Source organism: Xyrauchen texanus, chromosome 44 (assembly GCF_025860055.1).
Source record: "Xyrauchen texanus isolate HMW12.3.18 chromosome 44, RBS_HiC_50CHRs, whole genome shotgun sequence".
Classification (NCBI taxonomy): domain Eukaryota; kingdom Metazoa; phylum Chordata; class Actinopteri; order Cypriniformes; family Catostomidae; genus Xyrauchen; species Xyrauchen texanus.
Window position 1 is genome coordinate 26,444,361 of NC_068319.1, and position 62,170 is coordinate 26,506,530.

At 38.2% G+C, this 62,170-nt stretch overlaps 3 protein-coding genes across 5 annotated transcripts in view; 1 reads left to right on the forward strand and 2 right to left on the reverse strand.

The window, feature by feature from the left end:
• Window positions 1–11,937, forward strand: part of pum3 (pumilio RNA-binding family member 3) — a 19,110-nt gene extending 7,173 nt beyond the window's left edge. For both annotated transcript variants that reach the window (XM_052117557.1, XM_052117556.1), the window contains exons 12-18: window positions 1–46; window positions 2,270–2,350; window positions 2,451–2,593; window positions 4,789–5,011; window positions 7,513–7,600; window positions 10,843–10,933; window positions 11,686–11,937. The exon at window positions 1–46 is cut by the window's left edge and continues 8 nt beyond it. In XM_052117557.1, coding sequence (XP_051973517.1) covers window positions 1–46; window positions 2,270–2,350; window positions 2,451–2,593; window positions 4,789–5,011; window positions 7,513–7,600; window positions 10,843–10,933; window positions 11,686–11,812 — 799 coding nt within the window. In that variant the 3' untranslated portion in view covers window positions 11,813–11,937. The remainder of the gene's footprint in view (window positions 47–2,269; window positions 2,351–2,450; window positions 2,594–4,788; window positions 5,012–7,512; window positions 7,601–10,842; window positions 10,934–11,685) is intronic.
• A 2,693-nt stretch (window positions 11,938–14,630) lies between these two features.
• On the reverse strand, window positions 14,631–17,416 carry kcnv2a (potassium channel, subfamily V, member 2a). Its single transcript, XM_052117893.1, has 2 exons — window positions 16,050–17,416; window positions 14,631–15,388 (listed from the first exon to the last, which is right to left on the reverse strand). The coding sequence occupies exons 1-2, from the start codon at window positions 17,361–17,363 to the stop codon at window positions 15,146–15,148; spliced, it is 1,557 nt and encodes a 518-aa protein (XP_051973853.1). The 5' UTR covers window positions 17,364–17,416; the 3' UTR covers window positions 14,631–15,145.
• Window positions 17,417–20,949: 3,533 nt separating this feature from the next.
• LOC127636653 (very low-density lipoprotein receptor-like) lies at window positions 20,950–60,692 on the reverse strand. 2 transcript variants are annotated; one of them, XM_052117311.1, is made up of 18 exons: window positions 60,378–60,692; window positions 50,556–50,675; window positions 41,489–41,611; window positions 38,437–38,559; window positions 36,005–36,379; window positions 35,596–35,718; window positions 34,680–34,802; window positions 32,361–32,480; window positions 31,907–32,032; window positions 30,287–30,458; window positions 29,870–30,094; window positions 29,104–29,222; window positions 28,135–28,274; window positions 27,817–27,958; window positions 27,426–27,575; window positions 25,723–25,806; window positions 22,387–22,556; window positions 20,950–21,785 (listed from the first exon to the last, which is right to left on the reverse strand). In XM_052117311.1, the coding sequence occupies exons 1-18, from the start codon at window positions 60,442–60,444 to the stop codon at window positions 21,750–21,752; spliced, it is 2,538 nt and encodes an 845-aa protein (XP_051973271.1). In that variant the 5' UTR covers window positions 60,445–60,692; the 3' UTR covers window positions 20,950–21,749. The 2 variants fall into 2 exon arrangements, with proteins under 2 accessions (XP_051973271.1, XP_051973272.1); XM_052117312.1 differs by having other exon boundaries at window positions 25,723–25,803; window positions 60,378–60,691.
• Window positions 60,693–62,170: the final 1,478 nt, after the last annotated feature.

The window sequence follows — 62,170 nt, forward strand, 5'->3', positions numbered from 1 at the left end:
AGTTATACTAAAAACTATGAAAACGTACATTGCAAAGTTCGCAATGGTAAGCAGTCATTCTTATCTTTAAAATATATAAACGGGTAAATCTCACACATCATGTCTGGGTCATTTTACATTCCAAAATCAAAAGAGAAAAAAATTGCATAAAGAAAATTAAGCTTAGTTTAGACCATGAAGATTCTGGCATGTATTTTCAAAGCAATTCAGCACATTTTACTCTCAAATTCTCATTACTATAATGTGTCCTGATGTTTTGCGCTTTTTTTTTTAGTTTTTCAATAAGATTCTATTTATTAACATTAGTAAATTCATGACATGAACTATCACAGCATTTTCTTTTTATCTTGTTTAAAGTTTATTTATAAATGTTCAATTGTTTATTGTTATTAATGATAGTTCTTAATGCACACATACAGCTTTTAATTAAAAACAATTTATATGTTGAAATAAACGTTAACCACGATTGAGTGCTGTAAAAATATTGTTTATTGTTAATTCATGTTTACAAATAACAATTTCAAACAACGGTATCACTTTACAATAAGGTGGTACCGTTGTTTGTAATTGTTATTTTTAAAAAGGGTTCTCATTATATTTGCTTGACTGTTAAACAATGATTTTAAAAGCAGTATAATATATACGAGTAAGAAATGTAAATACATCACAATTTCAAAATATATATCGCTCTTTCAAATTACCGGAATGGGAATTGGGTGGTAATGTGCTTAATTGTCATGGAAATAATGTCAATGCATAGAATCTTAAAGGTACCAAAAATAAACTTTATTTTCTTTAAGCTTAAAATAATTAACTTTTTCTTTGGTGAAATGTGACCTGTTTCTTTACAGCAGTGTTTCTGAACTGGTGGGTTGCAACTCAAAAATAGGTTGCAGATCTGTTTTGATATGGTCGCAGACAGAAGAGAAATGCCAGGTTTTTCCATGCTTTTCAAATTTTTGGTGGTCGCCCAAGCTAAATTTTGTCCTCAAGAACGGCAGTCTGTAATGAGGAGGCCCCGTCCAGGCTTTGGACAGCCCTGCGTTTAAAGCGTGGTTTTTACTTGAGTGTGCCACGAACCATAACAGAACCAGTTGCAAGTGATCCACGATCTATACTGCTGTGTCTCTGCGCAAGCTTCAACCGGGCTTCTGACGACATCACGCCACAGTCCAAAAAGCTGAAGTGACCCATTTGTTTTCTAATTTAAAGTGCTGTTTTAGAAAGTCAGACATCTCAAACAGACAGCCTGACATTTTTAATAGGACGAAAAAACCACACTTTGCATACAAAAGAATAAAGGTTTTTCAAATAACACATAATCACCCTTACTAAAATCTTTCATGATTTTACAATAGCAAAATAGTAACTGATATTTTGACAGATCTTATAGTTTCATATGAAATAATCATTTGCATTACAACTGTGGCAAATTAGTTTAGACCATAATTTATTTGAATAAATATTTTTATTTTTTTAGATAGACTAGCTACATTGGCCATCCATGGTCTTACCTGTTCTTTTATGTTTTTGCACTGTAAATATAAGGGCTTTAAAATCTGGGCGTCCAAGACTTATCTACAAGTTATGGACAAAGTTTCCTCAAGTTCTTTTTAAATAATGTTTGATATTAGGAAATAAACTGGCCCTTTTACTGTGTTGGGTCACATTTTGATGTTCAATGTAAAATATGTGTCCTGAAGCAAAACCAGTTGAGAACCACTGCTATACAGGCTTTTTCTTCCCAATTTGGAATGCCCAATTCCCACTACTTACAAGGTCCTCATGGTGGCGCAGTTAATCAACTCAATCCGAGTGGCATTGTACAAGTCTCAGTTGCCTCCGATTCTGAGATCATCAATCTGTGCATCTTATCGCGTGGCTATTTGTGCATGACACCGCAGAGACTCGCATCATGTGGAGGCTCATGCTACTCTCCGCGATACACGCACAATTTACCACACGCCCCATTGAGAGCAAGAACCCCTAATCACAACCACAAGTAGGTTTTCCTATGTGACTATCCTCCCTAGCAACCAAGCCGATTTGGTTGCTTAGGAGTCCTGGCTGGAGTCACTCAGCACATCCTAGATTCGAACTCAAGACTCCAGGGGTAGTAGTCAATACTCGCTAAGCTACCCATGCCCTTCTTTACAGGCTTTTTAAGATTTACCCAAATAGTATAATAAATAGTTTTACTTTTGTCATATTTTCTGTCAAGAATGGTCTTTTGCTGAAGTAAAATTCAAATTTGTTTTGCTTCTTTCAGGGTGAATATGCTCATCTTGTTCTGTTGGCAGCCTTTGATTGCATTGATGACACCAAGCTGGTTAAACAAATTATTATCTCAGTAAGTGCTCTTGCGCTTCAAACTTCATGATATTTATTCCTTATTAGTTAGCTATTTCTCTGATCTTTACATATTTGTTTTTTTCTGACTTTGCTCTCAGGAAATGCTTAGCCCCTTGTCTGAAATAATCAACAATAAACACGGTAAAAAAGTGCTGCTTTACCTTCTGACCCCGAGAGACCCAACCCACCTCTTACCTGAGATCATTAAGGTGCTTGAGAAAGGTGACGGCAATGCACACAGGTATGTCTCAGGACGTTTTTGCATCTACTTAAAGGAGTAGCTGTCCCAAAATCTAAAACTCACAAAAGGAGAAATTTTGAAGACTCTTCTGGTCACCCTTCCATGCAATTACCAACAACAGGAGCTAAAGCTCTCAAGGTTCTAAAAGTATGCAAACGCACTAGAAAAGGCACTGGAACATTTTTTCATGAAAGTGGTCTAGGCGCCTTGTGTGTTATATTCCAAATATTCAGAATTAATACAATAAATTAAGCCGTTATTCACTGATAATCATCCCCTCTAATGAGCATTTTGGAGTGAAGCTTGAGAACTGAAACAGTTCGATTCACGTTTTTGTGAAGCGGATCAACCAACAGGGTTGTACAGTCATGGAAATCCTGGAAAAGTAAAGGAATTTAGAAATGGTGTTTTCCAGGCCTGGAAATATCATGGTAAAACAAGTTAACACCTTATGTTTTGGAAAAGTCATGGAATTTTCTAACTAAATATTTTCAGAAATACAAGTGTGCTAAGAATTCTTTAAGTTTGGAGCGATTGTGGAGATATGTGTATAAGCACTACTCAGAGCAGTTGGCAAAGTGCGTTGCTGCATAAACTGAGTAGGTGGGAATAGGTGTAGGCCATGCGGTGGTGCGTTTTGCACTTTTATTAACGCTGGAGAAGTTCACTCATGATAGCTCAAGTTCATATAGATAGTGTATTAATTGTATTGTTATACGATTAAAAATGATAGAACCATCCATACCTCTGCGGTGTGTTTCTCTGAGATGGATGTCGTTTCGAGACATTTTGCCTCCAGTTTCCAATCCTCAGAAATATAATGGACTGTCACAGATATGTAGGGGGTCATGTTTATGTTTGACAACATCTTTGGTCAATGCGACAAAGTCAGCCGCATTCAAATCTTTAGTTCTCTCGTATTATTGTACAGATCGGGATAGCAGTGTTGAAGTACTTGTGCCCCGGCAGCTTGTACTGTTTGTCAAAAGTTTGAAGTAGATCTCTAAAACTCAACTGTATGATAGGGGACCATCTCCTTTGCGATATAATTGGAGACAGCTGCTGTGCATTGGGCCCACATTTCACTGTTTCGTTTGTACTTAGTGCTTTTTGCAAAAGCTCCGATGATAGATGGCTGACTTCGATCTTTGCCGACCACAGCTTTTCTTGGTGCTAGCTTAGCAGCATCAGCATGGTGGTGGGCACGCAAATGTATATATAGGGTTGAGACTTCTTCACCGGCACAACTCTCATGCAAAGTTTGCAAATTGCCTGTGTGATATCCACATGCTCGTTTTTTGAGTCTGGTTTAAAACCGAAATATTGCCAAATAGGTGACAAGACATTTTCTTTATCTTTTTTCACAAAATTATGAAAAATTATCTCTCCCCGATCTCACAGGCTGATGATAGGACGATCTGAAAATGAAGAATATCACACAACACTACTGTCAAGCAAGCCTGTGGTTTGTTCTACGGTTGCGCTTTGCTCATACAGCTTGGGTTTCGCTTACTGCCGCTAGGTGTTAATTCAAGCTTAAATTACTCCTATGGTAGAGATATTCCTTATTATGTTACCGGGACATGATTAATTGCATTAATTTGTTTAAATTATAATTTTTTTATAGAATTAATAACACAGAATTAACACATTAAATCGACAGCCCTAATATAAACATTTGAAAATGCTGCAAAACAGTTTTGAAAATGTCATGGAAATTTACTAATCAAAATGTGTATGAACCCTGATCCAACGAATTGAAAAGATCCGACTCAAAAGAAGGATTTGTTCACAAATTGCTACTCTCTTGAATGTGTAAAAGGAGAGCTTGGGTGGATTTCACAATTTTCAATGAATAATGACTAGAATTTTGGTCAGTTCCTTATACAAAGATATCATATTTTCAGAAGACTTGGAATATTCCCAAATCATATGGACCAGTTTTATGGTGCTTTTTTGCCTTATTTTGTAGCTTGAAAGTTCTAGTCCCCATTCATTATAATTGCATGGAAAAGCATCACTAGCACAGTCATCGGAATTCCACCTTTTGTGTTCCATGTAAGAAAGGTAATTAGACAGGTTTGAAACAATGTAAAGGTAAATAAATGACAGAGTTTTGGGTGAACTATTCCTTTAACTGCATTTGGGTTATGCAAATAGAAAAGTTTTTTTGAATGGATTTTTCTCTCTTGCAGTAAGAAGGATGTAGCGATCAGGAGGAGAGAGCTGTTGGAAGCTGTGTCTCCACATCTGCTGCAGTATCTGTGTGAGAACGCTCCCACTATGGTCATGGATAAAGCGTGCAGTGTTGCAGTGAGGGATATACTCGCAGCCGCCATAGGAGATCTCAGACCTGCTATGGAGGCTGTGGCAGCCCTGGCAGCTGAACCTTTTGTGTCAGGCAAAGAACATAGCCAGGTAATTAGTCCACTGCCTTTATGATTAACGCTGTTCAGCATACTTATTTTTGATACCCATGGTGTAAATTACAGGGGGTCTAGGTTAGGTCTCAGACCCCCTGAATACAACAGGAGACCCCCATGAAAGCTAATCTGCACATTCTGGGGGGGGGGGTCTAGTTTGAACTCGGTACTCTGTAGTAATGCATTGGCTATATTCAATTTGACATCAAAATGTTTCATTCTTTTTGGTGTAATTTTCTAAAACCTGATCTGAATCAGAGCTTTTAAGATTGGAGCAGCAGCCCAGCTCTCCCTCTCGGCATATCTCTCACTCGCTCACTCACTCACTCACTCACTCACTCACTCACTCACTCACACAAACACGTGTTTGCTTGCTGGGCGACACATTCAACATCTCATTTGCACTCATTGTATGGTGGAATTTAAAAATCATCAAAACTCGACAAGAGCGGTATCGCACATGTGTGCTACATTCACACGAAATGCAAACACCAGCGAAGTGGTAGACCTGTGGTCAGCTGCATGAAAACAGTTGAAAGTTTTTAGAAACTTGCCACAGGCCAGTCAGACTCTCGTGGATGCGCGTAAGCAGTTCAAACAGTGACCGTTTACATGGGACACCAGACAGCGGCTTATTGTGAGAAAGAGGCGTATTGCAAGAAAGTAGCATTCCTGTTTAAATAGACTGTATACACAGCAAACTCAACTCCTGTTCATGCGGCTCGTTCAGTAAGCAGCGTTCTCCACAGCAGTGTAATTTCCCCACAACACTTGTGTAATTGCAATAGTGGGCTTTCCCTCATACATAAAACTATGGGATTTCCCCAGTGTACTTTAGTGCATATATATGAATGTGGGCTGTCGATATTTTATATTGGTGTGTTTAAATAGGTATAGTTTATAGTGTATGTGCTTTTACCACTGTACTCTCAAAACCTTTGAATTTTTTTCTGCTTTGTTGACTTGTTGTTAGGCTCCATCCTTCGATGTTTGTTATTCGGTCTGTTCACGGACATGCACACTCCTCAAAAACCTGTTACTGCGCCTCTTATGTGTTTACGTGACCACAGAAGCTGCGTTCTCATAGAGAAAGCAATTTAACACACCTAGGCTTCTCCCAATCCATTAAATGGTGTAAGGAAATCTGCATTCTTGTTTACATGACATTTCAGAATGCCACTTACTGCAAAAACCCTGGAACAAAGTTTTCTTAACTGCATGTGAACGTGGTCGGTGTGTCAAGTTTTTATCAAAATGTCTCGAATAAAGGTTGTGTATATTGTGTGAAAAAAAGCAAAGAACGTAGAGATGTAACGCAAAACAGAAAACCGATGTTTTAATGTTATCTTAAGAACAAGATTTTCCTGTCATATTTCCACAAAAAAAAAAAATCTGTTTTTTTTCACCAAACCTACACTCCTTTCAATTCCATTTGCCATGGCATTGTTTTTCCTTCATTCACATACAAATTTCACCTAATGGGAAATACCTGAAAAAATATACATTATAATAATAATATTTATAATATACCGTTAATTATCAAATCAGCTACTTGTAGGTAAGTGTGCACTCCATTATTCTAAAGAAGAATTGCTTGTCTCTATAATCTTTCATTAAAACTTAAACACCTGAAATAACTTTCATGCATGGCTGAGGTCACCAGTGCATGTTATTTTTCAACCCCTCTTTTTTTAAACTTCCTGTATTAAAAGAATACTTTTCATACTCCGGTCATTCCTGATGAATAAAATGTAGTCCCACCCTACATTTGTTCTAATGAAAATGTTCCTTTTTAGTGAAGTTTCTTCTGTACATCAATGTTTTCTATGTTTTTTTTTTAACATGTATCATTTTCTAAATAAAAGAGAAACGTCTTTCTTGGCATTGCATTGGCAGTGTGAAGTATTAAGACGTTGCAGGGGCTAAAGACCCCCATAATACATTATTTTTCTTAAGTGGGGTGAATAGATTTGTTATGAAGAATGTTCAAAATGGGTTCACATTGACTGATCCAATCATAATGGAGATTAATTTGTTTATAGAATACTTAAGATGTTATTAAAGTCAAATTTGATTGACATGAATTACTCAAAGCATCTTACTGTCTCTGAAGTATTTGCTTACCTTGACAAATTTTACCTAATGACTATACTGATTTTCCCTATATTTTCACAAAAATCCACCTGGAGGCCTTTAACCAAGTACGGGGTAAAAACACCCTCACCACACTTTAAAAAAAATAAATGATAGATAGATTTTTTTTTTTTATCAAAACAACCTTTTGTTATTATTTCCATTAACACAAACAATGTTGGTCCATCAAAATTAAATAAAAAAAACAATCTTGACGTACTTAATCATCACAAAAAAGGCAAATTGTATTTAAGGTGTGCCTTTAGCCCGGTTACTTTGCGTACGCTATACTTTTTATTACTCTATACTTTTTGTCTTTTTATTGGGAGATTGCTAATGGTTTGATTGTGTTTCCTGTCATAGCTCCATATGGCAGAACACCCTGCTGGGCATCTGGTCTTGAAATGGCTGATTGAACAAGATGCCAAGATGAAGGAGGCAGAGAGAGAGGGTAAGTACAGAGCCCACAGGTTGGGCTAAAAAGATTTATGGAAATTGAGGCTGATCTAACATATTGTACTGTGCAAAAGTTTTAGGCACTTGTGAAAAATTTTGCAGAGTGAGGATTTCTTAAAAAATTACGTGAATAGTTTTCATTTAACACTTAATGTCATACAAAGTCCAGTAAACATAAAGCTAAATCAATATTTGGTGTGACCACCTTTGCCTTTAAAAAGCACCAATTCTCCTGGGTACACCTGGACACGGTATTTCTTGGTTGTTGGCAGATAGGATGTTCCAAGCTTCTTGGAGAATTCACCACAGTTCTTCTATCTATTTAGAATCTATTGCTTCCGTCTCTTTATGTGATCAGTGAGGGTCTTTGTGGGAGCCATGACATCGGTTGCAGGGCTCCCTGTTCTTCTGTTCTAATCCTTTCTATTTGCAAAAGTAATTTGGGAGTTTGGGAGTCTAACATTTATATTTCCTATTGACACACTAAAGCTGAAGATGTAAATTACCATCTTAAGACAATGCTTTTGTGAAACATCTTATGTGCTTAAGACTTTTGCACAATACTGTGTATATACAGTGCATCCAGAAAGTATTCACAGCGCTTCACTTTTTCCACATTTTGTTATGTTATACAGCCTTATTCCAAAATGGATTCAATTCATTATTTTCCTCAAAATTCTACAAACAATACCCCATGACGACAGCATGAAAATTTTGTTTGAAATCTTTGCAAATTTATTAAAAATTAAAAATTAAATAAATCACATGTACACAGGGATGTAGTGGAGGCTAAACGCACGTAAACGCCGTTTACGCACCTCCCAAAATTCGGAAATAGCGTTTACCCACCTCCAAAGTGGGTTTATCCACCTCTAAATTGCGTTTATCCACCTCTAAATAGATAGTTCCTAAGCCATTTTAAATTAAGCTTATGTCGTTTTAGTTTCATATTGTTCATTATTAGTTTCATAGGTTGTTAAACCTAAGACGAAGTCTTTCATAATGCTCTGCTGCCAGTGTTTCCCATGCGCGTGCATCGATATTGACTACTACCAGCTATATACAGCGTGCTGACCTCAAAAATCCAGCTGTATTCTAACAATAACTTAGCTCTCCTTATTAGCTAGGCTCCTTGCATGCTGGCTAATAAGTAATAACTGACAGTGCTGTGTTGGACAGATTTATGCAGCGGTGTTCCATGACGGAGAGAGAGCGCGAGAGGTACGGGTGAGAGAGAGAGCGCGAGAGGTACGGGTGAGAGAGAGAGCGCGAGAGGTACGGGTGAGAGAGAGAGAGGGACGAGCGAGAGGTAGCCTAGTGCTGCGCGAATGCGCTACGGCTCTCTGCAATCAAATACGAATTTTAAATAGGCTTAGTAAAAGATAAAAAATAAATCGAAAATCAATGTGTGGCGGTCGGCGTTGATATTGTGGCGGGTAAAAATTCTTTGATTCCAGCTTGTTAAATGTGAATATGTTCTAGTGTCTTCTCTCCTCTGTGACAGTAAACTGAATATCTTTGAGTTGTGGACAAAACGAGACATTTGAGGACGTCATCCTCCTGGGCTTTTGGGGAACACTGATCCACATTGTTCTGACATATTATAGACCAAACAACTAATTGATTAATCGAGAAAATATTCAACAGATTAATCGACTATGAAAATAATCCCAAATCCCTAATCATTATGTACAAGTGCATTGCATTGGAAGCCCTGGATATAAGCCTCCCTCTCTATCTCTCTTAAATATTTTTGTTCTCTCTGTTTTGTCATTTAGTAAACTTTATAGATTTCAAACATATTATTCCTTCTTGGGTCTATTTAACAAGAACTTAGATTAATGTATGAAAATGTATGAACAACCAGTGATACCCTTGGTAGTACCATCAAATGATAGCCTATAGCGATGTCATCAGGATACACATACACCGGTAGGCAGTGGCCCACCTTACCGGGTGACCACGTCATGGTCCACCAGAATTTATAGTTTACCCACCTTTTTTTACCACTACACCTCTGCATGTACATAAGTATTCACAGCCTTTGCCATGACACTCAAAATTGAGCTCAGGTGCATCCTGTTTCCACTGATCATCCTTGATGTTTCTACTTGATTGGCGTCCACCTGTGGTAAATTCAGTTGATTGGACATAATTTGGAAAGGCACACACCTGTCTATATAAGGTCCCACAGTTAACAGTGCATGTCAGAGCACAAACCAAGCCATGAAGTCCAAAAAATGGTCTGTAGACCGCCGAGACAGGATTGTATCAAGGCACAGATCTGGGGAAGGGTACAGAAACATTTCTGCAGCATTGAAGGTCCCAATGAGCACAGTGGCCTCCATCATCTGTAAATTGAAGAAGTTTTGGAACCACCGGGACTCTATCAAGTGTCATGTCTGGAGGAAACCAGGCACCGCTCATCACCTGGCCAATACCATCCCTACAGTTAAGCATGGTGGTGGCAGCATCATGCTGTGGGGATGTTTTTCAGCGGCAGGAACTGGGAGACTAGTCAGGATCGAGGGAAAGATGAATGCAGCAATGTACAGAGACATCCTTGATGAAAACCTGCTCCAGAGCACTCTGGACCTCAGACTGGGGTGAAGGTTCATCTTCCAACAGGACAACGACCCTAAGCACACAGCCAAGATGACAAAGGAGTGGCTACAGGACATCTCTGTGAAATGTCCTTGATTGGCCCAGCCAGAGCCCGGACTTGAACCTGATTGAACATCTCTGGAGAGATCTGAAAATGGCTGTGCACCAACACTCCCCATCCAACCTGATGGCGCTTGAGAGGTCCTGCAAAGCAGAATGGGAGAAACTGCCAAAAATTAGTTGTGCTTATAGCATCATACGCAAGACTTGAGGCTGTAATTGGTGCCAAAGGTGCTTCAACAAAGTATTGAGCTGTGAATACTTATGTACATGTGATTTTTAATACATTTGCAAAGATTTCAAACAAAATTCTTTCACGTTGTCATTATGGGGTATTGTTTGTAGAATTGAGGAAAATAATGAATTTTAATCAATTTTGGAATAAGGCTGTAACATAACAAAATGTGCTGTGAATATTTTCAGGATGCACTCTGTGTGTGTGTGTGTGTGTGTGTGTGTGTGTGTGTGTGTGTGTGTACATGCATATATATATATATTACACATCTATTATTATTTTTTTTTGTGTGTGTTTTTTTTTTTAACTGTCTTTGTATGCCTCATTTTGGTCCACAGAGTGTTTTTCCAGGATTCTTTTGGACAAGGTTGGAATAGAGAATCTCAAGACATGGGCTTCAGTCAACCGTGGTGCCATTGTTCTCTGTTGGTAAGTTTATCATCACCACAGACATTTTATTGGTCAGATAACAAGCAGATCTATAAATAACAAAATAGACTCACTTTCATCTTTTCTCATTCGCTTTAAAGTTTGTTTCCTTTTTTTGTTGGACATTAGCATACCACAACAGCCATTGTTCTGTTAGCGTTGGTTGCTTAATTATGCTAAAGATGCACTTAAATAAAATGGACATGTTTGACCCAAGTTCACAAAGCCTGTAAACACACCCTCCATCACAACAAATTTGCTGCTTTTCCATCATACAGTCTTTTAAACCTTGTTTTTTTAGCTAGAGGAATTCCCTTGAGTCAGCTTTGAGTTAAGCACATCTTCCACGGTCGTGCCTCATTATTCCGTCCTGTTGTCTGTATGATAATAAAGTGCTAAACTGTGGCTCTCAGCTGCCGTTGAAGGTGGCGAGCCCTTGAGTTAGACACCCCGTGATGGATTATGGGTTCTTTCCACTCCCTGTTTACTCCTCAGTCTTTGTGCCTGACCTCTTATAATCTCTCTAAGACTTTAAGCAGTGTGAGATTTGTTTCTCTATATTATATGCTCAGCCTGGGCTGTTTGTTTAAATTTCCACATCATTGCCCTTTTTCCAGCAATCTGACTTCAAATATTGAAACCCCATGCAGCATACATTGAACATTGAATCTATTCATTAATCTTTGCATTGCTGGTTTTTGAATTTGTTTTAAGTTTCGGCTACTTATTGGGTTTTGATTGGGTTTCCACAGCCTTATCCAGAGTGCAGAGAAGACTGTTGCTGAAGAAGTGAAAGTTGCATTGAAATCCATCCTTCCTGAACTACAGAAGATCCAGAACTCTAAAGGAGTCGAGGTGCTGCTTGAGAGACTGGCCTGAGGTGGTCACACAAATCACAAGATTTGGTTTCATAAGTCTTTGTTATTCGTAGTTTTCTCCTTCATCTGGATTTTTACTCTTGAATTTGTATGCTGATGTATGTAAAAATAAAATACACAAGAATAAATGGACCTGTGATTTGTTGATTGTAAAATTTTACAAATCCAAAGTGAATTTCACGGAACCTAACAATAATTTGTTTTGGTCCTATTTCACCCCAAAATCAGAAGAATGATTGTGCCATTTTCTTGACCATTGAGAATCGTGTACTGTAATGTGAAAAATTTATCATACGTGTACATCTCATTAGAATTTATGTTAATGCATGTCAAAATGCAAAAACATCTTTGTGGTCATAAAATAGGTTTAATTTTCTTTATGCAAATAGTATTTTTGATTTAGGTGTGAAATTGGTCCTGGGCATTTCTTTGTTATATGCACCCTTGAAATGTATCAAAGTTGAGGTTGATTCTATATTAATATATTTTGAACATGCGTTCAACTACTTTTAAACAAAAAAAACAATAGAAAGTGTTATTTTGTAAATACCATAGTCATTGTTATAGGGATAGTTCACCCAAAAATTTTAATTCCCTCATTTCCTTTCATACCACCCCAGATGTGTTTGACTTTCTATCTTCTGCTGAACACAAATGAAGATTTTTAGAAAAATACATCAGCTCTGTAGCTCCATACAATGAAAGTAAATGGCGACCAGAACTTTAAAGGTTAAAAAAAAGCGCACATAAAGACAGCATAAAAGCAATCCATAAGACTCAGATATTTGAATCTAAAAATCCATACTTCCCTACTAAACAGTGCATTCAGAATGTATTCAGACTTCTTATTTTTTACATTTTGTTATATTTCAGCTTATACTAAAATGCCTTAGTTTATTATCTTTTCACATAAATCTACACTCCAAACCCCATAATAACAAGGCAAGAAAAAACTTAAATATCACATTGACACAAGTATTCAGACCCTTAACTCCGTACTTAGTTGAAGCACCTTTCGCAGCGATTACAGCTTAAGTCTTTTTGGGTATGATACGACAAGCTTTGCACACCTGGATTTGGGGATTTTCTGCCATTCTTCTCTGCAGGTCGTCTCAAGCTCTGTCAGGTTGTATGGGGACCATTGGTGGACAAACAATTTTAGGTCTCTCCAGAGATGTTCAAGTCTGGGCTCTGGCTGGGCCAATCAAAGACATTCACAGAGTTGTCCCTAAGCCACTCTTGTTGTCTTGGCTGTGTGCTTATGGTCATTGTCTTGTTGGAAGGTGAACCTTAAGTGCTCTGGACCTGGTTTTCTTTAAGGATATCTGTATTTTGCTGCATTCAGCTTTCCTTCAACCCTGGCCAGTCCTTCACCGTTGCTACCACCACCATTCTTGACTGTTGGGATGGTATTGTACAGGTGGTGAGCGGTGCCTGGTTTCCTCCAGACGTGACTTTTGGAATTGAGGCCAAACAGTTACATGTTCGTTTCATCAGACCAGAGAATCTTGTTTCTCACAGACTGAGAGTCCTTTAGGTGCTTATTTGCAAACTCCAAGCAGACTTTCATGTGTCTTGCACTGAGGAGAGGCTTCCATCTGGCCACTCTGCCATGAAGCCCAGATCGGAAGTGTTGCAATGATGGTTTTCCTTCTGCAAGTTTCTCACACATGATCTCTGGAGCTCACCCAGAGTGACCATCAGGTAGGTGGATGGCTTTTCTCAACTGCAAGTGCTAAATATGACAGAATAATTGTTCCTTGTGCTTGAATGGTGCTTGTTTAACGTTCGTAACGATCGCAGATCGTTTTTTAGTTGTTGTTCTTATGTCATATACTCTGGTTTAAGAGACAATACCCATGTCTCTGGGTGAAGCATGCCCGAAATTTAGTCATACTCCTCACATGTATGTACTGTTTTGCGGGCAGATAAGTGCGTCCATCAAATACTGTAATACTGTGACAGCATGTAGTTATGCCTTCAGAAGCAATATTATAGGTGTGGGTGAGAAACAAATCAATATTTGAGTACTTTTTTTACTATAAATTCTCCACCCTGTCCAGTAGGTGGTGATATGCAACATGAACTGGGATTGATGGTAAAAAAAGGTTAACTAACCTTTAACATGGTTTGTATAACTAATGTGAGTGACTTGGGAAGAATTCTTGCGTGCTTGAAAATGTATTTTTTTGCCCTGCTCTGCTTCCATCTGGAACTCTGGTCTTTGAATGATCCCAAGGATTAATCTTTGAAGGATTATCAATGCTTGCATGAGCATACTTTTCACATTTAATTACATTCTAGTTGTCTGAATTCTTATAGATGTTGCGGTGGCCAGCTTGTCTTAAGTCAACAGGTTTTTTAATTGAAAGTCCCAAACACGCCAATGTTTTTAAAAACAGTTGTAGTGAAGATGTCAATTCTTAATTCCTTTCAAGGTTCATAAGGTTGTCCTACAAACGTATTGCCAATACAGCACATTTAACTTTACAGTACACCTCTTTGCAATATGTCGGCTCAGGACGCTTCAAGAGGAAAGTAGTTGCATATAAATCGGCTTTTCCCGATTGAAACTTACACAAATGCCTGTACAAGAATAGAAACGGTAGTGAAGCTGAGCTGTGCTTGGCCAGATGTTTAACCTTGAACTTTATTTGATTATTTGAAGCTTTTGTTTGTCTGCCCTGGATTATTTCTGTTAATCTGAACATTGGTGTTTGTCCCCATGAAGGTTATTTTGATATGGCATGATTTCTTATGGTGAGGGGAAAACAATATTACAGTGTATTGCAAAAATGTCATGATTCTGTATTCCCACACCAAGAATCAGTATTTTATTTTTCACAGTACTTTCACAGGAAAAGGAGACTGATCACTATTCAGTGCAAGTCTTAGAAGTCAATATGTAACTAACACTTGGGGCATTGTGACATTGGGTCAACCAAAAAACAGATGTTACATCTCAGTTTCCTTGCTGATTTCCATTATTTCCATGCTATAAAACAGTGAACATCAAAGAATGTCTTTGGAGCATCAAGTCATATGTTAACACTCAAATTATTGTACCCAGAAGAGTATGTATTAAGCCGGGCATTTCTAAAAACCCAAAAGAGGTTCACTACAAAGGCAGGTTTTTAGAGTTACATATCTGTTAGTGCTGTCTTAAATGCATTGATTCATCTTAAAACCACAAGCTTATGTCTGTTTCAAAAATATTCTCAGTATGAAAATATTACATTTGAACACATACCTACACATTGCAGTACATTACTGTATGGGAGTACAGTGCATCAGTCCATGGAAGGATACTAATAGTAGATTACCGCATGGTACCCTAAAAGCATTCTGCAAATGTCTTGGCAGCCCTTTTAACAAACCTCACTTTTCCACGATTCTTGATATTGGAGGTGTATTCATAGGCTTTTAGCTTTGCATAGTAGTCTGAGAATTTATTGAACAGAATGGAGATTGGCATGCCATTAAGAATAATTCCAAATGAGATGCAGGCGAATGCGAAAATCCTGCCTAGAGGAGTCTCTGGAAACATGTCGCCATAGCCCACAGTGGAGATGCTTACCTGTGGAATAAACGTACAGTATGAGCAATACTCAAGTATTGCCTTTGAGTGAATGTACAAACGTTTTGAGGTACAAATCAGATATAAATTCATATCACCCCCTCCAATTGTTGAAAACAAATAAAATTGAATGTAAAATGAGCAGTAGGGGATTATGCAAAAAATAAAAAAGAGAGAGAGAGAGAGAGAGAGCAAGTAACACATTGACAACAGATGCTGTCATTCCATTTGGACTTAACACAGTTGAGAGGAGGCATTTAATAGCATTAAAGCAGAGAGAAGGATAGGTGTTTGTGGGACACCACTTCCGTTTGGCTCAGTAACAGTATTACCATGGTTATACCATTAGGCTCTTCGAAATGCCTTGGAGTACTATGTCCTTTCCATGGTATATGAATAAGGCAGTCATTTAATGACATGGTATTTCCATGTAATACCATTACTGTATCATGGTACCAACTTCAATACCTTTGTATGTGGATGACTTTATCATTTAGGATCCAAGTAATTTGTGTTAAAATGACATCAAAGATTGTACATAGCTTCAGTGTTCTACAAAATTGTTCATAAAAGTTAGGGTGGACCTTCTTTATACTTTAATGTATATGCTGAGATTTTACATTATACCACACAGGGACTTAAAAATATAATATGTACTTACAGCTGCCCACCACCATGCGTGTGGAATGCTGGTGAAGTTTGTTTGATGCACATCATGCTCTACGGTATACACCATGGCAGAGAAGGTGAAAATTCCCATTGCAATGAAGAGGAAAAGGCAGCCCACTTGCTGGTAACATTGGCGAAGTGTAAAACCAAAGGCTCGGAGTCCAGTTGAGTGACGCGCTAGCTTCAGGATCCGAAAAATCCTCATGAGACGCATGATGCGTAGAACCTGCCCCAATTTACCCACCCTCCCTACAGTCTCAATATCACTACCAAGTTTCCCATAGTCTTCATTCTCAAAACACTCTAGGGTCATCTGAAGGAATAATGGAAGGATTGCAATCAAGTCCACTCCATTAAGTATGCTCCTTACAAACTGTTTGAGGTCAGGTGTGGACACAAGCCGGAGCAGATACTCCATAGTAAAAAACGCAATGCAGAAAGTCTCTACATACTCACAGTAGGTCTTTCCACTCAACTGGCCATTTGTAGTCGTATACTGCATTTCCTCTACTGTATTGAGAGTCATAGCCACAAGCGATACCAGCACAAAGCAACTGGATGCTAATGCCATGAGTTTGGCTGTGATGGATGAGAAAGGCTTCTCCATCATGTTCCAAATGAGGAATCTTGTGTGACCAAAAGCCATGTCTTGGAAAAGATCTTCATGTTCCTCAGTTTCCACTTCTGCCTCCAGTTCTCTTTGCACCTTCAGCTGCTCGTTGAGTTCATCTTGCCGTTCCTCAAATGAAATACGGCAGCACCGATGGGTGTTCTTGATCCGAACACCCCAGTAGTTGATCTCTTCCAAGAAATTTCGTGGACACAGTTCATCTTTTATCCAGAGAACACCAGTCCTGTAGAAGTTGAAGATGTTGTGGAAGATGTCTGGGTCCCTGTCAAAGAAAAACTCATTATTCTGGACTGTATAATCATCACAGAGGTCAAGTTTCCTACTGTGGTCCGTGTACGTAGCAAGACGGCCGATTCTGGTCTTAGGATATTTTGCCGCTACCCTGTAAGAGATCTGGTAGACCTTGCCACCCACATTGATGTTGAGCATGTGATTCTTAGTTGGATTCAGCTTACTAGGGGTATAGAAGAGCTTATCCCCATCATCGTCTTCATACTCTGCATAGATGTCATAAATGTCCCGACTGAGTTCCTGCATTGAATTCCATTGCTTTACCCAGTTGTGTTGGCCAAATGGAAGCTCTGAGTCTTCTGGATCCTTTGGAGCAGAAACCGTGACCCCAAGTTTGTAGTTGGGAAAAAGGCTTTGCCGCCTCCTGCCCTTAAGCTTGATCATGGTGCCAGTGTCCTTTCGGCCGGGCAGATGCAGGTTACTGAGGGTGTGGAGGCATTACATGCCTCTAATACCTTTAAGTCAGACCCCTTAGCAACTGCGGGAAGCAGCACTGACTAATTTTGCTGACAGAGTGGATCTAAGCGCTTAAAGGTTTTAAATACTATTATCCTCTTCCAGATTTTCTCTCCCCTCCCTGATGTCTTTCATTTGCCTTCCATTTACAAATATATTCCAAAAGAATCAGTGGATATTATACCATTTGGCAAGTAAAAAAAATAATTACAAAATCAACAACAGTTTTCTCTACACTGAACTGAGCTCTGCAATATGACTGAGAACCATTTTACAAAGTGATGGACTTGGACCACATTCTAACCATTTCTTGTTGGAAATCACTGGGAATTGGACTGAAACATGATCCAATGGCCAACCTTGCTGCTAAAGTTGCTTAAAGAAGTAAGTTGCATCCATTTACAGAGACACAAATTTTTTAAACCAGCTGGTGGTTTTTGTTTTAAATGTAACATTTTATTGGTAAGATTACAGCAATTGCTATTCAAGAGGACAAAAGTCAAGCATAAAGATTTGTTAGGTCTGGATTTATTGCTACATTCAAGTCATGTCTACATGCTTCTATTTATGAGTTAAGCACAAACGAACAGCACACTAAAGTCATAATACTAGTGTGCAACTCAGAGTTTTCTGTAAGCCCTGACTTCCCAAGTTGGGAAATTAGTCCTGCTGTCCACATATGTGGACATACATTTTTGGTCTTGATCATAAATTGCAATTGTGAATATTGACGTTACAATTTAGTTTGTATGCATTTTGTGTACTGTTTTATAGTGGTAAAGCTTGCCAGAATATACACTGCCCTGCCAAAAACAAGTCACCGTTTGGATTTAAATAGGCAGACACTTAAGAGCCTATGAGTTTATCATTATTGCAGTGATTAATAAGTTTCAGTTGGCAACAATTCTTTTAACCATAACTGATGCAGTGTGTAGCATCAAGCAAAGAAAACAACTATGGAGATTGCTGAAATCAGTGGAATTGGGTTAAGAACTGTCCAATGCATTATTAAAACCTGGAAGTATAGTGGTAAACCATCAGCTTCGTGGAAGAAATGTGGTCGCAGCATTGATCACTAAAACGCTTGGTCACATCGTAAAAAATCGACGGTAGAATTCACAGCTATGTTTAATAGTTTAAGAGCATTTCCACAAGCAGAATGCAACATGAACTTGATTGGAATTAAACAGCTGTGTGGCCACAAGAAAGCCACTTGTTAGAGAGGCTAATTAGAAAAATGACTTAAATTTGCCAGTTTGGACTGTGGAGCAATGGAAAAAGGTCATGTGGTCTGATGAGTCCATATTCTAAAGTGATGGGCAAGTCAGGGTAAGAAGTGAAGTGCATGAAGCGATGCACCTGTCATGCATTGTGCCCACTGTACAAGCCTCTGGGGGCAGTGTTATGATCTGGGGTTGTTCAGTTGGATAGGTCTAGGCAACTTTAGCTGACTTCCTAAATGTACTGAATGACCAGGTTACCCGTCAATGGATGTTTTTCCCCTGATGGCACTGGCTTATTACAGGATGACGATGCTAAGATTTATTAGGCTTAAATTGTAAAATAGAGGTTCAAGGAGCATGAGGAATCATTTTCACACATGAACTGCACACCACAGAGTCTTGACCTTAACCCCATTTTAAGTCTTTGGGATGTGCTGGAGAAGACTTTACGGAGTTGCTCGACTCTAGTCATCAATACAAGATCTCAGCTAAAAATGAATACAACTCTGCACAGAAATAATTGTTTTGATGTTGCGCCGTAATCAAAGCTAATAGCTGTATTAGTGTGTGCAACTTTTTTTTGGCCAGGCAGTGTATTTATACCATTAAGACTCTGAATGAATATGAGTTTAACTTTAATGTAGTGATGATGAAATACTTTCCTTTGTTTCATAGACAAATACTCACTGGAACCGCCAGATACTGCTGTAAGCAATGAAAGACAAACAGAACTTGGAAAGCAGAAGCTGCCTTACAATAGGAGTAACAGAACTATTCCTTTCTATTCCAAGTCTTCCACTCAGAACTACTGCTCATTTAGCTGGTTTATAAGACAGGCTTGTGACACCAAACCCCACAATTCAATCATCCCGAGAGGACTTAACTAGAGTGGTGGTGGTGGTGTAGTGGTCTTAAGCACATAACTGGTAATCTGGTAATCAGAAGAACACTGGTTCAGTCCCCACAGCCACCACCATTGTGTCCTTGAGCAAGGTACTTAACTCCAGGTTGCTCTGGGGGGATTGTCCCTGTAAGTCGCTTTGGATAAAAACGTCTGCCAAATGCATAAATGTAAATGACCTGGTGGAGAAGCAGGGTTGGGGAGTAACGGAATACATGTAACAAATATAAACACAATACAAAATATAAGTAACTGTATTCATCTAGATTTACAATTTAAATCATTGTCATTTAGAATAGTTACATTCAAAAAGTATTTTGATTACTTGAGATTAGCATTATATTGTCATTTGTTTCATTTAATATTTAGTCCTTTTAGATGGAAAACATTATAAATATAAATGATGTGATCCAAAGTGCATTTGAACAGTGGTGAAACACTTTCTTATGATGGGTTACATGCATACGAGCAGACAGAGAAGTACGTTTGAAGTAAGTTTGGAGCAGAAGAAATAGAAATAAACCTTGTGTAAATTGTCAGCTTTAAGCTAAGCTAAAATGCTATTTCTAGCCATTTTACATGCACTTGTTATCAGGCACAATCAGAAAATTCACGTTGGATAATTACTTTCTTCTAGTAAGATCTTTGATATCCGGGCAAATATCAAAGATCTTTTTGTATTGTTTTGCTGTAAAAATATCAAAATACTAAAACCAGATCAATTTGATTGATCTTGTCTTAGAAACAACACTGCATAAGATATTTAATTTTTTCAGAGAATGTATCTTTAACATGGGTATTTTGTCTTACTGTACTGACTTACAGGAAGTTGTTTTTATAGTCAAAACAAGAGAAAAAAAAATCTACCAGTGCAGAAGTAATCCAAAGTATTTAGAATACGTTACTGACCTTGAGTATTCAAACAGAATACATTACAAATTACATCATGTATTCTGTAATCTGTAGTGGAATACATTTCAGAAGTGACTCTCCCAACCCTTCGGATAAGTGCACTTGCTCGATTGCGCTCTTGGCACTAATCCTGCCTTGGAAGTCCTCCTGGGAAATTCATATTAAAAATGAATATCTGTCTTTTTTTTCTAGTAATAGATCAAATGACACCACCAACTTGGAAAGTCAGACTCCAAAAATCAAAGTATTAATTTTCCCACTGGTTCTGATGACAGTGTTGTGGGGTTCACGCACGCTTCAATCGTAAAACTGTCATTCCTTGATGACTTGTGTCTGTGCACTGCAGGTAAAGCCGAACTCAAGTCTGCTTTGGCTCCGTTCTTTTTCTCAGTGTACAAAAAAAAGGTACATGTGGTGTTTTTCTTGATGCATTGAAACATTCAACTGCATGTTTATTTGAATTAAGAAATAAAGAAACTTAATTTAAACTTTAATTTAATTTCATGTTTGCAAATTTTTCCTTTTCACAATACAGAGCATTTTGTTCCCCTGTATGCCACTATAAAAGGTCACAGGAACAGCACACAAACATACAAAATACTTTTAACAAACCTTTTTTTTTTTTTTTTAAATACATTTTCTTCTACCCTGGTGCAGTGCCCAACCATAGCAAAATTGTCTCAGTCAAATGTATACAATCTTATTTACAGAGAACCATTTCATCAAAGTGCTTGAGGAGTCCTGATTATGTTTTTAAGAGGATATATATACAGTGTTTTACAAATGATGTAACAGCACTTTTCCCTAAAGAGCTTCCTTCTATCCCAGAAAAACACAATACACCTTCATAAAGAACATGTTTCTGGAAAATAACAATCATGAGGGGGGAAACGTACATCTTAAAAGACATTACTGCCTAAACAAATGTATTTAAATATTTCAGACATCCACACACAAGTGACCTTCAAATATGGATTTTGGGTTTCCAGTTTTGCCATCAACATCCTGGTAGGAAGGAAATAAGGCTGCAGAATCATTTTGGGACCGTTATGGTGTACACAGAGGTAAAATATTCCCTCAGAATTCTTTGATGCTTTGAGCATGCTCAGTGAGAGCACGGATGATATCCTCTTTCTCAAAACAAAAAAAGAAAACCCCAGCAACCCCAACAACTTGGAAATTCACTTCAGAAGGCATCTGGTTGTGAGAAACGGCAGCAGTTGCCATTGTGTTGCCAAGTGTCTGGTAAATAAACTGGAGTGCTGAAGAGGGCTCTGGTTATGACAAGTCATCTTCTGTGTTTACCACTGAAATCTGCAAGAAAATGAAAAAAAAGATGTCGGAAAAATTAAGGGATAGTACTTTCCAGAGGCTGTTAAATGTCTGTCAATTTTTAAAGGCTTTTAGGAAAAGTGACCATCATGCAAAATTAAAATGATTTCTGGCATAAAATATAAAACACAAATCCGCATACACTACAGTTCAAAAGTTTCTCACTACGGAATTGATTTATATCAAAGAATTGAATCCAAGGTTGCATTAAATGTATTGAGAACTGCAGTAAATACATCTATGTTTATATATTTTGCTCAGGGTTTAAACATGTTTTCTGTAGCATGTCCCATAGATGTGATTGGCTAGCTGTAGTTCACTTCTAACAGACCTTATAATCAAACAGTTCACACAACGGCTCAACCCCTCAAACATTTTTTTCATTTTAAATATGTCTTCATGATTCTGAATGGAAGTGTATTTTAAAGAGCCAAATAATCCTTGGATTAAGTCATATACACTCTCTCCCATCCTGCATTGATTTAGAGGTGACAGCAAAAAATAACTAAATCAACATTGCCAATATTTTGTTTTAATGAGGTAGATGACCTAAAACCACGGATGCGGATTCTGCATTACTCACAGCAGGGTACGTGTGGCCAACAGAGGCAGTGTGCCTACTGATGTTGATATTGAGGTCTTCCTCAGTGGTCTTCAGGTACACTGGATTATCAAAGTTCATGCTCTTCTTGTTTTTGGTCTGCCAGTTCCGCCACATCAAATAACCACCCGCAGCTGCCATTGCCAACAACACTGTAGGTAAAGAAAGGGATTATTTCATGCCAAATTTAGCAGACAATGCTTTTTTGGTGTTGTTTTTTTGTTTTTACTTGGGGCACTTTCATGTCCCAGGTCTTGATTTATTTGGTACTTTAAAATGGCCTTTTATGTAGAGATTTGACTGTTTTGGCCATGTCTCAGACATTCAATATTAAATTATGAACATTCATAATAATTACAAAAATTACATGTTAAAAACCAAGATAATCTAAATCGCGTAAATAAATGTCAAAATATTTTGTTGATCATACATTTTTCAAAAGTTACAACCGTACCGCAGTTGTGGCGCCATTTCCCTCCAAAAGCATTTGCCGCCTGCAATTTTTCACTAAAACTTAAAAGCTTACAAATTTACACAATTAAAAAAAAAGACTCACAATTATTCAGGCAGCCCCCACCCCACCAAAGTAAAAAATAAAAACTTATATTTATTAAATAAACCATTTGTTGTTGTGTTCTAATTTCGTAAGCATGTCATTCTGGATCGGTTCACTCCACCTCCCATCAAAAAAGTCTTATTTTATTCCTCTAGATGGCAGCAAGAAAAAAAAACAAAAAAAAAAAAAAAAAACTTGTCCTCTATCACCTTCTCACAAAATGCCAATCTAACATATATTAACACTCACTGATGTGCTTGTCCATAGACATTCAGTCTAATGTTCAGTTCATGCACCACCCCCATTGTTTCATCGAGTATCTCAGCCTCAGAGTGGACTAGCAGTTCAATCTAGGTGTCATTAGAAAGCGGAGATCCTTCCCTCTGCAATTATGAATTTTATCATCTATAGTTGATAGCATATTTCCTATGATTTGTTTAGCATGCTTTTCCTGCTAGACAGTAGTGCTGCACGATTAATCAAATCGCAATCGCGATGTCAGCCTTTGCGATTATATGATGGCAAAATGCTGCGATTTTATTAAATAAATAAGTGCATGTGTGGATGTGACAGCCCATTTTCTACACAGCTAATAAAAAGATGACCAGTCTATAATGATGACACATGAGGAGCGCTGCAGCTCGAGTGTCTGATAGAAATACAGGTCACAGCTTGGTGATATATCTTGATTTCATCCTTAATTAAGCTTCAAATAATACGGGAGCATGCCATGTAAATAAGCACAAACTCCAAAACTGTCATTCTCTGTGCGGTCAGTGACCCAATCTGAGCGGGAGTCAAGTCCGGGAGAGATTTAAAGTTCCGCCGGATGATGCGCACTCAAACGCTGAGATGCTCGTCTCTCACCCCCGCTGTCTGCAGCTTGCAACGTCATCATGTATCGCATCATCATCTTGTGTGAAAAATAACACTACAATTACAACTAATTTTATTTATTTATTTATTTATATATATATATATATATATTTATTAGACAAGATTGACAAATGTTTATCAATAATACTCTTATGGCTAATATGTTTACAGTGTTCAGTGGCTAAAATGCCCAGACTTTGTCAAACAAATCAACTAAAAACAATATATATAGAAATAGGATAAGGTTGACTAAATATGATAAAAACTAAAAAGGACATTTGACACAGGATTAAGATCAAATAAAAAAAAAACAGATGGCAAAATTAACACTATTATTCAGTTGTCAGGTCATTAGGAGTGTATTAATGCAAAGCCAATGTTTACAACGTCACTTTTTTTCATCAGTATGGTACCGTCTCCGCCTCATTTTAAGCCAGGAAAAACCCTGGTTATATGGTGATATTTTGGCTTTAAGATAACCGACACTGAGCAGAGAGAGGTACTGTGCAAAATTAAAGTTGCTACATCACGTGGCAACACGACAAATTTATATCAGCACCTGAAACAGCACAAAGTAGAAAAGTGAGATTTCAGAAAATGATCCACACACTGGACAAGAGATACCAGCGATAAGTAGAACTTTTTAGAAAGAGGATTTGGAAATACCAGTTGGTCATTAAAAAACAAAAACAAAACAAGAACAATAATTTGAAATTTCCTTTTCAAAAGATTATACAAAGTATGTTACATCCTGCTTAAATGTCCCTGTTTGTTTGGACATGTTCTCATTTATTGTTCCATTTTATTTAGATGTTAATATTGAGAAAACTACAAGTTTTGCAGTAATGCAAAGATGTTATTTAATTTTGTAAAAATATAATTTTAATTTGAAAACACTGCATTTATAGTGGTGGTTGTTGCTAGTTTGTATGTTTGAGTTGAGAAATACACATTTCAGCATTATCAGTAATCCATTTGTGCATTTTCCTTAATAACCAATCAAGTTGACTCATGATGCCATTTGTTTATTATAATCGCAATCGCATATTAGTACTGATATTAACCTCAATAGTCGCAATATGACAAAATCGTTCAGCCCTACTAGACAGCATATTTTGATATAACATTGGATTATTCACACAAGCAAGCTCGCATACAAATGGCAATTATTTTTAGAAAAGTAAAAATTCTTAAAAAGGTAAAAACAGTTAAAGTTTAGCTATTTAGGGCTTACAGCAGCGCATAAATTAGACATTTGTATTTGATGCCTTACAGATATCATATTTTACTTTGTGTTTCTTTTGAAAATCTTTCAAACAAAATGGGCAACAAAATGGTTGCATTCCTGAGAATGAGAGCTTATATTTGATATATGATTTGTCCATTTAAGTTCTATTTGAAATACTTTTATATTCATATGAATATTTCTACCAGATGACCTCTAATTGCTGCTGATTTGTGAAGCATATTTCTTCAGGCCTTTTGTTATTTTGTGTAACAAATGCAGAAGTGATGGTTTTCAATGAAAAGTTCATATTGTAAGCTTTCAAACAATACAGCATGTGCCTGACATGTATTTGCAGTTTTGAACATTTTAAGCGTAAAACATTCTCACGACATAGCGCCACCTTTTAGACCCACGGAAAAAAAAAAAAAGGCAAATCTTCTGCGATGCACATACTGTTGTAATATATAATAAATATATAATTAAATATCCTGAACAATTTCAGACCATTTAATTAGATATGGTTTCATAGTTTCTGGTTAAACCCAGGCACTAACGTGTACCCATATATTATAAAAGGCAAGCACTGTCCTTAGCCATATCACATCAATTTATTAGTACATCATTCTTTAAATATCAATGAGAGAAATGATCTACTTACACACAGGTAGAATTGCCCAGGCTGCTGCAGATCCTTTGGTTGATGAATTCACTTCATGTATGGATGTACTGATGTTTCCTTCTACTGGTTTATAAAAAAAAGAACAAAACAAAACAAATGCAACAATTTTAAAACATTAAGTATAATTTCAAAGAACAAGACTCAACCAACCAAAATAATATTTCTACAACCCTATCTCAGAGCTCTGAGATACTTGCGAACAAAAGGTTGCTATAATTGGTGACAGCAGCGGAAAATGAAGTTTGAACAATCATATTAATAGCAGACAAAAGCAAAAGGATGAATGGAAACAAAAATCACACACTTGGTTCTGACATACAGCCATAAGCACTATTGTCTAGGATTCCAGTTAGTTTAGAATAACGCTCTCATTGCAGAAGCTATTTTACTCCTAGATTAAGTTGATGTTAGCTATTAAGGAGGAGCTGGTTTCTACTGGCCTTACCAGCATGAACTGGTTCAAAGGAATCCTTAGGTTCTCAAGGCACTTTAAAACAAAACAATACTTTGTATAATAGAGATTCATATATTCCATTTTCCCCATAACTAGATAAATTATCAAAATGCAAACAAACTCCAGACGGCACATGCCAGCTACTTTTATACAAATATCGAAAAATCTCTAGAATTTCTAGAGGTTTAAACTGTCGAAATCAATGTATTTTCTACAAGTTCATCATGACTTGACATGCCACTTCATAAAATCATTACTGCCACAATTAGTGCCTATGTTAAGAGGGTCTAGCAGGCAGACTTTTAGACCTAAACTTCCCCACATTTGACAGAGGTTGTCTTAAGTTAGTTATCACACACCCAAAAGCCTAACTTTAACATTTAAACATGCCATTTAAACAGACTTCAATTCTGAAGCAAAGCAGTAAACAAATAAAATGCATGGATGTCCATGTACATGTAGTTAACATCCTACAGACTGCTTAAGCTTGAGGGTGACTGGGGTGAGGGGTCACCCTCCCTCCATCTTGAGGGATAGTAGTAAACGCCTCTGTCATAAAACAAAAGGACTGTCCTATTTCCAGAAAACAGCCAATTCCTAAAGCTATGGACTGCTGTATGACACATGTTATTCACTGGAAATCCTTTGTGTACCATTGCTTAACATTCAAATTGCTGTAGTCAGAACGGTAGCAAAAAAAAATAGCAGAACAACAAGTCGTCTATGTTAGGATTATGAGATGACAATGATTACAGTTGAACATGACAATGTTATAATGGCCACTTTGATGGCCACCAAGACTTTTGCCAGTTTCAAGAGAGGGTGAAAATAAAACGCATTAAACTGATTTTATTCCCTTTAATCCAATTTTAGTTGGTGGTCTTAAACGTCTTTTTCATCAGAAATTTCCAAACCACCAAGTGAGTCAGGCAGTTTTGAGGCGTTTACAGAATGGGACTGAATTTATGATTGTTTCATGGATATACATTACTATAATTCTTAGTGTTCAATGTACTAGAAGGTATTTAAACAATAGTAATCAGTGCATGATTAAGTTCAGGCAGTAAATCTCCCTCCTCTCTGAAATCTCAAGGGGAGATGGAAGGGGAAACCAATAAACACTTGGTTACTGGTAACTGAATGGAAATTAAATGTTCATTTTGAAAGAAAAAAGAAAGCTTGTGTCAGCAACACATCAGTTGTTTGTTACGCAGTGCGAGTTACTTGCCTGGTCGGCATCGTAAGCCATCTGTGGTGAGTGTTTGTCCTTGCGGACACACACAGGTGTATTTGGGGGAGTGTTTGTTGATTTGTGGAGCTGGCAGACACATGAAAGAGCAGCCTCCATTTTCTGACTTCTCGTTACACCAATTCATCCCTGTATGTAGAAAACAACAATGCCTTTGATCATTGCAAACATCTACACCAAACATTTTGACATCAATGCAGAGCTGAAATACTTCAAGGTTTCTGGTCCTTTCAAACAAGGGAGTAACTTGGGTCAATGAATAAGTTGCTAACGATACTAATTTAAAGACTGAAACCATCAAGAAAAGTTGATGATCGCTGTCTCAGTGATGTGTAGTTTGTTCTTGTTCTGTATACATGCAGGTACACACCAGAGAGCTGAATGAGCTCATGGTACACGATGATGTCCTGGGGTTCATTGAGGTTGCTGGCCAGCATAGTTACATCAGATCCTGTGAACTTGTTTGCACCATAGATGGCCTCATTCTCACCATCTGTCCAGAACACTCGATCCTACGAGGTAAAAATAGTGTGAATGACAGAAAACAAGCCATTGTGAAACTTTCAAAAAACAAGAATATCTTGGGAGGAATCTTGGAAAAATAAATAAAGGTTTATTAAATAAATGATAGTGATCCATTTAAGTAAATTAGTATGCACTGTAATTGATCCATTTTTGGTTTGTATACCTCAAAAACAGTCAGGGCAAAAGGGTGGGCCAAGTAATCTGGAGACTGCAACACTTTCCTTCGGTTGTCTCCATTCAGATCTACACTACAGAGCATGTGCAGCTTGGAGTCCACCCAGTAGAGTCTCCCTTTGATCAGATCTACAAGTCAAGATTAGGGTAAAAGTGGGTAAAATAGGGTTTATTTTCTTGAACTTAAAGGAGAAGATTCAAGCATGGTCAGAAAATAACCGTGTAGGGGTTCCTCAGATGCCACACCTTAGGAACCCTTTGGAGATACTCTGGGCAACCCTTTTCAGAGCCTCAAATATCATATTGCCCACTCAAGAAACAATGCATTTAACATTTCAAGTGCCTCAAAGCTTGGAGAAACAATTGACCAGAGTTTGTGAGCCTCTATGGCAATAGACCATATACAGTTTTACGACAGATACATTGCTCAGGGTGTGTCATGTGTTGGAGAACGATTCTGCATGATTATTCTCCCTGAAGAATTCTGATGTAAACAATGGGGATTTCATCATTATTTCTCTGACTTTTTCGGAATAAAAGTACAATCGGGCTTTATGAACTGGACGCTTGCCATGGAAAGTTCTCACGAGTGACAGACTGGATTTATCTGTGAATTGATATTTCACAATGAAGGTGTGACTCGCCACATTGCTTTTGCATGTTTTCATTTGTACATCCGTTACAAATTATAGAACTGTCGCCAAAACATTTAAATCATAAATTGAAATATCGAAGTTGAACAGTAAGACCTTTCAAATGATAATTAATTGCATTTTTGGATGGTACAGTATACAGTAAATGTCCAACTGGTAGAACATTGCACTTCAATAATAGAGAACTGCCCTTTTTAAACCTTGAGATTCTCCAGAGGGCTCCGCTAATGTGAAAATCAAATAGTGTATTGTACATTTGAATTTTTACAGTGATGAAGTGTTTTGGTTGTTAAAGCTTTACACACCAAGAGTGATTCCATTGGGCCACTGAATGTCCGTCTCAACCAGGACCTGTCTGTGAGCCCCATTCATGCCAGACTTCTCAATCTTAGCTGGCTCACCCCAGTCTGACCAATATAGGAACCTATCATCGAAAGGACGAGGATACCATAAGGTAAAACCATCACCTCAAACCAGAATATCGAACATTCAGAATATTTCAAATGATTTAAGCTGAAGTATGTAATTTCTGCAACACTAGCACCAACGAACACAACTGCAAATAAAAAAACTGTTTTAAAATCAGATTTTTGAATATGCCCCCACGTGATTTGTTTAAAGATTTAGATAGTCCCGTCCCCAACTCTCACCACTGGTTGAGTAACGTTGTTGGGGCGGGTCCAAGCGAGTCACTCATGACAAACACAGGAGTTTTCTAGTGCCACAGAGACAGTATTTAGAGTTTGAGAAAATTAACCAATGAATGGCTTACTTTGTTGTCTCTGCATATTAAGCTGGGATAGAAGAAAGCATTAACACTGAAAAAGTTACATACTTCAGCTTTAAACGGAGCAAATCAAAAAAAAAAAAAGTTGTAGTGCCCTATTCAGTCCCCATATTAATTCCTAACCCTGTTGGGTAGTTGTTTGTAATGCCTGAACAGAAACGTATGTAACCAATTCTCGTTGTAGTGGATCATGTAAATACAATCAGTATAATACAGTATTGTTATATCCATTTAAAATACAGCAAAAAAACAGCACAGAATTAAAAAAAAAAAATCAAAATTACCCTGAGAGAGGATCTACAGCAATGGAGGCCGGTTCCTTCAAGCCATTTTCAAACAGCACCTTCCTCTTAGTCCCACTGAAGTTGGCCACCGCTATAATTTTACTGCCCAGGTCTGACCAGTAGATGTTTTTGTAAATCCAGTCCACTGCAATCCCGACAGGCATCTGAACATTGTCAATCACCTTGGTATGACTTGCCACACCTTCCTGCTTATCAATTAATGTACTGTGAAGAAAGGCAAGAGTCACCAGGCAAATATGGGTTTGTAGGTCATCCAATCAGTTAGGCGGTTGGGAGGGAAAAGGACATTGCTGACATTTCTGCATAAATGCATTTGCAATCTTTCCCACACAACTTTGCTCCAGTTTTAAATGAGTCAATGCATTCAGACAGAGGCAGTTGAGAGTTGGTGGTTACCTGAAAATGGCCTTCTGTCCCAGGTCAGCCCAGAATATCCTCTGTTGAGTGAAGTCAGCATCCAGAGCCACAGTATTCCTAAGCTGCGCCACAATCTGAGTATATTCACGACGCTCCAGCCCTAGTTTACGGATGTCTCTCCGATTGGTGAAGATAAGACAGGGCTCTTTACCTGGGAACACAATAAGAGGGAACCATAAGGCCATCAAGAACAGTGTCAACTGATTACAGATCTCTAAGGGGGCGTTCATGCAGGATGCATGCTTGTTTTTACAACCAAGCCAAACAGTATGCAACGGAATGTAACAAATGTGTCTCGAGATGAGTCTTTAAAATGTTTAACAGCTTTTTACATGGCATCTTTAAATCACAGCGAGACATACCAATGGTCAAATACATCTGTTTAGCTTGCGTTTCTAAAATTCACAATTCAGATGAATGCAAGAACGCTTCCTGTGTGAACGGTCCCAGTTCATTGAAACGCTACCTTCTACAGCAAACCCAATTGCTAGCAAGCAAAAAGCCTTGTACCACAATACTCATGACCACTTGATTCTGATTGGTTAGTGATTAAGGGTGCTTTCACAGTAGCACTTTGTGCGCCCCAGAGTTCTAATAAATTCGGTTCGTTTGGATGATGCGAAAACTGTTTTCTGAACTCGTGCACCCGCGAATTGCACTAGATGCCACTTGAAAAAGTTGGTCTGCGGTACAGTTTATATGAACCCCAGTACGGTTTGCTGCTGATATGAAGGCAAACGTACCAAATTGCATTAAGTGAACCACTATTATACACTATTGTATAATTTGCGTCTTTGCAGGCTCCCCATCACAATTATGGGATAATGCATTTCTCACACCTGCTCGTTTCCAAATAAATCACCTCCAGAGAGCAGCTCACATTCTTTACATCTCTTGCAACACATCTGCGGGCTCACGGCACACAAACGCTAACATTCATCACATCATTGCACATCTAATGAATCTGTGGCAGACAAACACAAGAGTGCATGTACATTATTGGTGGTAAATCAAAACAGATGAATCATTCGGTAGCACAGTAAAGCTGAAGTCTTGGAGTTACCTAGTTACAGTGGTGAACAGCTGCTGCTTGTTCTCATGTTTATGATGCAATCGGACCACCGCTTTGGACCCAAACAATATGATGTGAACAGAGTCCAGAGGCGACAATCTGGAACTACTTACACCAAGTAGTTCCAGATTTGTAGACCTCATTATGGTCAAGTCACTTCACCACAGAGGATGGTTATTTCAGCCAGTTATTTCAGTAAGACACTTTTGAACAAGTAACAGCAGCTTAGACTGTTTATAAGCATGATACTTAATAAATGGCATTAGGAAATAATTTTGTACGTGAATGATATAAGCAGAATCGTTGACTTATTGAAAATAACTTGCATTGCCATCCTGGTCACGTATTAAATGAACATTTCAACAGTATGTAGTCAAAAATTCCTAACTTTTTGGGATGGGGAACCCCAAGTTTACTCATAAATGTGTTATCTAATTAGTCAAGTTTCAGAACTCTTGACTTGGAATTCAGGTGACCCTGAATGAAGTTACAATTAACTATAAACCTTGAGCATCGAGTTTACTTACCAACAGCCTTGCACACTCCAGTGGTAGGGTCCATCTGATAGCCACTATGACATTCACACTTGTAGCCTCCTTTAAGATTGATACAGATTTGACTACAGATGCCAGGGTTGAGGCATTCATTGACATCTGTGAGGAGAAAATATAGGCCACATAAACCACAGATCACACTGCATTGCACAGTAGTAACATGGTTAACCTTACCCCTAATCCTAAACCTCAACCCTACCCATACCTCAACCTCAGTACCAGCAAATGTGAATCTTGTAAAATTTTGCAGAACACATAGTTACACAATAAGTACATTGTATTGTATGTATTTTAATGTTAGTACATAGTATTTAAAGATATCTTGTATAAAGTGGGACCACAATGTTTGGTACATGTGAAAGACTAATACTACATAAGGACCACAACTACCACAATGATGTGGGTTTACATCCTTCGCAAGTCATACCTCCGCAGGTCTTGCGATCGATGAGCTGGAGTCCTGGTGTGCAGGCACACTCATAGCTGATCGTAAGGTCGTTGCAAATGTGCGAGCAGCCTCCGTTGTTGAGCAGACATTCGTTTAGATCTATAAAACAAATGGTGAACATCTGCGTTACACAACTGGAATACCAATGCAGTGCACTCACAGGATATATATGACATGCTGTGATTTACAACAATCAATACTCCAGAGCTTCTCCATATGATAAACAGCCAAAAGGAATGAACGCAACTTTGTCCTTGGACTTAGTTTAAAAACATGGCACACATGTCACTCAATATTGATTCTATGCTGGGCAAATATGTAGTAACACTGTAGCACTTTATTGCATGAGACTTCATAGATGACTAGATTAATAGGCATAAAAGTTGAAAATAAAATAGTGCACAATGGTTTGCCCATTTACATGTTTCAACCTCTCCAATTTGCCAGAGTAGGCTGCAATCTGGACCAGACCTTATACCAGCAGTCAGAGGTCTGGCTTTGCAAGATTGTGTGAAACCTTACATAGAATGTGCCACATAAGATATGAGAATGTTATAAGAAACTTATACAATAGCTGAAGTTCTGATTGTTCCACTTTTAAGAGCTAAACTCTGCAACAGATGCATCAAGAGTGAGAAGCATCCCTCTCACACATCCCATGGTCTGTTCACACCCCAATCATCTTGAAATGTTTAACGAACATTTAGGTCAAACAGACAGCTTGAAAATGTATGCAAACTGTCAGACCACTCAACTCTTTACAGACCATTGCCGTGTAAACTGCACATGATGTTCGAGACTGCATTTAACCAATCCAGCTTAACCATCAGCACACTACTCCTTAAATGGCTCTAAACACCATACTCCCATAAGCCTCTACTATCCATTTCAGCACCAGGATCTGTTCAAGTCTGTGCATGCACTCTATATTGGTACAAAAAAATAAAAATAATTTAGCTCTCATAAGGAGACATTTAGTCCAAGTGCACCTGCTCATTGGCATGCATGCAGGAAATAGAAATGTGTGTATTTGACCAAAATTCCATTATCGTCAGCAAACAGAAATGCGTATTACGGTGAGACTGGTGTCAAAATAAAAGTTCCTCAAAAAAATATGAATGAACCTGGCGTCGTTCAAGTTTTATGTTCTTTCCAAAAACAAAGCACTTGAAAGTTATGCGCTCATCATTACCACTTCAGAAGTGGGAAGTACGATAATTCAAATAGCCCATGAAAGCAGCATTAATCCTTCGACTCAACCATGTGTGTGAGTTTGAGGCGGAAATATCTGTCCGACCACCTTCTGCCATGGTGGGAGTGTTCACAATAACCCTGTTCATCTTCAAGAACAAAACCACAATTCCCCAAAACATGTACAAGATTTTTTTAAAGTTGGGTCAAGCAGTGATGGATCGATTTTAAAGCAAGGTCTATTTATCGAATAATATTTTGCCATTTTGTGATAATTGGGATCAGCAATAACTGTGCACATTGAGCAGATTAACAAATTGTTTTTGTACTAAAATTTTAAAAACAAACATTTAAATTGAGCAAATACTGTGAAAATAATGTATACATCTCATTTACCAACATCATATCATTGAATACACACAAAATATATAAACATTCCTTCATTATAAACAAATGAAGGAATTATATCTGCATCATTTATTAAAAAGCCCATATCAATTGACCACTAGCTTCCAGTAAATTCTGAAGATAGTCAAAACCAAACAAAGCGTTCCAAATTAGGGGAAGAACACCCACCAGTATACAAAAAGGTTCTTATGAAACATACACTATGTATGTGCTTGGTTATTGAACAACCATTAGGCATCAATTTCCCTTTACTGCAATACCAGCTTCAACACTTCTAGGAAGGCTTTCCACTATACTGTATGTAATAACGTGGCTGCAGAGATTTCAGACACAAGATCATCAGTGGTTCAGGCAATGATGTTTGGAGATAGACCCTGGCTCACAGTTGGCGTTCCAATTCACCCCAAACATGCTGAACGGGGATCAGGTCTGGGCTTGGTGCAGGCAAGTCAAGTCCATCCATACCTGATGCAGTAAACCATTTCTCTATGTACCTCGCTTTGTGTTGGAAGCACACAATGCCCTAGAATGCCATTATATGTTCTAGCATGATCGTTCGTCTCCACTAGAATTAATGGAGTAGCCAAATACATATATATAGTCCATATATGTAGATACAATATCATCTATTGTAATGTTTGACATCTAGTGAACAAAAACATTGCCAGAAACCTCACAACGGAAGAACATTCTACTCACTGCACTCTTTGATGGGTTCATCGCTCCAATCAGTACAGTCACGGACCTTATTACACACTTTACTCATTTCAATGCACTCGCCACTGCGACACTTGAACATGTCAGGACCGCTACACTGAGTCACTGTGGAAAGAGAAAATGACAACATCAGTTTCTTTCCATGAATAATATCATATAACAAAGGTTTTTTTGGTCTAGAATACATTTAAAATGACACTAGAGCAATGGATCTCAATCAGTGGGTTGTTACCCAAAAGTAAGTTGCAGGTCCGTTTTGATAGGGTAACAGACAGAGGGGGTTTTGGCTTCAAAATTCACATCTGATGTATGACTATGTAATGTGTATATTGTTGGACTAACCAGGTCTCTTCAAGAAAGGTTAACCACAGAACTTATTTTACTCTAATCGAAAACTGCCATTCTAAAATCCCACTGGAAATTCCTGAGGGAACCTCTGACAAATTAGCCTTCCGAGTTGGCCTACAAATTGATGTCATGATTGAATTGCCCATAGTTCCTATGTGTTTCATGATGACATTAATAACTTTCATGTTTGATTGTAAGAACAATATTTTAACAAATTGTACAATGAACAATTTGATAGTGTTTGGTCGCCACTTAAATGGCAAAAAAATTCCAATCCAGAAAACCAGTTGGGAACACTGCTGTAGAGAGAGCATTTTTGCTATAATTTTTTCCCAGCTGGATAAAAACAAATTTCCTTTGAGTATTTCACCCATGTTTCTGCAATAACTTACAGCATGAAATGTACAGTGGGCCTGTATTTGGGTTGATTCTTTACTACAACTCTGTACTTTTCTCAAATGTGGTCAACTGTGAACCAGACTTCCAAAAACTGTTTAAAAAGCTCCAGGTAGAACATTACAAGAATTGGGTTTCCAGTTCATGGACTCACTGTTTTTGCAGTTGACTTCATCCGTGCCGTCTACACAATCTCGGAAGCCATTGCACTGCCGGCTGCCATGGATACAGCTACCGTCATCACACTTAAACTGGTCAGGTCTGCATGTACGAACAGCTGGATGTGGCATGAACAAACACAGACCTGTTAGTGACACTAGAGACCAAAACATCCCTCAAACCCCTCACCAGGGGCTCAAAAGGAGCTCTTAATATAATATTTATTTGACACTATATATATATATAGTGTCAAATTTCAGCACTTTCAAAGTCTGCGATTAATCATGATTAACTACTAAAAATGTTAACTATTAATCTTGATTAAAATTAATCGAATGACAGCTATAATTAAAATATATATATTTGACACATTTGGTCAATATCAAAAAACAGGAATTACTCACAGCAGTTTTTCTCGTCGCTGCCATCCTTGCAGTCCGAGTCCCCATCACAGCGCCACTTCCTGTGGATGCATTCTCCAGAGCCACACTGCGTCTCCCCAGATGAGCACTTCGCCGGCGGTGGCGTAGGGTTGTGGCCGCAACGCTCCGGCGACTCGTCTGATTGGTCCTGGCAGTCCACATCATCATCACATAACCAGCTTCTAGGAATGCATGTAATGTTGCCACACGGGACTTCGCTTGGACCGCAAGAGGAAGGGGCGCAGTCCTGCTCATCACTGCCGTCGCCGCAGTCATCCTCTCCATTGCAGACGAATTTACGTGAGACACAGCGACCACTGGCACAGGTGAACTCAAGAGGGGCGCATGTAATGTTACCTAATAAAATACCATGGAAGAATGTATAATGAGACCGGAGAAAGGGCAAAACAACTTTTCAGGATGGTATTGTGGATGTAGGCAAGTAACAGATTTCATGGAGAATTTACTTTCAAAAACCAGTGTAAGTTTGTTACTTCAAGTTTCTTGTCATCCTGTTCCAAAAAGAACCAAAGAACACTTGCTGCACAAAGCTTGCCTTTTATAGCCCAGGAGACTTCGAAATTATAGCTATGTTACGTCCAAGTTGCGAATTTAATACACATGAAAAACCATTATAATTGCAAAAACATATGTGCAAATAAAGCCGCGTTTTCATCTTACATGTTTAAAAAGAACAAAATCATAATTTCCGGAGAAGTTTCTTTTTTATTAATGACAAACTTGCGGTTTAGAGCACGCAGACAAAACACTCAAGAGTTCGACTCATATCTTAAAGCGACAGCACATTGCACAGTTATGGGAGCACTGTGTGTGCACATTACTCCTTCCTTATGTTATAGATCCACACAGCAAAGACATATTTTCAAATGTGTCAATAAACCTGGACCCGTTCACAAAAAATCTTAAGGCTAAAAGTAGCTCCTAATGTGGAAATTTAGGAGCAACTCTTAAATTAGGGGCGTGTCAATCCAAATTTTCGGACTCATAAAATTAGGATTGAGTAAGAGTAATTCGTAAAGCATTCTAACGTTAAAATTAGCTCTTAATACCATAACAGTTTAGAACTTCTAATTCCTAAAAACTGACAATGCGAAACATGCTGCTTTCGTCAATTAACATTAAAAACAATATATCACAATATTATGACATTGACCATTTAATAAATGTATCGCCTGAATCACAACATCTTGTGTCTATGTATTTCAATAATACAATATTATGTATATTATAATGTTGACAATAACCTTTTATAAAAAAAGATATCCCCTGAATTGTGAGGATGTTTTCATTATTGTAAACATTATTGTCAGTTACCTCTCCCACATACTGAAACCAAAATAACCCAATTACACCAGAGATAAAGGATGACAACTGTGTGCGCCCTGGCCACATCAAAATAGCGGTTATAGTAAAGCGCGGATGAGTTGGGAATGTATGCAGTCCTTCAGCAGAGTAATTTATCCAGACCGCATATCATCCGACAATTCATAGCGGTTCACACTTTTCTACTTAATTGGTTCTTTAATAATAGTTCTACTGACAAATGGTACATGTGGTGGATCTCTAAGCAACATCAACAAAAGCAGCGGCATTTATCAGCATGTACGTTATGTACTCTAGCATTCATTGGATTGGTGATGGAACACTTGTACAAAGTAATTAGTAACTGTATCATCGTTAAACAAATTTTGGTAAATTTCTACTTACAGTATCAACTCTGACTCAAGGATTCTCCTAAAATTCCTTAGGAGAAATACAATTGTAAAAATACAGTAAGAGTACAGACCTATAAAAGTAATGGGTAACTTGGTCTAATTGGTTTTATAAATCTAAAAATGTATAAATTGCAGACTTTGGTATATTAGCAAATCTGAGCACAGTTTGAGAAATTGAGCTATTATCAGAAACTTCAGAGCAGAATCAAGAGACTATGGTCTTTTCAGAGGAAAACCTTTAAAACCATATAAAAAAAAAAAAAAAAAAAATCACACTTAATGACTTTTTTCCCCAAACAATTTTCATAAATACTCTCCATGTCTTTCACTGGTCTGACAAACTCACACACTCCATTGGTCGAGTCAACTCTAGCGGGTCGGGATGCTCAAACAAACCACTGGATGTTTTGAAAAAGCCACAGAGGCACATTTTTTACACTTTCCATGGGAATCAACTTGTGACTGGCTTAATAGTTTTTCTGCATATTAAGACTGAATATGAGAATGTTTCATATGAAAACAATTACCCACTTTCCCTTTAAAAGATCTCAGTTCTTCTGTTAGTTGCACTTTTAACTCCAGATGACTCATTTATAATTATTGCCTTACATCCAAGCAGCAGCAGGCGATAAACAAAAAATATTTGGAAGAGGTCATGTGTCATGTCTGGTGCCTCACCACAATTCATTTCGTCCTCGCCATTGTCGCAGTCATTCTCACCATCACACTTCCAGAAGAACGGAATGCACTGTGTTGAGCCAACGCCACAACCAAACTCATTAACACGACAGGTTCTTGTATCTAAGGGAAAACACAGTGAGGATCATGTTACTCAACTTCAACTTCTCAGCACAATTTATTGAAAATAAAAGCATGTATAGCCTATACAGTCTTAACAATCTGCATAAAGTCTGGACCACTGTGCAGCTTACTCTGGCTTAAAACTGCCACTTAGACAGGAACAGGCCACCTGACTGACATGTAACACACACACAGTTCATTTAGGCTGCATTTACAGTCAACCAATTTCAATTTTCACTAGCCTAATATCGAACAGATCAGATCTTGTTGCATCGTGTAAATGGCGAAAACACTTATGAGAACAGATTTTTTGGCAACCGATTTGAGTCACTTTCAATATTTGGTTCTTAAATCATTGTCATGAACAGCAAAATGGATCGACTGTCTGTATGTGTAAAATAAACTACAGCAAACATGTGAATGACTTGTGTTTGTGGCAGAAATATTTTACAGAAAAAAATCTGATATACACCGTTCAGTCTTTTGTTGCACTCACAATTTTGGCAAAATTTCTCACTGAAAAGAGTTTTGCAAGTGTAAGGGGGAAGGCGAGTCTACCTGCTTTTTGTAACCAATCAAATTAGGTTTTCCTCATTTCCTCAATATAAACTGTGCATGCAAATCATTTAGGCACTATTTTACCTTCATAGAAATGTCAAGCACGCATTTTAAATGGAGACAAACATTAGAAAAATAAATAGCATACATCAATATTTGGGCTGCTCGATTTGGACGAAAAGTCATTGCGATTTTGAAAAATATTGTGATTATGATGGTAATGTTTTCCACATGTTCAACTGCAAAAAGGCTACTGGTGTTTTCACACTTGAGCCCCCTTAAAAAGAACCAAACTGAACTTTTTTTTTAGTTCAACCACAAATAAATATATAAACAGTGAAACAAAGTCTTCTTCATATTCAAATGTTACCGTCCACCTGTTTGTCCATTTTGTGATTGGGTTTCAGCCCACTAATCATTATCATTAGTTTTTGAAACACAGTCAACTTGAATATTAGGGATGCTCCAATTAGGATTTTAACATCCGATACCGATCTCCAATTTTCTTTTCATCTAATCACTCGATGCTGATCATTTCACTTTTTATCAGCAGCTCTGTCAAAACTGGTTATATGTAAGCTTTCTGCTTAATGTCACAGTTAACTAAATTTCCCTGTTGGTAAAACCATAGTTGTTGCCTAGTTTTTGTGGTCAAAAATAATGATGGTTGATTGAATAATTCATTATACACAAAATATTAACATTTACATTTATGCATTTGGCAGATGCTTTTATCCAAAGCGACTTACAGAGCCGTTATTACAGGGACAATCCCCCCGGAGCAACCTGGAGTTAAGTGCCTTGCTCAAGGACACAATGGTGGCGGCTGTGGGGTTCGAACCAGCAACCTTCTGATTACCAGTTATGTGGTTTAGACCACTACACCACTTTATTTTAGGCCTTAAACTAGTTTGGCTTCTACACATTTAATCTTTACTGTATATAAGAGATTCCTAAAGAATGAGGCTTAATGTCAAACTGAATGTGATCTGATAACTCATTGGTGTAATTCATTATAAAGTGAATGCAATGGCTCCAAAGTTATTTAGTTTTTTAGTCTGGAGCCCTGATAACTTTTGTATGTGAACGAACTGTGGGCAGTCTGTAGGAGTTGTCTGAGGCCAAGACTTAAGAATTGCATAGCGTTTGGCAATAATGTTAGAGATGTTGGATTTAAGTCTTAATTATAACAAACATTTATTAGCTTATCATCATATAACATTCATTATTGGATTTCACAGAATATGCATTCACACGCAATATTTAGCGAAACAGTGAGTAATCATTTAAGGAATGCCAGCTAATCCATTTTGAGTACTTGCTTGGCTGTGACAAACATTGTTCAGCAGCATGTAACATTACATCGAAACGACCTTTAGACTCATTTGAACAATCAAGCTAAAGCCTTTATCCTTTTGGCAATGCTCCAAGACCTGCAATGCTTTGGTGAAGTTATATATCAAAAGGAAGAATGGTACTGTAGGTGCATTACGTAATCTATGAAACCTTTGATATTTTGCAATGTAATCTTTAATCAAAGTTTTTCAGGCCCAAACTTAGTTTTTCATATTAGCTGTTAATGCCTAGACAAAAATACTGAACATAAACGTAATCATGGATCGTGAAAGATCACACACTTATATTGCCAGTCATGTGGAAATGCTCATGAACACTCACACAATGTTGGTCTGTTTCCATTTGCTGCCTACTAACTTTCCAACAGCTGCTCAAACAAGACTTGATATAGAGACTTGCCATGCATAAGTGCACGTACACCAACACTTCTGCACTGGACTGTTCCGAACCCTTTTAAAAGGTCAGGCTGCTTTTGAATGCCCTGATGGTATATCATATCGGGAAAAATAAATGCCTCAACATCTGGTGCCTATACCATGAAGCCGTTTTATGTGGCTAGCCATGTAAGTTTACCTAAACCCTGGGATTTATGTACCAAAAAGTTGGGGCAGCTTTATTTACTCTGCATGGCTAACCTGCTCCATAGGAGATTTTGTTCTGGGTAACAGATCGCTAACAGATGCTGAACCAGTCAGCTGTGTGTAGAGTGACATCTCAGATGCAATGAAGTCACTCACCCATCTCTCTTAAAGCACACTATAAAGAACAAAATCTTAAGTCATGGACTAGAGACGAACATTATTTCATGTGAAGTTGAATATAATAAGTACACAAAATACAGCTTCAAAAAACAAACAAATAGCCTACTTATAACTGCAAACAATATTCAGAATGCTCGCTTTTTAATTATTCCATAGTAGCCTGAATAATAGTGTTAGCTTTTGGCTACCTAGCCTCATTACATGACAGCAGGGCTATGCATCATCTAAAAGATACAAGTTGAATTGTCACTTACGGCACATTTCAATGCTTTCGTCCGAGCCGTCCTCACAGTCTGGTTCACCATCACATTGCCATCTCTTGGGGACACACTGACCACTGCGACACACAAAGTCCACCTCTGCACAGGTCTTCTTCACTGAAACGGAAACAAAACATTTGAGGCCTAATTCAAATCGATCTTAAGACCCCAGGAAATCAAAATATGTCCCACCCTGACTTCCTGCTTTAATAGAAAATGTTAATCCAGGAAAAAAACATTTGCTTGACCACATGCTCAAGAGGGAGCAAGGACAAAAACAGGAATGTGTTTTCAAGAGTGCTTGAAATGCTTTCCAATGTCCCCTAGATATCAAAGCAATGATTTAGAAATGGATAGGGAGCTTGAATCTTTGCTTGGTACATGCTTTGATCACTCAATGCCAATGTGAAGCCATTTTAGGCAGTTTCCTAAAGACATCATTTTCCAAAGTATGCTGTAATGGCAAGCGTATTCGAAATGACGTTTACGGTGGAGGAAATCATCGTTTTAGTGTCAATGACATACAGTGAGGAAAATAAGTATTTGAACACCCTGCTATTTTGCAAGTTCTCCCACTTAGAAATCATGGAGGGGTCTGAAATTGTCATCGTAGGTGCATGTCCACTGTGAGAGACATAATCTAAAAAAAAAAATCCAGAAATCACAATGTATGATTTTTTAACTATTTATTTGTATGATACAGCTGCAAATAAGTATTTGAACACCTGAGAAAATCAAATGTTAATATTTGGTACAGTAGCCTTTGTTTGCAATTACAGAGGTCAAACGTTTCCTGTAGTTTTTCACCAGGTTTGCACACACTGCAGGAGGGATTTTGGCCCACTCCTCCACACAGATCTTCTCTAGATCAGTCAGGTTTCTGGGCTGTCGCTGAGAAACACGGAGTTTGAGCTCCCTCCAAAGATTCTCTATTGGGTTTAGGTCTGGAGACTGGCTAGGCCACGCCAGAACCTTGATATGCTTCTTACAGAGCCACTCCTTGGTTATCCTGGCTGTGTGCTTCGGGTCATTGTCATGTTGGAAGACCCAGCCTCGACCCATCTTCAATGCTCTAACTGAGGGAAGGAGGTTGTTCCCCAAAATCTTGCAATACATGGCCCCGGTCATCCTCTCCTTAATACAGTGCAGTCGCCCTGTCCCATGTGCAGAAAAACACCCCCAAAGCATGATGCTACCACCCCATGCTTCACAGTAGGGATGGTGTTCTTGGGATGGTACTCATCATTCTTCTTCCTCCAAACACTTTTATTGGAATTATGACCAAAAAGTTCTATTTTGGTCTCATCTGACCACATGACTTTCTTCCATGACTCCTCTGGATCATCCAAATGGTCATTGGCAAACTTAAGACGGGCCTTGACATGTGCTGCTTTAAGCAAGGGAACCTTCCGTGCCATGCATGATTTCAAACCATGACATTTAGTGTATTACCAACAGTAACCTTGGAAACGGTGGTCCCAGATCATTTCAGGTCATTGACCAGCTCCTCCCGTGTAGTTCTGGGCTGATTTCTCACCTTTCTTAGGATCATTGAGACCCCACGAGGTGAGATCTTGCATGGAGCCCCAGTCCGAGGGAGATTGACAGTCATGTTTAGCTTCTTCCATTTTCTAATGATTGCTCCAACAGTGGACCTTTTTTCACCAAGCTGCTTGGCAATTTCCCCGTAGCCCTTTCCAGCCTTGTGGAGGTGTACAATTTTGTCTCTAGTGTCTTTGGACAGCTCTTTGGTCTTGGCCATGTTAGTAGTTGGATTCTTACTGATTGTATGGGGTGGACAGGTGTCTTTATGCAGCTAACGACCTCAAACAGGTGCATCTAATTTAGGATAATAAATGGAGTGGAGGTGGACATTTTAAAGGCAGACTAACAGGTCTTTGAGGGTCAGAATTCTAGCTGATAGACAGGTGTTCAAATACTTATTTGCAGCTGTATCATACAAATAAATAGTTAAAATCATACATTGTGATTTCTGGATTTTTTTTTTTTTTAGATTATGTCTCTCACAGTGGACATGCACCTACGATGACAATTTCAGACCCCTCCATGATTTCCAAGTGGGAGAACTTGCAAAATAGCAGGGTGTACAAATACTTATTTTCCTCACTGTAAATGTGGTGAAACGAAAGGGGAACTCAGTAAAAAAAATAATTTAAGCTTGAAAGCCCCTGGTTACTAGAGGTGACCGATAGTGGATTTTGCCGATACCAAGGTGGTGGAAAAGGCTGTTAACTAATGAATCGGCCAATAGTTTCTAAAATTCGATTTATAGAATGTTAAAAACATTTATCCTTTCATTACTATGACAGGAACAGAAATGGAAGCAACAAGAGTCCAAAATTAATAAAAATTCCAGATGCTGTTTATTGTGAAACAAAAATATCAATAAATATATATAAACATTTTATATAAATTGAGGATTTGAAGCATAATGCAGGACTATATATTTTTCTGCCGTAATGTCTTCAATTTCACGCAATCAGTTGAACACTCATTTCAGCGGGACTTATTTTGAAAGATCTTTAAAGTAGAGCCTGTCTGACATGGGATTTTGAGATTACCGATATGGTGGCCGATATATAAAATTGAGCTGGAATGAACAGACCTTTTCTATGTAGATTGTACATGATGACTATGCAAAGGTACTCTGAAGGCTGCTCTCAAAAATATTTTTATCAAAGAATATTTGACATTATTATTATTATTATTATTATTAATTGTTTATTATCATCATCATCATCATCATCATCTAGAAATGAACACTGAGAAAATAAAAAAAAAATACAATAAATGGCTAAATAAACATCAGTAGCACTGTTTAGTATCAGTCAAATGCTGACTATTTATATCAAGAGATATACAGTGGCAACTGTGTTACACTATTCTGCAATGTAATTTCAGGGGGAAACTGACATTTAAATATTCAATTTTGTAAATGCCATGACTGGAATTGTTCAGTTGAAGGGGGTACCAAACTGCGAATCCTGAACAAAACAGTTTGGTGAATACATGTTTACACATTAGCTTCCACTCAGCTGACAAGGTATGAAAGTAGCTATGTGGTTAGCTAGTTAGCTATAAGCTCATTGTCATGGAGCGTAAAAGATGGATGTTTATTTACTTTCCAGCATTGCGTCTCACCAACTAGGCAACAACATAGCGTGAAATCAACACTGACACAATCCACCACCGCACCATTCATACCGTTAAATTTGCTACATTACTGACTGCACTGACAAACTATAGCTGGCTAACATGACAAACAGATGTGATCAACACGAGTGACATGTCATGGACAGGGTTAACGTTATACTAGTTATACTGAAAAGGGAAAATTATGGGGTCATGGTTTATTTTCTTTCATGTATGCATTTCACAAACTAGTTAGCAACTTACCATGAGGACACCGCTTAACTCCGCATTGTCAACAGAACAACCTTCAGCTCAGCTCTGCAAACAATGGAGTCGGAATGTGCCCTGCTGGACAAACTACTTAGACACCAATTCTAAATCATCCCAAGCATTGTTTTCTGTATTATAAGTTTAAAAAAAAAAGAAAAGAAAATTCATATCTGTGCATATCAGAAAACAAACGACCGACAAATCTGTCAGGCATTACTTTGAAGTTCTTCCTGTTTGTGAAGGGTTTGTTATACAGTGAGGGAAAAAGTGTTTGATCCCCTGCTGATATTGTACGTTTGCCCACTGACAAACAAATTATTAATCTATAATTTTAATGGTAGGTTAAATTGAACAGTGAGAGACAGAATAACATCCTGAAAAACGCATGTCAAAAATTGTATAAATTTAATTGAATTTTAAATAAGTATTCTACCCCTCTGCAAAACATGACTTAGTACTTGGTGGCAAAACCCTTGTTGGCAATCAAAGAGGTCAGACGTTTCTTGTAGTTGGCCACCAGGTTTGCACACATCTCAAGAGGGATTTTGTCCCACTCCTCTTTATAGATCTTCTCCAAGTCATTAAGGTTTCGAGGCTGACGTTTGGCAACTCAAACCTTCAGCTCCCTCCACAGATTTTCAATGGGATTAAGGTCTGGAGACTGGCTAGGCCACTCCGGGACCTTAATGTGCTTTTTCTTGAGCCACTCCTTTGTTGCCTTGGCCGTGTGTTTTGGGTCATTGTCATGCTGGAATACCCTTCCACGGCCCATTTTCAATGGCCTGGCTGAGGGAAGGAGGTTCTCACGCAAGATTTGACAGTACATGGCCCCGTCCATCGTCCCATTGATGAGGTGAAGTTGTCCTTGTCCCCTTAGCAGAAAAACACCCTCAAGGTGAGTTGAGACTCGAATTTGGTCTCATCTGACCACAACACTTTCACCCAGTTCTCCTCCGAATTATTCAAATGTTCATTGGCAAACTTCAGACAGGCCTGTACATGTGCTTTCTTGAGCAGGGGGACCTTGCGGGCGCTGCATGATTTCAGTCCTTCACGGCATAGTGTTACCAATTGTTTTCTTGGTGACTGTGGTCCCCAGCTGCCTTGAAATCATTGACAAGATCCTCCCGTGTAGTTTCTGGGCTGATTCCTCACCGTTCTCATGATCATTGCAACGCCACGTGAGTTTCTTCCATTTCTGAATAATCGCACCAGCTGTTGTCACCTTCTCACCAAGCTGCTTGGCGATGGTCTTGTAGCCCATTCCAGCCTTGTGTAGATCTACAATCTTGTCCCTGACATCCTTGGACAGCTCTTTGGTCTTGGCCATGGTGGAGAGTTTGCAATCTGATTGATTGCTTCTGTGAACAGGTGTCTTTTATACAGGTAACAAGCTGAGATTAGGAACACTCCCTTTAAGAGTGTGCTCCTAATCTCAGCTCATTACCTGTATAAAAGACACCTGGGAGCCAGATTTCTCTGATTGAGAGGGGGTAGAATACTTATTTCCCTCAAAATGCAATTCAATTTATAACATTTTTGACATGCGTTTTTCAGATTTGTTTTTTGTTATTCTGTCTCACTGTTCAAATTAATCTAGCATTAAAATTATAGACTGATAATTTCTTTGTCAGTGGGCAAACAAACAAAATCAGCAGGGGATCAAATACTTCTTTCCCTCACTGTTATCAAGCTTCCCGCAACTCACGAGCTGAAATCTCTGAGCTGCAATGGAGATTTGAGAGCTCACAGCAGTTTACACACTCAACACACTGATCTGTGGCTCTGCAGATGGATACTATTGGACACACTGCTTGAAAATCAAGCATTAGTAGTGTGTGTTGCGTTTGTGTGTGCTTGTGCATGACTGTGTGTGCGAAGATGACACGACAGAGAGGTGCCTCTTATTCATACTGTGGCTTGCAGCTCTGGTGACTATATTATTTCATTAAAATGACATCCTTCTGCTGTTTAAGGATCACACTTGGCGATAGTGTCTTTGTTTTTTAAATTGGTCTTGATTTCTTCTCAAAACTCACATTACATTACACTTTGCTAACGGCAGCATAATTTAATATGGTACCAAAATTAACAAGATGATATTGTACCATTTAAAATGTTTTGGTATCGCAATATTTCCTTTGTACCAGTATACCGTGCAACCCTACCACAGGTATATGCTTTGATTGTATGGAAAAGCACATCTCAGAGATTCTTCAATTGGTCTTATTTACATTTCCCAGAAGAAAGAAAATCGTACAGGTTTGGAATGACATGAGTGTGAGTAATTGAAGAACTTTCATTTTGGAGTGAACTATTACTTTAAGTTTAACTGACACCACTTTGCTTTCGCAAATTGCATCTTTTTCCAGTGGACTGGGCCAGAGATCCATAAAAGCTTGAACGCTGTAGATACTAGAACATCAGTCATTGTCCTAGAGGCCATCTAATTTTGCCCATATTTTGACAATGATCTTAAAAAGGAAAAGCAATAACCTCTACAGAGTCCTCATGTGACATGTCAACAACATTAAGTTTTAAAAAAGAAAAACAGCAGCACTGGCCTCCAAGCCTCTAAATTTACAGGTAGCTTAATTCAGCACTGGATATCGCTGGATACTGATTTAAAAGAAAACACTTCAATAGTAGAGTGGGGCTTTAAGATGGAGCCCCCCCCCTACTAAGACACATTCACAGTCTCTTCATGTCCACTCACAGCACAAGTGCATACTCAGGAGCAGGCCTCCTGTGGACAGAATGGCAATCAGAGACAGTATCGCAAACGGACGTTTATTCTGCATTCTCAACATTGGACTGTTTACAGGCACTGCTGGGATACAGTAAAAGATGTGAAAAAAGGCCTAAAGAGTACACAGAAGGGCTGCTCAGTAAACCAAAATAAGTTTAACATGCATTTCTCTTAAATCGCGTTTAACACATTTACCATTAATAAAGCATAAACCAGCAAAAACACTGGTTGGATTAGGTTGGAAACTTTACAGTGTGTCCACCTGGAGTCATTACACTAAAGCTCACAACACACACAGCAGTGATTCAGTTTCAGAGAAAGTTTTGGGGAAAGGACCTCTTAATGCTATTTGTAGTACAAAACAAGCCCAGATGGGACTTGTGATAGAAATGAAGTACTTTGCAGCCTCTGCAATTCACAATTACCTGAGAAGCATTATAGTCTTAACTATAATGAAAACCAAGAAAGAGATGTTTTTGACTGTAAGCGCTTTTCACATGGGGTTCAAAGCGGCACTTCACGCTTGTGTTGACACCCTGACGTGAATAATGAACGCGGCTTAATGATTGCTGTAACGAAGCAGATATCCACAGTATGCCAGCTGATTCATATTTTGGAGGAGTGAGTTTAAGAGATTTATTGTGCATTTCAATGAATACTCAATACACATGTGGGGACTAGTTCTTTCACATAATCAAACTCCCACTTAGGGCATTTTCAGACATGTAGCTTGTTTGGTTGGTTCCAAAACAGGGGCTAAAATTACATTATCCTCTTGGTTTGTTCTCACAAGGAATCATTTCAAAATGGACCAAAATTGTGTCAATAGAAGTCACATGTGAGCAAACGGTCACCTTAGTGGTCAGAATGTTTGTACGCTTTTCCGGGATTTAGTGCATCCATTGATATACTGGTAAAAATTATATACCTGTAAAAATGTTGTCAACCGTAACACATTTGAGTATGGTTTGTCACGCTTATGCAAAACGTCCCCATATGGTACAGAATGCGCATTCCAGTCAGAGGTTGTGTGGCAAATACACTTTATCTGACACACAAATTATATGCAATGTCAAATTTGTGTCATGGATATTTTTAAAATCAGTCATTAGTTTCTAATTAATTTCTGCATTGAAAAGTGCCTGACTGTTCTCACGGTCTCGGAGCTGACACGCACGCACACACATGCCGTGTTCATACAGTATATGTCTAAAACCAAACCAAAGGAGAAAACTCACCAGGTTCTGAAACAAATGTTTCAAAACAAGCCAAGTGTGAAAACGCCCTTAGTGAAACATTTAATGGTCCTTGATCTGGTGATATTTTAGTGCATTTCTATCTTTAAACCCTTGTTACAAATTGCTTTGTTTTCCTTCCTAACAAAGGGTGATGACATATGACAATAGAATCAACAAGATGTAGACATGAGTGTAAATAAGAGATTTATTGTGCAATTTGGACAGCTTTAGTGATAAAATGACACGGGAGCTTTCTAGTGTTGTCATGAGTCTTACTCTGTATAATATATATCAGCAACAAAGCAATTCAGGTGCAGTTCTTGGCTCATAAAGAACATAGCATGCAGATGCTCCATATAAAATAAGAATTTTAAAGTAAATTCTATGCATCAAAATTAATAATCATGTTTACATTATCAAGGGAAATAATCAACTATTGTGAAGTCATAAATGCGCTGCCCTAGAATACAGTACTTAATTTGGATCCAAAATAAGATTCCCATTCATCATATCTATGCTGACCCCCATCTGTAATTTCTCTCACATCAATGACCCAGTTATCACCCAGATGGGGCCATTTTCAAACATCAAAACCTCTCAATATGCCATAAGATGGAGGAATGTTCCAAGCAAGCAACTGTGGCTCGTATAGACAAAAGTTTGTGGCCATGATGACAGATTTCCAAAGAGTTGCATCAGATATCAAGAACAGGACTAGTTTAACTGAGGAAATGGGAGCACACACATGCTGGCATTACACTAGCTCGTGGGTGTGGCTATTCTGGCACGCAAAGATACGGCACACCCACATGTCATAACAATGATAGATCTTGAGCTGTAGAGCTGATGTAATTCTCAGATGGCTCAGTAAACATGTGCAAAGATTTAAAGGGACAGTTTGCAAACATAAAAATCCTAGACATGTACTCATCCTCATGTCATTTAAACCCTGTGGAACACTAAAGGTGAATATCCTGGCCTCTCCTACAATAAAAGTAGTTAATACGACGCATGTGCTATATTTCAAGTCTTCTGAGGCCATATGATAGCTTAAATTTCATGTTCATCCCACATAGCTATCTACTGAAAATCTTGCCCTCTGCTGCAGCCCTCAAATCAAATGTACGCTATTATGTTTTACGTTAAAGATGCTCGTTCACGAAACACCCGTAAACTAATAGCTTTTGGCGTCAATGGTATAAAAAAATGTTTTGGTAGTCCATACAAGTTTTTACTTTATTAGAGATTCAATTTACACTTATCTAATGTTTGCAAGGGTTATGTTCATGCCCATTTACGTTTTGACGTCAAAATTAAATGATTTCTGATGTCATGTATACTCTATATATGTTTTATTGCATTGTCAGATTTTTTGCTGATATTTGGTAGTTATCAGCAGATTGGTGTGCATGCAAATGTAAATGTGTCTGTTCCTTACTCAAAGCCATCATATGGCTTCAGAAGGCTTTGAATATGGCACAAGTCAAAGTACATTTATGGTTCTTTTCCGTCATATTGGAGCTTGACAGCCCAGTCTCAATTCACTTTCTCATGTCGGGGGAGTCGTTTTCATTTTGGGGTCACTGTTCCTTTAAATGATCGCATTGAGCACATACACACCAATGTACCAAAACGTCCTGAAAACACTCACCGCAGGACGTTTCGTCACTCCCGTCTGAGCAGTCCTGGTCACCATCACACTGCCACACAGACGGAATACACCGACCGTTCCCACACTGGAACTGAGACAGCTCACATTCTGTCTGGGAACCTGTCCAAATAGAGTAACAATCAGTCTTGTAATATTTCAGTGTCACAAAATATTTATTTTTGGCCCATTAAATGTGAAGCACATTTTATATGTATATATATATATATATATATATATATATATATATTATTGAATAAGCCAACACTTGACAACCTAACCTTTTTGAAAGGTCTCTTGTAACAACCAAACTGCTTATCAGAGCACCCATAATGAAAAGATCTGACAAAATGCCTGTCAATCGATGACCAGCAAGATAGAACTATATATATATAAAAAAAAAAAAAAAAAAAAATACTAATGCTATAGAGGTTACAAAAACTCACTAGTTGCAGATCATAATGCTTCCATACTGACAGAAACATGGTTTGCTAAAACTACTGGTCTCAAAGGCAGGCATATTGAATTTTGAATCAGAAATTTGCAGTTGCTTCAAATATAAGCTGTATCTCAAATGTTGACGAGAGACTTGTTATAAAACCAGTGTCGGGTGAAATCTGATTAAGACATTTTTACTGTAATCAAATACTTTATCCAAAAAAAATTACATTTTAAATTTCCAGTAATCCGATCAAGCTACAGTCACCGACTTAATTTCTATTTAGTAATTCAGTTATACATTTCTAAAATAGTATTATGTTCTGTAGAATTTTAAACATGAATTGTTCAAATTTACATCTTTGCATTTGCAAGCTGAAGGTCATACGGCCACTAATAAGTAGATTAATCATTTAAAAAAAATAGACGAGATTAACAAAAGCTTTGTACTCCCCAGATATGTTAGTTAAACGCATGTTAGTGAATTCCAAACATTCCTAAATTGGGTGTGTGTGCTCGTTCATTCACAATTATCATAATCCATATAAGGCACCAGACTCACTAGTAAATGCGGCTTACATCTATGTGGAACAGTAATTAAATTGTTTTTATGAATGAAGAGCATTCCCATCGTGAAATTTTAATTTATCAAATACAAATGGCATCTCAACAGAACGAAACTTACTGTCTATTGTCAGAGGCTCTTTTATTAAATCAAACCGATTGGTTTGACACGAGTATAAAAAAAGTTTAGTTCACGCCGGGATCATTTGTCAAAATTCTCGGGTAAATCATGATAGTAACAGTGAAATACTTGCAACTGGAAAAATCTTCAAAGACATGAACAGAATGTCAGAAGATCTTTGACTGAAACACTAATATATTTCAGATTTGCAAGCTTTACGATAGTGTGCCTGCCCGCGATGCGTTTATTGATATAACTAGGGGTGCACTGATCGAAATCGGCCAAAAGGACAGTTTTGCCTTCATACACCTAAAGCATAAGCTTTCATTCTGAAACCACTTTGAAGTTTGTTCAGCAGGATACTAATATATATGATGGTGTTTTTGTTATTTTGTATATTGACAAACAGTTTTTTAGTTGTGAAGTTTAAAAGAATTCTAAAATATTGATGTCGAGTTTACAGTTAGAATTTTAATTCAGATTCATGAACAGACTCATTTGGACTCGGCCTCGAGTCCGAACCGGCCCTTTTTGGGCTCAGACTGGACTACGGTGGACTGTATCCCAACACTATTTAGCTATGTGTGATTAGTAGGGGTGTAAACGTTTACTGACACGATTTGGTTAGTTTCACGATTCTTTAAACTAAGGCTGAATCAAGAAAAGTTAAGATTTACTACTAGTAGTAATCTGCCCAGAACATGGCAATGGTGACACCAAATGGAAATATTAGCTAATAATTCTGCTTACTGAAAATATGGAATTTTGTCAGACACATCTGCTGCTTACACATGGTCAATGATTACAGTAAAGATGCTAAAATTATTTAAAACACATTTAAAAAACATCCCAACTCCACAATGCGCATAGTCACATTTTTAAACCAGGATTAATGGTGCCACACCCCTAAGTGATTAGAATTAAATGTTTCTTTTTTTTGTTACTTTTGATCACCAACTGACTGTAAAGGACAAAAAGTGTTTTAAAAAGGAGATATCATTAATTGATAAATCGGTTGCATGGATCTCATCTTTGGACACATTACACTGAACTTTTACTCTCTACATGCAGTAGAAGGATCTTGCTGCTATATATTCCACCAATACACTACACAATCACTGGTGAGTGAAATGTAAACATTTATCAGCTAGTTGCAAAATATATATATTTCAATAGCATCGCACAAAATTTGAGTAAAACATCGATCTTGGGATTTAAGAATCAATAGACCATTCAAATGAAGACTGCGATGCATCAAATACATTTTTACCCATCCCTATAATGATAAAAGAATATTCCTACAATTCAAGGACCATCTGTTTACAGGAGGGGGCAGTAAGAGAAACACTAACTGTTTAGGCAAGACACAGCTGCACAGAGACCAAACCACACTCCGGCTTGCTTGACACTAGTGACAGCCAAGATGAAAATATGTTTTTGGGTTGAAACCCAGCTGGACAGAACGCAGTTCTGAATGCAGTGATCTTGAGATGCATTTTTTTTACATTTCAAACCAAGTTCAACTTGACACTGCGGTCTAAAAACACCGCATTTATGGTGTGACGCAACCAAAGTGAGAGGCTTCAAAAGCATCCATCTGACGCGTACATTGCCACATCCATAGAAACACCCTTATAATAAATCCATCTTGGACAGATTGACAAATTGCAAAATGGACTGCTGTGCACTATAGGCCAATGCTAGGCAGATGTTTATTATGGAAATAAATATACAGATTTTAAGAGTTTCCCCCTAATAGCTGCCCAAACATTAGCTGATGAGAAGAGTCTTGGCCGACCAAGTTTTGATTGGTCGGTTGGTTGTAGAAAACAAAACTCCACAGGAAGCCAACGAACACCGGTATTACAATTGGTTGGATGCTAGATGGTACTATGGGGTAATTTTCGCTAAGCAGGGCTAGGGTTAAGCATTCACAAAGCAAGATGCCTTGATTTCAAACTTTGAACATTATATTTTATTTATTTTAACAAATTCAAATGAAAAAAAAAATTCAAATACGTGTAATTAAAATGTGTTCAACTTTTTTTAAAGATGGCTTTACAACAGATGTAAAGGACCTAGAACCTACTTCATCAGTCCATTCTCTACCAGTTGGGCATTTCGTTGTGAAAATGTGAATGTTTGTTTTGTTCCCTCATTCACGAAATACAATATTTATATATAGCAATATCCAATTACGTCGGCAATCCCGGGGCTGAGGGATTGGTGAATATTCTTGCTTTAGTGATTTTGCACTGCAAATATCAACTAAAACTTGTCTAAAACATTTGACACAGGACCAAGACTAAATAAAAATAAATGACAATAACACTATTATTCAGTTGTCAGGTCATTAGTAGTGTATTAACACAAAGCCAACGTTTACGTGTTCTTAACATCGCTTTTTTTGATCAGTATGGTACCGCCTCCGCCTCATTTTGAGACAGGAAAAACCCTGTAAATGTAAAAATAAAAATGATAATAATGACTGAAATATAAATCACGGTTTGAGGTGAGCGTGTTGTATTATTTTGTTTTAAATCACAGATGTATAGGCTGCAGAGTTGCATTCAAAATGAACTGATCTGTGGTAATTTAACAAACTGAACTGAAAGCACCTCCTGAACAGAGATGTCTGAGGTCATTTGCTGCACTCAGACAACACTGTCCTTGCAAAACAAAATTCAGAAGTCAAAAGAAAGAGTGAAACCCTCTGAACAAACAGCGTGTCATAAATCACATAGACGGCTTTTCTGTCATCTGTTCTTAATAATATTTAGACTTCTAAAACTATTTTTTTTCCTTATCAAATGTTTTACTCGTATGCCACAATAATGTAATACATTTGAACTATCTGAATTATTATTTCATATATAATAATTAAATACCACTATTTACAATTAAACATAATAAATGTATATTTAATTATTGTTATTTGAGGGCCTTTCACTGCAATATTTATATATGCTTAATCGTATATCATCATTTATTAGATTAAAATTTGTAATCAATTGACAGTCCAAGTAACAGTATTTTCATTTGTATAAGAACATCTAACATTTGCATTTAACTTTCTAGGCGAACAACGTGCCCTGCATTTCTTGTGAATCAGAGACAGTACAGCCAGTCTTTGAAACAACACGGTCACTTCATGGTCACACTCTTCACCATTATGACATGTGACATTACCCACAATCAGTCGCTCAGTGGCCGGCCTGCTGTTCAGTCGAATCAGAAAACACAAGATCAGTCCTCAGCTGAGAGAGCAGCATTATCAAAGCCAATTAAAGCTATACCACTCAGCCAACCTACTTAACAAAGAAATCTTACAGAGAGTGGGGTAGATTTCTTTAAACTCACTATGCCTTACAGTTTTAGATTACAATTATGAGGCTGTATGATTGTATTTTAAATCCCTTTCCTTGGACAGCTGTATTGTTAGACAGCTGCTCTTCTTGACCGTGACTGCATTTGAGATTTTTCAAACAGTTGTGTAACTCCATGTGTAGGATTTCGGAGTTGTTCCTAATATACTGCTCAGGATATACACTCACCGACCACTATATTAGGAAGACCTGTACACCTACTCATCCATGCGATTATGTAACCAGCCAATCATGTGGCAACAGTGCAATGCATAAAATCATGCAGATACAGGTCAGAAGTTTCAGTTAATGTTCACATCAACCATCTGAATGGGGAAAAAAAAAAAATCAGATCTCCGTGAAATTTTGCACAATTTTTATTTATATATGTGAAACAGCACACATATGCAATGAACATTTTATCCAGTAGCTACATTTGTCGCATTCTTATCACATTGCTTTTTCAATTCAGTGAGTGACATCCAGTTATCATGGGAAAAAAACTATTATTTAGCACTTTTGAAAATTTGGTCTTCGAATCTGGCCATAAAATCAAATGACGATTTGACCAAAAAAAAAAAAAAAAAACAAACTTGCAGCAGATATTCCTTCCAGCTCATTCATCACTCTTGATATTGGAAGGCCAAGTCGAGTGCATCGCATTGTAGTATACAGTATTGAGTGCAGTGTGCTCTGTAGTATTCACGCATTTTCACATTGTGTTGTACATGCATTGCACAAATATTGCACATCTTGCCAAATGTAATGGATCATCCAGATATTCCATGCATTCAGAAAGTGTGCATACTATATACTGCAAAAATACTATTGTGCTATTCAGAACATGGCCAATCATACACAGACGCATCCCTAAAATGCAATCCAAACCTATAAATTGATCTAACATGAAAGGATAGATTAACCATGGAACTTGACAACCATTAAACAAAGATTGTTATAAAAAAAAAAAAAAGGGACTAGACAGAAAATGTCAATATTCATCAAGAATAGTTATCCTAAAAAAAAAAATGTTATGCTCTTGTTGCACACCACTCAAGAGCGCGGCAGTCTGGTTTCGAAGTAAAATTCCCATACATTTTTCCATTAACATTTAAACGACAGACCTACCTTGAGCTCAGAGGTGGTTCATCGATGGTAGATGCTTCCATTGAAGCGTTAATGCAACTTCATTGTTTAAAAATAGTGCTTGATAGTGGAATTCAATGGTAAACAACTACGGTACATTACCCATGGTCCAACAGAAAAAGCTTCACCAGAGAACCACAGCCAACGAGAACCGTGAAACGTGCATTGGAGCAACCGCCCACTCCAATGACGCACCGTGAATGACGTAATAGAGTCGGTGTCTCTTCACCCTTAAACTACTTATCTACATGTACATATCTGAATATTTTGCAATAAATGTAATATATATAAATAAATACTTTTTTTGCCTCAAAACAACGTTTGTGATGTAGAGATTTACCTCTGAGATGATTGGTTTTGTTCATGGCTTACAACTCTTCTATGAAGGATTTTATGAAAGGTCTATGGGTAAAATACTTCCAGAACCCAAAGCAGCTGAATATGTGGCTGAGCACTGTTGTGCTCTATTGCAATGACAGTCATGTTCATACACTTTGCACTAAAGGCACTAGTAAATTTTTGCCAGTTCCCTGTTGTTCTTAGAGTGGTGCAATGCTATATGACACTGCATTAGATAAGAATCATAATTTGTAACAGTGGAGTACAGTTTACAGTGCATCCGGAAAGTATTCACAGCGCTTCACTATTTCCACATTTTGTTATGTTACAGCCTTATTCCGAAATTGATTAAATTAATTATTTTCCTCAATTCTACAAACAATACCCCATAATGACAACGTGAAAGAAGTTTGTTTGAAATCTTTGGAAATTTATTAAAAAAAAAAAAAAAAAAAAAAATCACATGAACATAAGTATTCACAGCCTTTGCTCAATACTTTGTTGAAGCACCTTTGGCACCAATGGTCAGCCTCAAGTCTTTTTGTGTATGATGCTTCAAGCTTGGCACACCTATTTTTGGGCCGTTTCTCCCATTCTTCTTTGCAGGACCTCTCAAGCTCCATCAGGTTGGATAGGGAGCGTCCGAGACTGGGGAGCATTTTCAGATCTTTCCAGAGATGTTCAATCAGGTTCAAGTCTGGGCTCTGGCTGGGCCACTCAAGGATATTCACAGAGTTGTCCCGTAGCCACTTCTTTGTTATCTTGGCTGTGTGCTTAGGGTTGTTGTCCTGTCGGAAGATTAACCTTCACCCCAGTCTGAGGTCCAGAGTGCTCTGGAGCAGGTTTTCATCAAGGATGTCTCTGTACATTGCTGCATTCACCTTTCCCTCGATCCTGACTAGTCTCCCAGTTACTGCCGCTGAAAAACATCCCCACAGCATGATGCTGCCACCACCATGCTTCACTGTAGGGATGGAATTGGCCAGGTGATTAGCGGTGCCTGGTTTCCTCCAGACATGACACTTGCCATTCAGGCCAAGTTTTCAATCTTCGTTTCATCAGACTAGAGAATTTTGTTTCTCATGGTCCGAGAGTCCTTCAGGTGACTTTTGGCAAACTCCAGACGGGCGGTCATGTGCCTTTTACTGAAGAGTGGCTTCCGTCTGGCCACTCTACCATACAGGCCTGAATGTTGGAATGCTGCAGAGATGGTTGTTCTTCTGGAAGGTTCTCCTCCACAGAGAAACACTGGAGATCTGTCAGGATGACCATCAGGCTCTTGTTCACCTTCCTGACTAAGGTCCTTCTCCCTCGATCCCTTAGTTTGGCCGGGCGGCCAGCTCTAGGAAGAGTCCAGGTGGTTCTAAACTGCTTCCAATTACTGATGCACTGTGCTCAATGAGACCTTCAATGCTGCAGAAATGTTTCTGTACCCTTCCCCAGATCTGTGCCTCGATACAATCCTGTCTCGGCGGTCTACAGACCATTTCTTGGACTTCATGGCTTGGTTTGTGCTCTGACATGCACAGTTAACTATGGGACATTATATAGACAGGTGTGTGCCTTTCCAAATCATGTCCAATCAACTGAATTTACCACAGGTGGACGCCAATCAAGTAGAAACATCAAGGATGATCAGTGGAAACAGGATGCACCTGAGCTCAATTTTGAGTGTCATGGCAAAGGCTGTGAATACTTATGTACATGTGATTTTGTTCGTTTCTTATTTTTAATAAATTTGCAAAGATTTTAAAACAAACTTCTTTCATGTTGTCATTATGGAGTATTGTTTGTAGAATTTTGATGAAAAAAATGAATTTAATCAATTTTGGAATAAGGCTGTAACATAACAAAATGTGGAAGTAGTGAAGCGCTGTGAATACTTTCTGGATGCACTGTATAACAGCCAAAACATATTAACTGCAGATACTTTGGCCAAATAAGCAAAAGATCTACTAAACTACACAGTGCACAGAGTAAACTATCTGGCATATAACAGTCATTTAAATTTTTACAAAATGCTGCACCAACACTTTTTGTAAACATTACTGGTTGAGGTAATTGGCAGTTATGAGATTCACTTTGACAAGTAGATGACTTTCATTACCTTAACCATTTCCTAAGAGACCATCACTGAACTTCACAACTTTTTAAAAGGCCCTGAAGCCTTATTCTTTCATATTGGTGCAAGTACAACACGTTATCACAGGACTCCCAAAGTTCTGACTCATCATAATACCATGGCTGAGAGATGCGAAGAATGCCGCAGGACCTTGTGATCGAAAGAACAGTACGGATCATCCTGACCTCAAAACAAGACCCCATAACAGCAGTAAATTTTCTCTTGACAACCCATATGTAGTAAACATGTAGAAATGCCCTATGAAAATGCCACTAGGTTATTTCACCTCATCAGGATGCAAAAAAGCAAAAACTCTTCCTGGATTGATCTAAGGTTTATTGCTGTGCTCAAGGACACAAAGGTGACGGATCATGGATCAGTTACACTGGGGTTTGAACCTGCAACCATATGTTTAACCACTATGCCACCCCACTCAAATACCTAAACAGCAGGCTAACACCTAGATTTTTGGAAAACACACACACGAGGTCGCCAATAGAAACAACAAATATTTTTTCCAGACATATCGCCTTTACGAATAAATCTATGTATGAGCAAACGCAAATCGCTTGCGTTCAGGGGGCGTTCACACATCACACGTTTTTAACTTACAAATAATGCATTTTTACACACAGTACGCGTGCTTGCGCGCCAAAAAAAAACAAGACGCAACGCTACCATAAGAGTAGAAAGCAGGTGTCTCGAGATGTAAAAGTTATTTTTAAAATAACTAAAATCGCGACGCTCCTGTGCGAGACGTTAAAATATCTGGCACGGCGCGAGGGTAAAAGACGTCCGTCTAGCTCGTGTTTACATAGGAAAACAAGCGCAGGCGGAAGCAAAAACGCGTTCGTTTTGAACGGCCACTTTGCGCTGCGTTTTAAAACGGTGTCACGTTAAACCAGCTGTTCCTTCAGTTCCATTGCGTTACGCCCCGTCAAGCTTTTTACGCGCATGAACGCGTTCCGTGTGTAGAAATGTATTATTTTAAACATTCAAGTTTGTACGCTTTTATCCTCTCAAAAATAACACCCAAAGATAAAACCAAATCATAAAAGTAGGATCTACCTCAAAGCGAATAACGCAGAGATAATAATTGGGCCAACGGATATTATAGGTGCTGAAATGCGTTTCAAACGCGCTTTAACCGGAGTCACCTGTTTATTGTCAATTGCCGCAACCAAACACGCCTCGTTGTGTTACCAAGTGAAGCAGCGTGTTTTCCACTGATTGAGATATTAAAAAAAGCACTCCAAGTTAATAAATGGCAAGACCATGTCTTAGTAGTATACATGAGGCCGAAATATATTCATAAATTTTCACTACGCTTTCAACCCGCACATAATTAGCACATGCTAAAACTGGACGGAAATCGTACTTCAGTTTATAAGCGTTCAAAAACATTGAACATATATAACATTTGATTTAGGACGTATTGTTGCTATACCATTTGCACAGGCCTATACATTTAGACGCATTTTAAATGAGCGACCAGTGAGCCATTAAAGGAAACACAATTTCCACAAAAATGTAGCCAACATTTAAACTAATATATTTGTACAAGTATAAAGAACGAATTGTATTAACGAAGCAGCTCAATATATCGTAAGGAATTTAAATCATACAATGTTGAGAATAAGATTGCTTCATTGTAACCACAAACGTTGTATGAACGCGGCATTGTTCCATAAGATCTTTCCATGGCAACAACCATCGTTCTAAACACTCACCGCGGGAAAATCCACACAATTGAAGACATACGGGCAGAACGAGAAGCCCCAGCATAGACGTGACCATTTCGCGCTAGAGTTGAACGCTGTGCCTTCTGTCTGTGGCCTCGTCCCTGATATTGCAGCACAGTCGATATGTCTTCGTGGGACAAACAGAAAGCAGCCTGATCCACCGGCTTTTATCTCATCTTAGGCAGTTCCCCGGTCAGTCTCTCCGCGCAAGCGAACCGGTCACAGAACCGCAATCCATGTCCTAATTTAAAGATAGCGTGAACCTGCGGCAAATAACCGCGCCACTGCCGAACACAGGCGTGTTTTTTTTTTTTTTTCTCCTTCAATATGTCATTCTCACATTGTTAACCCTTTCTTTACCACAACCACCACTAAATTATGGAAGACAGATCCCGACATATAATAAAAAAAATAAAAGAGCTAATTCTGATTTTTAATATTTTTGCATAAGGGACCGTCTTAAAATTACCCCCACTGCACTAAAACACCGGCGGTGTCCAATAATATATACAAGTTATAGCCTATATATATATATATATATATATATATATATATTAGGCAGTTTTATATATAAAACTGTGAAAATAAAGTAAAAAACATTAAAAATAATCCTTGCTGCATGAGTAACTAGGTTTTATTTTCCCAATATGTCTAATTATACATATACAGTATATGTATTCAGTATTTACAAAAAACAAATAACAAAAAAAATGGTATTCAAATTGTCCTTTGTAAGGTATCCGTTTGGAATGCAGGGAAAGACGAGAAATGGCACTCATTAAGTCACAAATGCAAAAATAAAGTCGCAGTTACATGACATAAACTCGCAATTGCATGATAAAAACTCACAATTGCTACTTTGTATCTTGCATTTGTGAGTTTATATCACGCATTTGTTACTTTATATCTTGCAATTGCGGGTTTATATAGTGTATCTGTGACTTTATATCTCACAATTGTGGGGAAACAAATACCTGATTGTGAGATAAAAAGTCAGAATTAGCTCTTTTATTTTTATTGCGTGGCGGGTTCCAGGGCTGGACTGGTATTCTTGGCATACCGGGCATTTTCCCAGTGAGCCGCACTTTGGGGCCGATCAGGGGAGATCTGGCCATTGGGAGAACCGAGGGGTCCGGTGGGTCGGCCGCGAAATGGGCCAAATGGCCGTGATAACCATAAATGAACCGCCGCGTTATGCAGAACAGACCACAAAACGGCGCCGCGATATGCAGACAGGCTTTCAGCTGTTCAGAGCAGATCACATTGCAGAGTTAATGTTAAAACGAGAGGCGGTGGAACATGGTTTTACATCAATGAATGTTGGTGTACAGGTGTAACAATGCTAAAAAAATGTGCTATCCTAATTTGGAAGAGCTCTTTATCAACTGTAAGCCTTTCTACTTGCCATGTGATTTTTCCTTGTTCATTCTGGTGAGTGTTTATATTCCTCTACATGCGTGTGTGAATGCAGCGCTGCTTATCAGATCACGGACACGGAACAACAATACCCGGACTCACTTATTATTATTCTGGGAGATTTGAATAAAGCTAACCTCACTTCTGACAGTAATTTGGGGGCCTGGATAGCTCAGCAAGTAAAGGCACTGGCTATCACACCTGGAGTCACAAGTTCAAATCCAGGGCGTGCTGAGTGATTCCAGTCAGGCTTCATAAGCAGGTTGCTAGGGTGGGTAGAGTCATGTTGGGTTAACTTCCTTGTGGTTGCCATAATGTGGTTCTCACTCTCAGTGGGGCGCATGGTGAGTTGTGCGTGGATGCCA

Coding starts and splice junctions, on each gene's coding strand:
- LOC127636653 (XM_052117311.1), bottom strand. CDS start 60,444: ATGGTCACGTCTATGCTGGGGCTTCTCGTTCTGCCCGTATGTCTTCAA. Junction 32,481..34,679: donor TGAACCCATCAAAGAGTGCA/GTGAGTAGAATG, acceptor TTTGTTTTATAG/ATCTAAACGAATGTCTGCTC. Junction 32,033..32,360: donor CGATCGCAAGACCTGCGGAG/GTATGACTTGCG, acceptor TTCTCCTCACAG/ATGTCAATGAATGCCTCAAC.
- kcnv2a (XM_052117893.1), bottom strand. CDS start 17,363: ATGATCAAGCTTAAGGGCAGGAGGCGGCAAAGCCTTTTTCCCAACTAC. Junction 15,389..16,049: donor ACGCATGGTGGTGGGCAGCT/GTAAGTACATAT, acceptor TTTATTCCACAG/GTAAGCATCTCCACTGTGGG.